The sequence below is a fragment of the Sciurus carolinensis genome, chromosome 5, assembly GCF_902686445.1.
Source record: "Sciurus carolinensis chromosome 5, mSciCar1.2, whole genome shotgun sequence".
NCBI classification, from domain to species: Eukaryota; Metazoa; Chordata; class Mammalia; order Rodentia; family Sciuridae; genus Sciurus; species Sciurus carolinensis.
In genome coordinates this window covers 53,932,414-54,004,502 of record NC_062217.1, presented here as the reverse complement: position 1 = coordinate 54,004,502, position 72,089 = coordinate 53,932,414, and the positions used below count along the sequence as shown (strand labels likewise).

The window sequence follows — 72,089 nt, the reverse complement described above, 5'->3', positions numbered from 1 at the left end:
ATTCTGTTACATATGGATTTCCAGTTTTCCCAGCACCATTTGTTGAAGAGGCTATCTTTTCTCCATTGCATATTTTTGGCCCCTTTGTCTAATATGAGAAAATTGTATTTATTTGGGTTTGTGTCCATGTCCTCTATTCTGTACCATTGATCTACCTGTCTATTTTGTTACCAATACCATGCCGTTTTTGTTACTATTGCTTTGTAGTAGAGTTGAAGATCTGGTATTGTGATACCCCCTGCTTCACTCTTTCTGCTAAGGATTGCTTTAGCTATTCTGGGTTTCTTATTCTTCCAGATGAATTTCATAATTACTTGCTCTATTTCTGTAAGGTACGTCATTGGGATTTTAATTGGAATTGCACTGAATCTGTATAGCACTTTTGGTAGTATGGCCGTTTTGACAATATTAATTCTTCCTATCCAAGAACGTGGGAGATCTTTCCATCTTCTAAGGTTTTCTTGAATTTCTTTCTTTAGTGTTCTGTAGTTCTCATTGTAGAGGTCTTTCACCTCTTTTGTGAGATTGATTCCCAAGTATTTTATTTTTTTCGAGGCTATTGTGAGTGGGGCAGTTTTCCTAACTTCTCTTTCTGAAGATTCATCACTTATGTATAAAACTGCATTAGATTTATGTGCATTGATCTTATATCCTGCTACTTTACTGAATTCACTTATGAGTTCTAAAAGTTTTCTGGTGAAATTTCCGGGTTCCTCTAAGTATATAATCATGTCGTCAGCGAACAGGGATAGTTTGAGTTCTTCTTTTCCTATTCGTATCCCTTTAATTTTTTTGGTTTGTCTAATTGCTCTGGCTAGAGTTTTAAGGACAATGTTGAATAGAAGTGGTGAAAGAGGGCATCCCTGCCTCGTTCCAGTTTTTAGGGGGAACGCTTTCAGTTTTTCACCATTTAGAATGATATTGGCCATGGGCTTAGCGTAGATGGCCTTTACAATGTTAAGGAATGTTCCCACTATCCCTATTTTTTCTAGTGTTTTGAGCATGAAGGGATGCTGTATTTTATCAAATGCTTTTTCTGCATCTATCAAAATAATCATGTGATTCTTAACTTTAAGTCTGTTGATATGGTGAATGACATTTATTGATTTCCAGATGTTGAACCAACCTTACATCCCTGGGATAAAACCCACTTGATCGTGGTGCACTATCTTTTTAATATATTTTTGGATGAGATTTGCTAAAATTTTGTTGAGAATTTTTGCATCGTTGTTCATTAAGGATATTGGTCTGAAATTTTCCTTCCTCGATGTGTCTCTGTCTGGTTTAGGTATCAGGGTGATATTGGCTTCATAGAATGAGTTTGGGAGGGTTCCCTCCTCTTCTATTTCATGGAATACTTTGAGGAGTATTGGAATGAGCTCTTCTCTAAAGGTTTTGTAGAACTCAGCTGAGAACCCATCTGGTCCCAGACTTTTCTTTGTTGGTAGGCTATTGATGACCTCTTCTATTTCATTGCTTGAAATTGATTTATTTAAGTTGTGTATGTCTTCCTGGTTCAGTTTAGGTAATTCATATGTCTCTAGAAACTTGTTGATGTCTTCGAGGTTTTCTGTTTTGTTGGAATCTAGATTTTCAAAATAGTTTCTAATTATGTTTTGTATTTCACTCGTGTCTGTTGTGATATTTCCTTGTTCATTCTGAATTTTAGTAAGCAGTTTCTAATATGCAGACATAGGTAATTAGTTTTTAGTTAAAATTCATTATTATGTAAGTAATGTCCATATTTTTAGTAGGGAAATGTATAGTGATGATATCACATATGAACATTTTTTGAAATCTTAGAGAAACATACTTAACTAAAATTTCTAAGGAATGGGCATATACCACCAACTATCTGATGATAACCATTCTAGTTCTAGGCACAAAATATACAAGGAATTAACCATTATCTAGAAAGTATGAAAGATTGATTATTGCCCCCAATTTTTCATTCTGCCTGGTATTGCTATTGCATATTGTGTGACTTTGTGGTTCCTTCTGTTACTGGGAATGAAGTAGCACCAAACAGATCCTTACCCTAATTAAGTTTCTCCAGGGACTCCCACCATAATTAAGCTTCTTGACAAAGAATTCAGCAGGATTTTTTGTAGAGAACTCTCAATGTGGTTTTTAGCTTCCTCTTTCTTGTAAAAGCCAGGTCTACAATCAAGCTTGTTGTTGTGCTAAAGATATTACCTCTGTTTTCTTGGTAAAAACTTGTGAAACCTCTGTCTGACTTAAATATGGGACAAAGAGTAACTATTATGTACCTACCCATTGTCATGTACCACCGAACCGAGTATAAATCTAAAAGAATTTCCAGACACAGGATCCAGAAATTTTTAGGCATATCCCCTCTGGACTGGTGTAGCTTAAATAAATCTGCTTCTTGAAAATTCCTCAGGTGTCCAACCTCATCTGTCCTACATCAGGAGACAGTCATTTGATTACTTGAGTTTGGTCTCAGGCAGGTGGTTTACTGTGTCCAATGAGACGTTGGCACAGAGGCTTGAAATATTCTTGCATAATTACCTTCTCACACATCTACAATTTTCCAAAAGAAGATCAAATTCTAACTACTTCCTCATTCAAGAAGGATAAAAGACACAAGAACCAGCCCTAAACCAACCTGAAGATGGGAGCTAAACCTAACTTAGCTCACTCAGAGCAACTGACTCCAAGTTGGCTATGAGACCCACATATGAGAGTAATGAAAAATTTTTGGAGTTGCTTATTACACAGCAATAGTTGATTGATACAATGTATCTTCCTGAGTCAATTTTATTTTAGTGAGGAAAAATAGAGATATCATTGTGGGTTATGCCTGGAGCCACTTATAATAAAAAATCTTCAAGTTCAAAGTTCTTGCCCCAATAATATTTTCCACAGAGAAGGCAGTCAATAAATGTTTAATGAATTTGGCCTCAAATACTATTCTCTTTACTATAAAATATCAAGCAAGTGAAAATGAGCAAGAAATCATTTGGAGCAAAATCTATGGTGTTTCAAAATACATGTTTTGTATAGACAGGTCCTCAGTAACTACTGGAGGTACAGACTGGGGCATGGGGCTTATTTAACTAACGAGTTCCTCTGCATTTTGTATTTAAATAAAATCCTAAATTTGCTTCAGCTTGCCTTCAGAATAATAGTACTTCGAAGAAAAATTGAATACTTTTTCAATGGAATGCCATTTTTTTCATTGCTGCACTGAATCATTAAAATGATTTGAGTATTTTGCTACTATTACTATTATAAAGACAAATGTCCTTTTTTAAAGTATCAATTGCTCAGAATGGCAGTATTTAAAACCCTTCTACAGTAACTCTCTAATTTTAAAGGTTGTCCATCTTGCTCTGACTCCCTGCTTGATTCTAGCAGGACTTTCCACACATGAAGGCAAACTGAATGAGACTATATCTCCAAATAAAGAAATTAGATATTAAAACCCAAGATAGTTGGAAGTTTCCTTGGAAATATAATAAAATGACATAATAGCAGCAACCAACATTTATTGGCATCCTAATCTTTACAAATGGCACCTACTTTCTAATATTCACAAATGCCTTATGAGACCCATGCATCTCTAGCCTTGTCTCACTTAGTGACTTCACACTTTTACCAAAGTGCTGCACTGGGAAGGAGCAGAGATGGAGTTTGAATGCAGGATTCAGATCTACTATGGTGTGGATGTGTTTTGAGCCTCTCAAATTCATGTATTGAAGGTTTTGTCTCACTGTGGCATTATTAAGGTATTAAAAGAGTAAGGACCTAGTGGAAAGTGGTTAGGTCATGGTAGCCATCGCCCTTGGAAAGGATTAATGCTGGTTTCATAGAGTGAGTTATTTCTTGTGAGAATAAGTTATTTGAAAAGGGTAAGACTGGTCCTTCCTCACTCCCTGGCATAGAGTGTGATCTTTCCTTTTTGCATGCTGCCTGCCATGCTGTAACACATAGGTGAGAATGCCCTTACCAGAAGCAGAGACAAAGAGGCTGCTTGATCTTGGATATTCAGCCTCCAAAACTGTGAGTTAAATAAACTTTTTTTTCTAATTTCTAAAGTACCCAGCCTCAGGTATTTTGTTATAGTGACAAAAAACAGAATAATGAGAGATCTTACCATATTTTGCCTGTCACCAGAAACAGAAATAGGAAGACTCAGTGACTTCAATCCAGATATTAGATGCAGACTAAATTAAAATTCCTGATAGCTAAGTGAGTTACTCCTCTGTACCTCCCTGAATTTCAGTTTCTTCAGCTAGAAAATGGTGATTACGATGACCAACACTGCCAGACTTGTTTTCAAGGAATAAATGAAATAATGATCAGGGGCTGGTATTGTTCTTACATGAATCTGATACTCGCCTGGAACCTCATGTCCCATAGGATAAAGCACTTGAGACCAGAATGGGTTGGGGTGTTGGTTGTCATTCTACATCATCAGGGAATATAATGAAGCTACTTTAGGAAAAGGTGTTCTGCTTATGATATAGTAGGACAGATAGTCTATTTCTACAAAACCTATTTTTTCAAATATGTAGACATGACTATGAGAAAGAGCAGTGTAATATTAAAGATATAGGCAGCAATGGTCAAATATTTCCTTTCAAGAACTAAATCTGATTCTTTTATGATAGGAAACTGTAACTACTTCTAGTTCAGCAGTTATGACAATATAGTCAGAAAACCAAAGGTGAGGTCGTCGACCTGAAGAAACGTATTGAGTGTTAAAAGAAGTCAAGCAGGCCGGGTATGGTGGTGCAAGCAGGAGGAGTATAAGTTCAAGGCCAGCCTGGGCAACTTAGTGAGACCTTGGCTCAAAATAAAATAATTTTAAGAAGGGCTGGAATATAGCTCAGTGGCAGAGTGAGAAACCTTGGGTTTAATCCCCAGTACTGGGGCAGGGGTACGGTGAGGGATTCAGTCAAGACAAAGGAAAACCTGGATAAATTTATCAAATGTTGTCTTAGAGAGTCCAATTTTTCTGCTTAGTTGGCTTTTGATGCCACTCATGTAGATCATTTTGACAATAGGCATAAAAGAATGATTTGAATAGGTGAAAATTTTGCTTCCCTGCTAGGAATTTTTCTAATCTGATTTCAAATATGTAGGGAAGGTTTACTCATGTAATATTTGAAATAAGAATTTTAAATGTGACTAGGTGGTAAATGAAAAAAAATCACAGTTCTCTAAATGTCACTTCATTCAGCAATATACGTTGTCTGTGTTTCTCCTCAGCAAGTGGTGAAATGAAAAATGTCATGTACACACAAGGTTGACAAATTGATTTTTCTTTGTGAGTACATATCTTTGCATTAAGAATCAGAAAAAAAGAAACATTTATACTTTGCAGGTTTAAATGTGGAATTTATACCATTTGGTCCATTGAAAATTTGCTAAGAAGAGCATAGAGGTAAACCATCAATATTTCTGTGATGTTTTGATTTTTACTGGTAATGCTTTCTTAAGTACCACCTGTTTCCCTGAAACTGAATTCAGAAGGTAAATCACAGTCTTCAAGTATTATTATTTATTTTCAGCATTTCTAGTCAGAAAACATAAAATGTTAAAAATATTCTTCAAAAATAACTTGTTCTTTCAAAAATGACTAGATACGTAATTTCCTGAGTCATGCAGGATTCCTGGATTCACATATGATTATGCTCTAAACTTTGCTCTTCTGAGAGCCCACAACCTTCAGAATAAATATAAATATATATAATTTCCCCTTAAGATCACCTGGAGGAAGATTTCCTGAAAGAACAACAACAACAAAAAATTGTTTTTAAACAATGGATAAATGTGGAGTTGTGGAAACTCTGATTAAACTTCTTTGTAAGTTTTAAGTCAAGGCAAAGGGGACAAGCCAGACGTAATGGAATTCATCTTGCCGGCAGCATTATACAGCATTTGCTCTCCCGAACACTAACTTCAGCTGTGATTTATTAGGGGACCAAGTTCATGTCATTACGTCTGATCTTCAGAGACCTGGCTTCAAATCCTGATTTTACTCACAATTGAAAATGAGGATGGTGGTCAGGTCCCAGCCCCGTTTGACATGATTGTCAGCCAGCACTTGGGAGAATGGCCATCTGGAAAAGCAGGGAGTATTAACTTGCAGGTCAGGGACTCAAGTGCATGTGGGTGGAGTTCTTATCTTCAGTGAGGCTGAGAGGGACTGTGATTCCTGACCCTCACAGTGGGACATGCATGAAGCTGCCTGAAAAAGCAGGGTAAAATAATCCTACTATCCTCCTAAGGAAGCTTTTGTCCTTTACTTTTATTTATTTTTGTCACAGCTTAAGAAAATGACTAATTAATAAAATTTTGAAAAAGAAATAGCTCTAGGACTTAGAAAGTCTGTGTAAAATCTTAAAAGGCTGCCAGTTTAGCTTCCTGGCATTTACTCACCCTGTGCAGCTTATAAACAGTTTGCATGTGGCTGCTTCAGTTGGGACTTCTGAGAAGAGGATTAGGAAATTAGGTTTGATAAAGTCTGTCACTCTGGGGTAATGTGTATACCTAAGTGTAATTTTTTTAAATGGCTTAGAGAGGAATGTTGTTTGCTAACTTCTGTGAAGAATAGGGAGAGCAGAAATTTGTGAAAATTCATCTTGTAGTCTAAGACAATTCAATCAGTGTAACTAAATTCAATGTCCAATGGAAGAGAAGAAACATATAAAAGGAGATGGCCAGATTATGATGTTCATTTGTCATCAAGTTTTAGGAGCTCTTTCTGTGAGGCTACCTCTTGCATTTGCTTGAGTATCTTGTTAATTCAGGAGGAGAGGTGACTGTCCCATCATGGCAAATGTACCCACTGGTGATCACCTATCTGGAGGGAAGGAGACTGCACAGCTATTTTTATTTGAACATAGTCTGAGTGGATCTTTGTTGGCTGAGAGGGATGCTGCTTCCGACAGATGCTTCCTTCCTTCCTAGAAAGCTCATCTCATCCATAAAAATAGCAGGTAGTACCTGGAATAAATTATGCTTCAGCCACCCTGTCTTGATAGACATTGAATTGGAGTCCTTGACACTGGCTTCTATTTAACATCACCCTTTTAATGCTCCTACAAAGGGCTGCACACCGTTCTAAAGATGATGGAATGTGAACTCATTTGCCTTGCATGACAACCCTGTGACCTGGGTGTTATTATTGTCCCCATTTCCCATATGTGGAAACTGGCATGGACAGTTTGAGCTGAAGGTCAATGTCTAGTAAATGGGAGACCCAGGATTCCAATCCAAGCTCAACTTCAGCTCTGGAGCTTGTTCTAAGCTGTTAGTGATGTCCTCCTGATTAGCAAAACTTCCCCACGAAACCAACTGCAATGTAGCAAGTACACAGGATCTATCTAAAGGGATCATATAACTCCACCTGACTATAGCATTTAGACCTCTTCAAATCTGGTGTTGCTGGGGTAGCGTGTCTTGTGTATGGCCATACTCGTTCTACTTTTAAATTCTTTAGTCAATCTGTAGGCTCTCAGAGCTGGTTAACCCTGCTGGAGCATATCCAGGTCTAAATACTTTCATCAAATTTAACTTCAAAAACAACTAACTCTCGAAGGGATGTTTTCCCCCTATTATATTGATGAACCTATATTAAGTTACCCTTTCTTTGATTGTCTCCCTCATAAACACATAAGCTTTGTACAGCAGAGTTTTTGCTGTAAGTGTTTGCCTGGCTGCAATGTCTGCCTCACAGGGTACCTGGTAGGTAGTAGGTATTCAAAGGTACTCAGAGAGGTTTGTTGACTGCATGGGGCCAGCTGACCTTTGCTTCCTAGTTTCTGTGGACTTCTAGGCTGTGTCAATGAACAAAGACCCTGTCTCCTTTCTGTTCTTCAGGGAATAGAGTTTTGTGACTTACTTTATGAAGTTACTTGTGTGCGACAAAGAGAATTTAATGATTATTAGAGATTCTGAAATAGAAATGGGGAAAAAAGTGTAATTTTTATTGGGAGAAACTCCCCATATAACTATCAAACACCAATTACACAAAAGAAACTAGACGAACTTTAATTGCCTCTGATCCATTTTATCAACTCTAAGGTGCCTTAAAAAATCAAAATAGTACCAAATAAGAGGTTATTATTAGGAAAGCAGAAGCACCCACTTATGAATAGAAAAACTTCCCTTCATGTTTGTCCTGTTTGTGATTTGTGATATCTCAGTTATGGGACATGGCATAGTAATAGACCTCCCCTGACCTAATACACAACATTTCTCAGATAATGTGAATGGCATAGCCTCTTAGCTCTCACATGACACTCCTTCTCACTCTGAGCACCTCTGCTGCCTGGAGCCATGCAAGTCTGGTCTGCTCACTGTCACCTGAGGTAATTTTCTATTTTTATGTGCTTTTCTGTCTCTATCCCATGTACACACACACACACACACACACACACACACACACAGATTTAATCTTCTTTGAGCTCTCTTTTGCTTTCCTCTCCACAGTTCTGTAGTAGAGATCAGAAGATAGCAGAGCTGTTTGGTGGATGTGGAAGGAGGAGATAATTGAGGATTAAAATTGACTCCTCTTTCCCTTCTAGATACACTGCACTTTCTTATCTGCTTATAGGAGAGGGTTAAGGTTTACTCAGCTAGGAAGGAGTTATTTTCAGGAATCCAGAGGATTTTCCAAAAGGAATAGGTTGGACTGTTTGCTGAAGCAGAGAAGATTACAAGCGACCTGGTGAGGGTATTTGTAGCACTGACCTCCAAGCGGGGATGTGCATGTTAGAGTCGGCTTCCCTTTGAGGTTTCTCAGGCTGGACTTTCTATACCTGGTGGGTACCTCACCACTGAAAAAAGAAGCTCAAAATTTGAGAATAACCGTATCCTTGACAAGATGTATCCTTTTCTAAGGAGGATTGCAGCAGCTGTCTAGCCATGAATTACAACGTTCCACAGCTGTCTGGGCAGGAAATGAAGAAAATTATCCTGGCTATCTCAGAATGGGTGTTTGGGGAGTGCGGGAGGGTATAAGAGTTGTAAGAGACTCTTCTGGAATGAGGACGCTGAGCCTGCCTGATTAATCTTATCTCTGATTACAGGGTCCTGGGCTACCAGATTTTAGATAGTTTTAGGAAATTTGCACTACCTGAAAATCAAACAGCATGGTTACATAGATTTCAGATAGTGAATTACAGCAAAAAATATGTTATTTTTGCCAGCAACCAGATTTTGTTTTTTCATTCTCCCGTTCCATAAAATTGCACTAACAAATTTAGTGTCCTAATTACCTCAAAGTCAGATACAGTGGAGCTATGAGCACAAAGGTATCATTTAATAACCAACATTCTAAAAGAAGACTACTCATATTTTTACAAAAGATTTTGGTCATTGAGTAACTGCTCATCAAATGGCCATCTTGTGTGCCCTCTGCACTGATTCATAAATTTGCATTTCCCAAGGGCAGCTCAGAGCAGATTATAGTAGTCCCTTCTTATCTGCAGGGGGCATGTTCCAAGACCTCCAGTAGATGCCTGAAACTGTAGACAGTATTGGATGCTATGTATACTATGTTTTTTCCTATGCATACGTACTTAATAAAGTTTAATTTTTAAACTACAAATGGTAAGAGATTACCACAATAGCTAATAATAAATTAGAAGAAGTATAACAATATAAAGTAATAAAAATTATGTGAATATGGTCACTCTTCAAAATAGCTTTCTTTAGTTCTTCTTTTTCACTTAAAGGAAGCACTATGACTTCTCTTTGGTATGTCTGACCTGCCAGAATCAAGTAACTTATGCTTGGGGTCATTAATGATTAAGTAAAATAAAGGTTTTTGAAATATAAGCACCATGATACTGGGACAGCCACTCTGATGGCTGAGGTGGGCAACCAATGACTAATGGGAGGGTAGCTTATGCAATGTGGATCCACTGGGCAAAGGGATGATTCATGTCTCAGGCAGGACAGAGTGGGATGGCATGAGATTTTATGCTATTTAAAATGAATCAAATTTAAAACTCATGAATTGCTGGAATTTTCCATTTAACATTTTCAGAACCTAGTTGATCTCAACTAACTGAAACTAGATAAGGAAAATCTGTGGATAAAGGTGGGATCACTGTACTCCTCTCCCATAGAAACCTTCAATGGCTCCCTTTTGGAGCAGTGTTTCTCAAACCTTAATGTGCATATGAATTACCTGAGCACCTTGTAAAAATCACATTCCAATGCAGACATTCTACTTTGGGGCCTGAGCTTCTGCGTGTCTAAAATGTTTCCAGGTGTTTCTAAGGCTGCTCTTTGACCATTCTTTGAGTGACAGGGTTCTCCAGGACAGACCTGATGATGATGTGTCTGCTCATTTTATTATTTCAGCCCACTTTCCCAGGCTTATTACTGTTATATTCTTGACTCTCCACTGTCACTACTCACTTGCCTTCCCAGGTCATTAATTTTTCTGGACATGCATGTCTTCTCCTGCATCTGTTTTGGGAATGCCAGTGCCCACACTCTCCTCAAGCCCTCTGAGACTCCTTTCTACTCCTCACAACCATTAGAATCATTCTCTCTCTCCTGTTCTCATCTTGCCCTTTGGTTAGAAACCAGTTTTTTAGCATATGTGTCTAGTCTGCCAGACTGTCTCTACCTGTCTCCACCGATGAACTGTGACCCTCTTGTGGGCAGCCACCTGCTACTATACATTTCTGCCTCTTCAGCAGCAGCTTACACCATTCCTGCATGGAGCAGGTGTCAGTAAAAGTTTGCTGGAATTGAATAAAATTCACAAATTGTATAAAATCACTTTTCTGGATGGCTTTCTCTCAAATAGTTGAAACTCACTGCAGAGAAACCTCTTCTATACTCTTTCCTGAAAGGATATGTCTTACTCCTTGGTAGTTAGGAATCACTCCTGGGTGTTTTTTTAAAAGGTTTTGATTTAGAGGATCTATGAATGTGACTATGTGGGCTAAGCTTCTTAAAGGGGCAACCCAGCTGAGAATCACAAAAGAAAGCGGAGGCTGCTGCTATTGCCGACCACACAAGCTGGTTTTCATTGTTGCTAATGAGAGCCACTTGTGTTGACTGTCTACCAGGAAGTACCTTAATCCTTTCTCATTAGACTTCTAAAATTAGCCTTGCTTTGCCCTGCTGGAAGAGTCATGAGATGTGCCATCTTTACAGATTTAGGCAGGATGACAGGAGAATTGATGGTTCATTCCTAGAATCTGGAAACATATTCCCAGCTGGGCAATATTAATGAACAAGTTTTCTGATTCAGAGTGACCTGGGATCTAATTTTGGTACTGTAATATATTAGCTTTGTTTTCTAAAACAAATTAGCTAGTTTGAGCCTCAGTTTTCTCACCTTGAAATGGGGTAAGTCAAATCCACCTTTGAGAATTATTGAAGTTAAATTGAAGAGTTTATCAGTTGGTTGGCACATAGGTGCCCAGCTAGTTAGAGTGGATGTTATGACATTCACAGCCCTGGCACCTTACCCATCTTTCTGGAAGGGAAAATTGCTTTATACCAACTAGAGGAAAATGTCTTCTGCTCTCCTGTTAGTCTCAGTACCTTATTTCTGACACCACATGTGTGGGTTTTCCATGCCAAGCAATTTTCCAATTCTATGTAGACACTGACTGGGTGTCCTAGAATTTAATTCAATTCTGACACTATCTGGAGATAGCATCAGATCCCACAGGTTAAGGGCTCAATCCCACAAGAATGCTCCCAGGTCAGATGCCACGTTCAAACCCAGGTTGTCACTTATCATTCTGACCAAATAGCTATAAACCAGAGATTCCCATGACTCCCTCCTTGCATGTCAAAATTTGCTAAAATGGCTCACAAAACTCAGGGACACATTTATTTACTTTTATCAGTTTGTTATAAAGGGTACAGCTCAGGAATTGCTCAGTGGAAGAGATGCACAGGGCAAGGCATGGAGGAAGGGGCAGGGAGCTTCCGTGACTTCTCCTAGCATGCCAACCTCCCAGCACCTCCCTGCATTCACCGTCTCAGAAGCTCTTTGAATTGTTTTTTGTTTTTTGTTTTGGTAGGGGGAGTCTTTCGAAGGCTTTAGTGAGCAGCCATTGATGATTCAAGTAGGTCTTCAGCCCTTGCCCCCATGAAGCAGGAAGAGGGGGCCAAAAATTCCAACCTTCTACTCACACAGTTGGTTTATCTAGCAATCTGGGGGCTTTCTGAAAAAATCACCTAATTAATACAAATACAGGTATGACTGAAAGAAGCTAGGTCTAAATGATAAGAGATACTCTTTTCACCTTGGCTCTGGGGGTAGGTCAATAACCCAGGCCAAAAGGCCAAAGATGCTCCCCAGGCTGTAACACTTAGGAAATTATAAGGGTTTTAAGAGCTGTGTGTCAAGAATGGGTATGAAGACTATCTATTTTATTATAAACCACAATATCACAGGGCTTAAAGTCCATCATCAATGTTTATTGATCACACCCCAATTATTGTAAGTTGAGGCTTACAGAAGGGCTCTTGACTAAAACATTCACACTCTGTTTCTTATTTACAGAATTATGGCTACTGAGTTGTGCTCACTCATGGCCCCCACTAGTGACCAAAGCAGTAACTTCATTGGTAACTTGATTGCATTCCAAATTCATCTGACTGTGGACTACTTAATCTCCTCTAGATCACGAACTCCTTTCAAAACCTTATCAAATCATATATTTATACAATTTTGCTTTTTTCTTCTGGAGGTTGGTGAGATGCAGGAGAAAAACCTTGGGTTCCTGAACATGTAAAAAAATCTCTGGGTTCTCATGAGACAAGAAGCCAAGAATGACACAAAAAAGTTGAGTTGGCAATATTTGAAGACCAGGAATATTAGGGAAAGGATGGAGAGAATCACCACCCCTTGCCCAATTCATTTTCCCTGCTCAGAAACACCTAAAGCCAAGATGAGCACTTGAATGGTATCTCGTATTGTGAGTTATTGTCATTCACACATATCTAAGTATTTTACTTGGTTGCTGATATAACATGATAATTTCAATAAGGCTTGTGATAAAAGTGAATAATATCCCAAGTCAGGAAACTTATTCTGTTTTAGAATAAGTGGAGGGGAAGTTGCCCAAGCAGCAAAGTATACTGTTCACCATCTATCTTGGTCCAGGTGGTAGTTCTGTATGCAGGCTCACTTGCATTAATAAACATTAACACAGTAGATGTGGAAACATGTCCAGGCCTCGCTCATCAGTTCCCATTTTCATACTTCCTGAGTAGGCTGGGAAACGTGGAAGGACAGCATGAATTCAATTTAACAGTCCAGTAAGTGCCAAAGAAATGATCACATCTCTGAAAATAAGTGTTTTAAACAAGATTTTTCAGATGGGAAAGAAAAGACAAATCCTTTGTTTAGTAAACAGCAAACACTTTATGCATTAATCATCTAACAGACATTAAGTGTAATCAAAGGTTCCGTTTTAGTTCAAATACGACTTATGCTCTCCAATTAATTACTTACAGGACTATGCAGTTTGCATTTTTAAATAAATGTTCTGCTTCCCAGATGTCTTCTTATAGGCATGCTGTGACCCTTCTCAGGGAGGCTGGTTCTGTCATCACAGTGTTTTTGAGACCTGCTGGTGTATGAAGAAACCGATCTGGTTTAAGTACCACCTGCCATATTGGACCCAATAAGGAATTTGTGGAGTTGGAAAGCAGTTCCTACACTTAAGTAGGTTATATTCTTGGCAAAGAGGCTCTGAGCTAGGATGATGTAATTCAAATTTGATTTTTTTTTTTTCAGAGAACCATTATAATGGAGTTATCTTCCTGACCAAGGGTTGAGTCTTAGTGGATTCACAGAAATTAGACTGAAACTAGTAAGGAACCTCAAAGCCAATCTGGGTCAGTCTTCTTTCTTGAGTCAGAAAATGTCAATTTCACTTTTCAGATGAGACAAGTAAGATTTACTGAGAGTCAGGTGATCTGCTGATTTTTGAATAGAACATTTGCCTTCCCCCAAAAAACTTTCTGCAGTGATAAAATTGTTGTGTCTGCATCATCCAGTACAGTAGCCACTAGCCACATGTAGCTATTGAGCCCTAGAAATATGGCTAGTATGATGAAGATGCTGAAATTTAGATTTTACATAATTTTAATTTAAATCTATGTAGTCAGAGGTGGATAGCACAGGCACACTAAACCTAATTTCAGGCATTTTAAAAGTTAAGGACTGGGTTAAAAAGGATAAAGGATAACCAAGCAAATAAAATCTGATGAGATAACTACCTTGCTGACTGAACTGGTTATTTCATTAAAAAGTTTAAGGATCATCAATTAGTTGGACAATACCAAGGAATTTCAGTAGTTTACAGCATGATAGTCTCAGAGCCATTTTAAAGATTTTATGGTACAAGAAGAAAAGGCGCACAAAAAATCCTAGGGGCATGGACAAAGTACCAAATAAAACATTTAGACTTAGGACAAGAAACAAATGCCATATTTCATGATAGAGTTAGGACATCTTTAAAAAGAGATTTCCTAAGGATAATGGAGGAAGAAACCATGAAAAATTGTGGGATATACTTTGAAAAACAAAAAACAAAAGTAGTTTGGAACTGTGGCTGGTCATTGGTCTAGAAGTAAAAATTGTTCTACTTGTAATTCCTTCTACTAATTTGACTCTTAATTTTCATTTCAACATGAAGTATCTACTTTCTTCTTTCTGTGGTACAAAATATGAGATTTACTCTCTTAACAAAATTTGAAGTGTACATGGATGGCAGTGTTGTTAATTGTAAGCACAATGCTGTTAAGCAGATCTTGAACTTTTGATCTTGGACAACTGAAATCTTACACTTATTGAAAAGCAGCTTCCCATTTCCCACTCACCCCAGGCCCTGGCAACTGCCATTCGACTTTTTGCTTCTGTGCATTTGACTATCTTACACATCTCATATAAATGGGATCATGCAGTTTGTCTTCTGTTTTTATCTTCTGTTTCTGGTCTATTTCACTAGCACAAGGTTCATCCATGTTGTAGCATATGACGAGATTTCCTTTTTGAGGCTGAATAATATCTCCTTGTGTGTGTGTATATATATACATATACACACATATATATATACATATATATACACACACATATATATACATATATATACACACGCACAATTGTAACATGTTTTTATATATATATGTATAAATATATGTACACACACAGAAAGGTGATATATAATGGAAAAGTGATATATGTATATGTATGTATATATACATATATATATATATATATATATATATATATATATATATATTTATATCCTTTCCTCCATTAGTGGGGATTTAGATTGTTTCTACCTCTTGACTATTGTAAATAAGGCTACTATAATGAACAGGGACCACATGTATCTCTTCTAGATCCCAATTTCAATTCTTTTAGATAAATACTCAAAAGTAGGACTTCAGATTATGTGGAGGGAAATGAGAGGGAGGGAGGTATGAAAAATGGTGGAATGAGACAAACATCATTGCCCTATGTACATGTATGATTACACGAAGGGTATGAACCTACATTGTGTACAACCATAGAAACGAAATGATGTACCCCTTTGTGTACAATGGATCAAAATGCAGTCTATAAAAATAAATAAAATAAATAAAAAAGTAGGATTTCTGGATCTTATGGCAACTCTGTTTTTAATTTTGAGGGGAACCTCTATACTGTTTTCCATAGAGGCCATGCTATTTGGTATTCCTTCCAAGAGTGCTCCAGTGTTCCAATTTCTTCAAATCCTCTCCAACATTTATCTTTCTTTTAAAAAAATTATTTTGACTCTTTATAGGTGTGAAGTAATATTTCATTGTGGTACAATGCATTTTCTATATGATTAGTAATGCTGAACATCTTTTCATAGAACTCTGAATGCATGTCCTCATTGGAGAAATGTCTATTCAAGTCTTGCCTGTGTTTTAATTGGGTCTTTTTTTTTTTTTTTTTCCATTGTGTTGTACAGGTTCCTTATATACTAACCCTTGTCAGATTTATGGTTTGTAAATATCTTCTCACATCCCATAGCTTGTTTTTTCACTGCTGATTGTTTCCTTTGCTTAATTTCAACATTTGATGCAGTCTGTTTTCTCTGTTTTTGCTTTCATCACCTGGATCATTCAAAAAAATCATTGCCAAGATTAGTGTCTCAAAGCTTTCCCACTTTCTTTCAGGCGTTTTGAAGTTTTGGGACTTACATTTACATCTTTAATCCGTTTTGAGTGATTTTGTGTATAGTGTAAGGTAAGGTCCAGTTTTATTCTTTTGTGGCTACCCTGTTTTCTCAGCACCTTTTATCCAAGAGATATTCCTTTATTCATTGAATATTCTGAGTACCTTTGTTGAAGATCAGTTGACCAAATCTGCATAGGCTTATTTCTGGACTCTCTATTCTGCTCCATTGTTCTATATATCTGTCTTTCTGCTAGTATCATTCTATTTTAATTACTGTATCTTGTAACATGTTTTGAAATTAGAAAGTGTGAGGCCTTAAGCTATTTTTTTCTATCTCAAGATTGTTTTGTTTCTTCAGGCTCCTTTGTAGTTTTACATAAATTTTAGGATTGTTGTTTCTTTTTCTGTAAATAATTCCATAGGGATTTTGATAGAGATTGCATTGAAACTAGATTACTTTGGGTAGTATGGATGTTTTAACATATTAAGTCTTTCAATCCAAGAACATAGATGTCTTTCCATTTATTTATGTCTTCTTTATGCCTTCTTCACTTTCTTTTAGCTATGTTTTATAGTTTTCAGTGATTATTTTTAATGCTCTTAAAATAAGCTATAAGCTTGTTTTCTTAATTTTCTTTTTCTTATTGATCATTATTAGTGTATTGAAATAACAGTTGATTTGTGTAAGTTGATTTTGTATCTTTCAACTTTACTGAATTCATTTATTAGTTCCAATTTGTTTTGTGGAATCTTCAGTGTCTTTTTCATATGAGATCATGTCATCCATGAACAGAGATCATTTTACATCTTCTTTTCTGAGTTGGATGCCTTTTGTTTCTTTCTCACCTATTGCCCTGGCTAGGGCTTTTACTACTATAGTGAAAAGAAGTGGCAAAAACAGGCATTCTTGCCTTGTTTCTGATCTTAGAGAAGTGTTCAGATTTCACGACTGAGTATGTTGGCTGTGGGCTTGTTGTGAATGGCCCTTCTTATGTTAGGGTGATTTCCCTCTGTTCCTAGTATGTTGAGAATTTTTGCCATAAGAGGATGTTGAATTTTGTCAAATGCTTTTTCTACATCTATTGAGATAATGATGTGATTTTTTATATCATTAATTGTATATATATAATTTGTTGATTTGTGTATGTGGAACGGTCCTTGCCTCCCAGGATTAGATCCCAGTCGGTCATGATATATGATGCTTTAATCTGCTGTTGAAATCCTAGTATTTTGTTGGAGAGTTTTGTATCACTATTGTTATGGTTTGTGTTCCCCAAAAGCTCACATGTGAGACAATGCAAGAAGGTTCAGAGAGTGATTGGGTGTGAGAGCCTTAACCCAATCAGCGAATTAATCCTCTGATCAGGATTAACTGAGTGGTAACTCAAGGCTGGTAGGGTGTGGCTGGAGGAGGTGGGACATTGGGAGCATGACTTTGAGGTATGTATTTTGTATCTGGCAGTGTAGATCTCTCTCTCTGCTTTTTGATCATTATGTGAGCTGCTTCTCTACGACAGACTCTTCCTCCATAATGTTCTGCCTCACATTGAGCCCTGAGGAATGGAGCCTGCCTTCTATGGACTGAGACCTCTGAAAGGGTGAGCCCTCAAATGAACTTTTCCTCTGTTCTATGTGTGAGTATTAGTCAAGATTCCAGAAGCCTTCAATCTCTGACTAGGGTAGCACCATTGATCCCTCTTGTTTTGAGGCTTCAGCCTCTTAGACTGTGCAGCTACTGGTTCCTCCAGCTCTCCAGTTGCAGATAGCCATTGAGGACTATCCACTTTCTAGTCATGTAGATAACCAATTTAATAAATCCCCTTTTTATAATCATACTTCCTGTCAATTCTGTTCCTCTAGAGAATCCTGTGAGTGGGGGTTGTATGTGTGTTGTATGTATATGTGTGTGGGCTATGTGTGTATGTGTGTGTGTGTGGAGGGTGTATGTGTGTATTATGTGTACATGTGGGGATGTATGTAGGTATGGGGGGGTGTATGTAGTGTGTGTGTGTATGTATGTGTGGTGAGTGCATGTGTGTGTGTGTATATGTGTATGTAAAGGAATTGTTAGTGGCAGCTCATGCCAGCATACTGGAAACTCAGGCAAGAGCTTAGGAAAAATTATTTTCTCTCCATTCAAACTCAGTTGTTGTTCTTAAAGTTGTTTTCTGACTGAGGCCCACCCACATTATCAAGGTAATCTCCTTTACTTAAAGCCAACTGATTGTAAGTATGAATCACCTCTAAAATATTTCTTTACAATACCATCTCACCTAACATTTGACTAAACAAGTTGACAGCATAACTTAGCCAAGTTGACACATAAAATTAATCATTCCATTACTCTACATAATATAAATTGGACTATCTAAGGTCACACTGAATGAAAGACTTTTAGGGAAAGAAAGAACAGGGAAGACCATTTAGCTAAGATTTCGTTTTACAGGTTGGGAAGCTGAGGTAGAGTAAGGCAGGATGACTTAGCAGAGCTAGTGTTCATTAATTAGTGGCTAGGACTTTGGACTCAGAAAGATATATATATATATATGATGGCAGGTTCACCTATTAGCTGTGTATCCTTGGACAAGATGCTTAATCTCTATGTTTGAGTGTCATCATCTATAAGATGGGAATTTAACTACTATTCTTAGGGTAACATTTTGTTAAGAAGAGTGTCTGGCAGAAGGAAACTGTTCAATAAATGGAAATTAATTGTTATCACTATTGACAACACTATAGGCACTCAGAATGTGGCTTTTAAGTTACATGAGAAGCGACTAGGAAATCATTAAGATTGCCAACATCCTAATTCTTTATTCTTTGTCACAATGTGGCTGGCACTAACAATCTAAATTTATGTTTAATGTGATAAACTATTCACCAACTGCCTGTACTTCTAGTCTACTGATTCCTCACTTATTTATACTGAAATAAAACCAGGAGATGTTCTATAAGTTGCTGCTTCTCATCAGGGTTAGGGGATTCAGGAGGGTATTCAGGACTGTTGTGGGTAGACATGCATCCATGTTGAATGAACTTTGGAGCTGTTGATCTGGGGCTGTTTGTTTTATAGTTTCCATTTTCTCATCATACCCATTCTCACCCACGAGGTTTAGGGATCACCCTGCTGTCTTCTCTGTGCTTGGAATGTCTGTTTTGCTGCCTTGAGTTGCCTGCTCACCAGCTTAGCATTTGCCTGTTCTCGCCAGTGTCGTGCAGAGAATACCTGTGTTGGCAGAACCCAAACGAACCCTTACTTGCAGAGAATTCTCCATCCTTTGATCTTTTACTATGTTCTTGCTACATGATGTCAAGAGCCTAAAAGCTTTGATTTAAACGGTGGTCAAATGCAAAGACATTCAGGACTGAGTTTGATCCTTAATCCACAAAATCAAAGGGTTTTTTTTTTTCCCCCTCAGTCACAGGTCCTGATTGTTGTCATATAAAATTGGATAGGTACTGTCACAAGAGCATTGCGTTTTTCTTTTCTACATCATTTTAAAAGCTCCATTGCAAGTGTGCCAATAAAATAATGAGATACCCTAGCCCCCCACAAACATGACAGAAAAACTGCCAAATGCATTTGTCTTTGGAAGTCATTTTTCTTCAAACAGTTTTGAAACTCACCTTTTAGGACTATCTTTAAAATGCTTTCTAGTGATAGTTTTACCAAAAGAAAAACAATTTAGTGTTGCTATATTATAGGCTCTGGGCATCCTTCTGGTCTCTGCTAATAGTTTTCCCCTCCATGTTGTCTCTTACCTTCTTTTCTTCTTGAAGGGTGAGAAATGAGGAGATAAAGGAGGGGTTAAAGTTAAGAAGTCAGAGAGAAGCTAGAGGGACGCAGACGAGGAGCATTCCAGGAGCATTGCATAGGGTAATGCCTCTCAAACTTGAATGATCAGAGAAATCTTTAAAGATATGTAAAAATGCAGATTCTGATTTTGGTAGGTCTGGAATTGAACCCAAGAGTCTACATTTATAATGTCTTTTCAGGTGATGGGCTGCTACTGGTCCATGTACCAACCACACTAACGAGAACTTAGGGAGAAGAGGAACCCAAAGTATAAGGAGAACTCTGGATGAGGCATTTTACAAATTTGCTCAGTTGCTCCTCAAAATGTCCCTGCACTATTACTCCTTCTGTGTTACAGATAAGTTTACATATTCAAAGGGGCTAGGAAACTCAATAGAGCTGGCATAAGAACACAGTTCTAGGTGACATCCAGGACTACAAGTGGCTTCCTCCACACCATCTCTTGTTCTGCTCTCCTTCCTACTCACCTACTCAGGCTCCTCGCAAGTGCATGGCTTCTGCTCCAAGGAGGCTTCCCTTGTCGACGTTCCTTTCCACTCTCACCTGTGCCATGACTTTGGTTTGATCGAAGCCCTCTTACTAGTCCCTAGTCTGTTTCTCTTCCAAGCACCCTCTATGGTAGGGTGATTTTAAAAGTCTAGCTCTAATCAAATGCTCCTTATCCTAAACCTTCTTTTTTTTTTTTTTCAATAATTATTTTATCTACTTTTTAAGCAGTACCAAGGATTGAACCCCATGCCTGACACATGCTAGCAGTGCTCTGCCGCTGAGCTCCAGCCCCAGCCCTTATTCTAACCCTTTTGAATATATGATATGTTCCTTGCCTTGACACTCAAGGCTTTTCATAATATCATCTCTCCTTTGCAGGGTTGTCCTGCATATCCCCTGTGCTGCAACCAACAAGGTGGGCCTTCTGGTATTTGCACAGACCCTGGAATTCCCTGCCTGCCCACCTTTGTTTATATGATCCTTCTCCTCCAGTGCTGGACCTTCCATCTCAGCACAGTAAGATGCCTCCCACACCTTGTCCACATCCTTCAGCCAAGTACCTGTTTCCTTCTTGAAAACTCCCAGAACCCTTTCCTGATGGTATATTTCTTATTCTGCCTTACGTGATAGCAACACATTTATCTGCACCAACCTCATTCTAGAGAAGAATGTGAGACAGTCTTTGTAGGTGTCATCGTCATGAAGTTCTTATGTAACTCTCCATCATCCTGTGTGTCAGGGCCCCAAAGACCAGAGCAAGGACAAAACAATATTTCATGAATTAAGTGGCACGATACTGTAAGGTTGAAAATTGTGGATGGAATTAGATTGCAAATGGATTGTAAGTTAAGAATATTATTTTTTAGGTTGTGTGTGTGTTTTGAGACTCTAGTAAGCAAACTGAATAACACTTATTCACTAAAACAGTAAATCATGTGCCTGGTACTCATTTTCATCATCATCATAAAGTGCATCATAAAGTACAACAAATTCACCTTTGCCTCCTACAATTCTAGCAGAGATCTTATGAATCTGTAGCTGCAGAACAACTAGAACAGTGCCTGGCATACAAGAAAAGCTCACAAAATGTTGATTTCCATCATTTTCCTACATGATTTAATTTTACAGGATGACTGACAGGATTTCTTTGATCTAGAAAGTTTGCACAGCAATAAGAAGGAAGCGTTTGGCTTTCAACATTTTATTTAACTGCCAGGTGTAGAAACATCTTGTGAATTAGAAAGTGGGAAGGCACATCTCCTTGGAAACCTTTTGGGTATTCTTAGACAAATCAGAAGAGCAGTGATAGCAACAATAATCCACTAGGCACCATACTTCTTTGTCTTTGCAGAATGGTTTTAGAATGATTGCCAGTCTTGATAGTTTTTCCATAAAGCAATTTTCCTTCTATGATTCAATTTAAGGGAAGACTAGCATTTCCTAATCTATGATGGAGGCTAAAGAAGGAAGACAAAGCACAGTACAAATGTCAATTACTAAGAAATCATTCAAATCACTACTCTTCTTCTTTGTATAGAGTGTCACTAGCATTGATGTTGAGATAGAAAAGATTGTTCTCTATATTTATTGATTGTAGTGACTCTTAAGTAAAAATGCGCCTAAATATCACTTGGGAAGTTTGTTAAAAATGTAAACCTCCAAGAAATTCTGATCCAGTCATTGTATGGTAGGACTTAAGAATTAGAATGCAAGTGACTCTTGCATCAATTTACAGTTTTCACATGCAGGGGAGGAAATTGAAGGTCAGAGATGCAAAGCAATTTTCCAACGTCACTTAAGGATAGAAATAGAGCAGAACCAGAACTCCAGTCTAGGTCTTTTAAGGCCAACTCTTGAGTAGTTCCTCTAACTCACAACTGTTTTCAATCACCCAGGGCCATGCATCTTGAAAATTAACACACATATGAATCAACTGGAAAACTTGTCAAAATGTGGATTTTGAGACCATAGGTTTGAGGAGGGGCTGCAGATTCTGCATTTCTAACAGACTCCTGAGTGATGCTCCCATTGCTGGTTTGTGGTCCATACTTTGAAGTTGGGATCCAGGACATACTGAGCATGGATTAAAGCAATAAGGGGACAAGGGCTGGTCACAGAACTAAAATAAATTGGCCTTCTGTGAATTCGTACCCCTACTGTGTATAACATAGGACTTGAGCACACAGAAGGCGACTAGATAAATTAGAATAAATTTAGTTGCTGAACAGTTCATAGGCATCGGTGAGTCTAAAGGCAGGCATTGGCCCCAATAACTCTTGCTTTGCCTTTTTTTTCCTCTTTGGTGTAGTTTTTGGGGGATTGGTTTCCTCGGGGAGTTGAAATTACTGAGATAGTTTGTGTTCCTATTACATTCTGGGCTCTTGACTGGGAACTGTGGATATTGCACTGATAAGATATGGTAGCTGCATATAAGACAGGAAACAGATGTATAAGTAAGTCGCATAGTACCAGAGAATGTGTACAATGATAGAAATGTCATCAAAATATGGGAGGTCATGCTGGGAACGGTGGTGCACACTTGCAATCCCAGTGACTTGGGAGGCTGAGGCAAGAGGATCAAAGCCAGCCTCAGCAACAGCGAGACACTAAGCAACTCAGTGAGACACTATCTCTAAATAAAATACAAAATAGGTCTGGGGATGTGACTCAGTGATTGAGTGCCCCTGAATTCAATCCCCGGTACTAAAAAAGAAAAAAAAAATATGGGAGATCAGAGGGAGAACTAATTTTGTCCAGGAGAGTTAGAGAAGTTTTCAGAGAGGAGGTAATATTTAGTATGAGCTTTAAAGGACAAGTAAGAGGTCCTGAAGAGGTTTGTAAACATTTACTTTAGCAACTATTATGTACTGTTACATAATACAGGTAAGAAAAGAAGATGCCCTCTGGATTCTGATAGTCTTGAGTTCAAATCCTAGCGCTATGGCCTTCTTATTAGTTAGATTATTTAATCTCTCTGAGCCAAAACTATCTGTTTTGAATAACAATAGAGAATGGTCTATGAGAAAATAAATGCATGCCTTTCGGTCTTGTAGGCATTCCTGTATTCTAATGCCAACAGACTCAGGCTCCAAATGGTATCATAACTATACTCCCAACACACAATGCTTTGGAATGAAACTGTTCCTTTTATAACAGTCTGCATTCTTTGCTTGAATACTCTAAGACTTCCTTTATTTCCTGTTCTATTTTTTTTCCTATGGCATTTGTTTTTTTTTTGTTGTTGTTGTTTTGTTTTGTTTTTTTCTTTTTTTTATTGTAAACAAATGGGATACATGTTGTTTCTCTGTACATGGCATAAAGGCATACCATTTGTATAATCATAAATTTACATAGGGTAATATTGTTTGATTCATTCTGTTATTTTTTCCCTTCCCCCCCACCCCTCCCACCCCTCTTTTCCCTCTATACAGTCCTTCCTATGGCATTTGTATTAGCTTGAATAGTGTCCCTTACAAACTTCAAGTCCTTGCAGGATCTTAAAATATGATTTGAGTGCATTCGTCAATTTTGTGTTACTACAATGAAATACCAGATGCAAACAACTTTATAACTAGAACAGGTATATTTATCTCACCGTTTTGGAGGTTCAAGGCTGTGGCACTAGCACTGGCTCAGTTCTTGACTGCATGGCTTCATGCCAGACTGCAATGAGGAGAGCATGTGCAGGAGCAAAAACATGATGAAATCTCAAACCAGGAGCACAGAGAGCTGAGTAGGGCCAAACTCAGGCTCTTAAAGCAAGCCGCTTGTCAGAATTACAAGGGAGTCCCATGAAAATTACTCCCCAAGGACACTCCCTCAAAGACCAAAGGGCTTCCCAGTAGGCGCTACCTTCCAAAAGTTCTACCACCTCCTAGTAGTACCACACTCCAGACCAGATTTCAGTCATGATGGATTCTTGGGGTGCACCCAAACCACATCAAATCCACAACTTCCTCAACAGCACTTGGGAAGCTCAGGAAATAATACCATGAATTAATTAATAGGATAGCCTCAAATTAAAAAGCTTCTGCATAGCAAAGGAAACAAGGGCATGGAGTCAGAACACATAGAATGGGGGAAAATCTGGTGGAGGATTAATATCCAGAATATATAAAGAACTCAAAAATCTTATCACCAAAAAAAACCCTTAAATAATTCAATCAATAAATGGGCAAGTGAACTAAAATATACGCTTCTCAAAAAAAGAAACACAAATGGCAAACAGATAAGTGAAAAAATATTCAACATCTTTAGCAACAAGGGAAATGAAAATCAAAACTACACTGAAATTTCATCTCACACCAATCAGAATAGCAGCCATCCAAAATAACAACAGTAATAAATGCTGGAGAGAATATGGGGAGAAAAGAAAACTTTAAAGTTTTTGGTAGAATTGTAAATTAATACAGCCACTATGGAAATCAGCATGCAGGTTCCTCAAAAGACAAGGCATGGAATCACCATATGACCCTATACCACTCCTTGTTATTTTTCTTAAAGAACTAAAGTCAGAAAATTGTGATGTATGCATACCCATTATAGCAGCATGATTCACAATAACCAAGTTATGAAATCAGACTAGATGTATGTTGATGGAAGAAAATGTGGTATATATACATAATGGAGTTTTATTCAGTCATAAAGATGAATGAAATTATGTTATTTGCAGGAATATGGATGGAACTTGAAATCATTATGTTAAGTGAAATAAGCTAAACTCAGAAAATCAGGATCATGTTTTTTCTCCTGTGTGGAAATGAGAAAAAAAGGAAAGAAAAATGTGTGGGGTGTTTTCTGGGGGGATTCCTGTGAACATAGAAGGAAGACCAGTAGAATAGAGGAAGGGGACCAAGAGAAAAGAGTAGGAGAGGGAAGAGGGAGGGATTGGGGAATGAAATGGATCAATTATATTGTTACATTGTGTGCATGTCCAGACATTTAAATACTATATCTCACTATTAGTTTATATATTATGCACCAATTAAAAATAAGAAATAAGAAAAATAAGAAATAGAGTCATTGCAGAGGTGATTACATTAAGATGTGGTCGTACCGAATTACTATGGGCCTTTCATCTAGTATGTCTGGTGTCTTTCTAAGAGGAGAAGGCACACAGAGTGGGCACGGGTTGGAGCTATGCTGCCAAGCCAAGGAGCAACCACCAGAAACAAGAAGAGGCAATGAAAGAATCTTCTTTAAGTTGTGAAGGGCCTTTGGAGGAAGCCTGGCTCTGCTGACACTTTGATTTTGGACTTCTAACTGCTAGTATTCTGAGAGAATAAATTATAAGTTACCCAGTTTGTGGTCCTGTGCTATAGCGCCCTAGGAAACCAATACAAACCTATGGGCCTTCCATTTAAAGCCATGATGTTCTGAAGGCACATGTTGGCTTTTCAATGTGTCGATTTGTATTGAATCTGTATCGAATTTCCTGGAATTCCCTTCCTGGTGTTTCTGAATGAGGTGTGTCTCAGAGACGTTTTTGTGCAAGCTTTGGGAGGTACAATTGTAATGGCGGCTGTACTGCTTTTATGCTCAGAAGGTCAGGGCAGGGTCACCAGGTGCTTTGGGGATCATACACATTGTAACTCATCTGTCTACTCCCCCAGTTGGTGTAGGGCAACAGTTGGCCCTGCCGTGCTCCACTTGGCCCTGGATCTTCCTTTAGCTTCTCTGAACTCCTGATAGGTGTCTCTTTGAAGAAGGATCCGTCTTCTCCTGCAGGAAGCAGTATGAGGATGACTGGGATTCTGACTCATCCTGGCTCTTCCCACTTTCTAACCACTTACCTTCCCGCCTGCCCGGCAAATATCAAACTTTAGCAGCAGATGCAAAGACGATGGCCTTGCAGAGACCAGCTCCCACAATTTTGTAAAATTAAATCCCTGTAATGAATTGCTTCTCTGGCTGGACCTTCACAGGTTAGGCACTCAGGGCCTCATAGCTTCATCCCAAGTTTTCTTCTGGCAGGATCAGCAATCACTGCCTACAGATGAGACAGCTATAATTAAAAAAGCCTCACACCCAAGGAGGTTCTTCAACAGAACAGGTGAAATGCCAAGCGGTGTTTTATGTGAACTTACTTTTTGTGGTTTTCAGCCTCCAGTGATTCCAGTGGCTCAGCATAAAGATCTCTCATTTCCTCTCCCTCATGTTTGTGACACTTCTTTCCCTTGCTCTGCTACCACAGACAAAGAAAATTACAGCCAGCTCCTACTGTTCCCTTCTTCGACTCCTGCCAGGAGCAGTAGGCTCCAGGGTTCATATTCTGTTTTATAAAGGCTTTTCAGCCATCGTTCGGGAAGACCTTGGCTCGACTGTCAGCATGGAGCGTGGCTGTCTGCAGCTGGAGCCTCAAAGGAGAGCCCCTGACTTCACAGCAGCAACCCCTTCCCTTCAACCTTGTCCTAGTTCTCTTTCCCCAGAGCCAGACAATGTAATCTGAGACATCCTGGTGCTGATGGAAAAATGAATCACAGTGACAATGGGCGTTGGATTTTTTTTTTTAAAGCCCTCACTTCCTCTGGATGTAAAAGCTGGACAGGACATTTTGCAGCTGGCTCTACCAGGCGGTTGTCCTGTGCCAGCACTGAGTGTGCTCTCATAATATGGTCCACAGTGAAAGCTTCATGCAATTGTAATGAAGATCCTAGAGCCAGGATGAATGACTTCATTCACTGCCAACATAGAACTACTTGCTATGGATGTTCAATTACAGTTGATGCCTCCTGGATTGTGTGGAAGGCGAGGTGAATGACAATGTCAGCTTGGGCAAAGGCAGGTTAGAATAAGCAAAGAGGAGCCCGGCTGTTCTCACTGCTAGTCAGCATGCCGACAGAATGATGTCTGCAACCTAGCACTCTGCTCCTAATAAGTTATCCATACAGTTTCACTCACCTTCCATAACTAACATACTCCATAGGATTCAGTCCCTATTCACTCCCTTAGCTCATAGGCCCCTTCACAACCCAGCCCAGCTTCAGGTCTCCAAACTATTAGCCATTCCTTTAGAATGCCCCTTGCCTGTCTATTTCTATGCTTTTGTTTACTCCATTCTTTTTTGCAAGGATACTCTTGCCATTTCTCTGCTTCAAGAACTCCTGGTCATGTTTTAAGAACTAGATGAAATGTAACTACTTTGATAACCTCAGACAAAATCAAATTCTTTGTACTGTATTCCCACAGCATCTTTTAAGAACTTCCATTATAATCCACCATACAAATCATGTCATGACTTACTTACCTGTCCAACATTTAAGGTTTTTTGTGGACTTGACTGATTCATCTGAATTTAGGACGGTTCCCGGAACTATTATGGAATTAATGGTTTTTATTTTTGAAGAGAATTGAATGGTATTGGGAAGAGAGTGAATGGTCTGGTCAAATGGCATTAAATCAGAAGTTTGAGCACCAGAGTTTGAATTCTATTTTGTCAATCTCCTTTTGACTTAAAGATTTTTTAATGGCTGATTAGAGTTGAGTGACACTGACAGGTGGGGGAAATTTCAATTTCTTTTTGCCTCAATTTTTTTCATTTGTTAGTTGGTGAATATGATAATCACTGTTGCTAACTCACAGGTGTATCCTAAGAGGCACATGAAACAAAGAGCATGAAAATAAACTCCCTTTCCAATAGAGACAAGGAGCAAGGCTAGTTATTTTCATGAACTTGTTCATAATAACTTCAGAGGTGAAGGGATGGACAAGTACCTGGTGGCCTAGCCTAGATTGAGGGCTGCCTTCTCTGACATCAGAGACTGGTGGAGAGAAGTATCAATGAAGGACTATGGGTTCTGAATGTTAGGAGAATGAGCTTTGTCATTTGGTCTGTTTGTTTCGGGCTTTCTTGCTTCTTCACCAGGCTTGTAACATGCTCCAGATATCTGGTAAAAATCGTGGTAATCAAGAGGCAGATATGAGATCTTAAGTCAGTTCCTGGGCTGAATTCCTTGGAAACAGTTATTCAATGAATGAATGAATGGGAGGCTCTGGAAAGAGTTACTGAGGGAGAGCATGAATTCTTCAAAAGTTATTACAATTAAAGAAATTGTTAACAGTCCAGGATAGACTCGTCGATATGAGATGGGATGACCATTTTCTTTGGCAAAATGGATTAACTGTAACTCAAGTAAAAACCAAAACTAGGTAAAAAATGATCCTTGGTGTCTTTACCTTTCTCTTAAATACTTTCCCTGACTCCCTTATAAATGCTTTTCCTTACTTTTAAGGGCACAGGGGTCTCATTTTGCCCCTTAGTTGGCAAAAGAAATCACCGCTTCCTTTTTGTCTTTCCCTAAACAGTAGAAGAATTAGTAGATTATTGTCCTAATTATGAAAAATGATCACTCCTTTGTGAATTGACATCTCTTTCTTCCCTGTGTTTCCAGGCTTTTATCAGGAGCAACATAGTACAATTTTAAAGCTGGCTACAGCGATACAAATTACAGAGGGACATTTTTCTCTGATAGTCTCAAATACCTATGCTAATTAATAGCCTTGGACATCTGCACATCTGATTATGATGTTTATTGTCAGAGTTTTAGTGATTTTTCCTTGTGTCTATAGAGAAAAGGTGAACTTCAAATGCTCTCAAAATGAAGATTCTCAAAATCAGAAAACAGTTCATGCCTCTTGGGCAAGTCAAAATAAGATGATCATTGGATTTTGAAGGGGAGGTGGTGGAAGTAAGATAAAAGGAGCAGGTTTTGTTTTGCTTTTGAATTAATAACACAGATGGTCACATTACTGAAGACAATCACATCTTAATAAATTACAGTTACACTAGCAGCAATAAAGAAACCAGGAGTGAATGCAAATACAAAAACATCACATTTCTGCATGAAATTTAGTAATAAGATTTGCCATTAATGTGATGGGTGTTCAACTGGTCAGGTAAAAATAAAACTTGCTAATGAGATATGATAGCTTTAAATAAGGCACATGGAAAGAATTCACATATTCAGTTGAAAAAAAGAGTTTTCTAGCTATAAACACAAGATATTTGTATCTCATTAGCAGAAAATAAAACTCACTAATAGGTGATAGCCTTGATATATTAGTCACATCAAGAATGCCTTAATAGTTGTAATTCTGTACAAATGCCTTCTATGCATGTTAGCAACATATACTAAAAATATCACCCTGTGAAAATGAGTGATTTACTGCTATTCCTGAGACCAGGATGTTTTCTTTTAAAGCAGTAATAAACACCTGGCATTTGCTTATTTCTGCCTTCTCTTTGGTCCAACGTTTTCTCCGTTGCATAGATTTTGAGTTGGGAAGGGACAACCCAGGTCACCTTGTTCAGTCACTCATCTGGTGCTTGGATCTTTTCCAAAGAGGAACAAACAGAAGGGCTTGAACTGCTCTGGTCAGTGACCTCCTGAGGTCACTCATTCTGCCTTTGGATGTCCCTAACTGCTCAGAAGTCCCCCCCGTACGTCTCCCTCACACTGGCTTTGGCTCTGCTCTTGGGGACTACACAGAACACTGCCAACTGCTCCTGAAAATGACAGCCCTTTAGGTAGTCACTGGGTCACTCGGGGCCTTTTTTGTTGTTGTTCTCAGACTAAATATTTCACATCCTATCATTCCTCACATGACAAGGTCCAGAATCTCTTCATGGTTATTTTCTGAACATATTTCCTGTTGTTCTCTTGCCTCTTATGAGTAACATCAAAACTGAACACAACACTCCAGGTGTGTTCTAACCAAGTAAGACAGGGCAATGATTTTCTTAAATCTGTCTTAAAATGGGCATATATCAGTACTGCTAGACCTCAAATTAACCCTTTTGAAGTCATAGAAGACTTTGCATTTAAAAAATCATACAGCTGCTAAGCCCTGTCTTCACCCCACTCTGTTCTTGTTACACTTCATATGAATCTACATGTTGGACCTTTTATTTGTTCCTCATAAATACTTCTTTGGCAGGGAGTACTAGGGATTGAACTCAGGGGCACTTGACCCCAGAGTCACATTCCCAGACCTATTTTGTGTTTTATTTAGAGACAAGGTCTCACTGAGTTGCTTAATGCCTCACTTTTGCTGAGGCTGGCTTTGAACTCTCCATCCTCCTGCCTCAGCCTCCCAAGCCACTGGGATTACAGGCATGCACCACCATACTGGGTTCTTATATGTACATTTTTAGGTTTTATTCATTGTTCCCACCTGTCACAATTTTTCAAACACCTTTCAGAATATGAGGGAAACTTGAGATCTTCTAGTCTAATCTGAGAAAAAGGTATAAAGTCATTGTCACTAGTGAGTGACAGAGTCCAGGTTCCTGGGGTCTCATTGCATCCCTTTCCCTGCATCTCCTGGTCCTTCTTCCCTGGTAATAATCTCTGTGCTCTCAGCAATATCATCTTTCCCCTTTGGGTTCTTGAATAGTAGATATTGTTTAAGAACCCACTAATGTTAGCCTGGATAACCAGTGTAAAGCACTATTGTGAGAGGTACTTTCTCCTTTCCTTTACAGAAGAAATCCTGAATGCATCCATCCCCTGTCTGTCTGAGGTCTGGCCTGTCCTTCACCTTTTGGAAGACGAAGTTCATCATTATGCTGATAGATCAGCACTACGTCCAACTGCAGTAACCTTTATAACAATAACAATAAAAAAGATGGACCTCCTTACAGTGTTGAGATTAAGAAAATATTAGTCCTAATTTTAGCAGCATTTCTTTGGGCAAGAAAATTAATCTTCCAGGGTCTTAGCTGCTACAATGAAGAGAGGGATTGTGCTTTGTGTTCTCTTGAGTAGGAATTCAGCTATTTATAGAAATGCCACAGCTTTCTTAGTTGGAAAACAAGTTTAAAGTTTCATCATTAGAGACCCAGAACTCTGTGGTAAGGACAGTTTTCCATTCCAATCCAAAATCTCCATGAGAGGGATAATGCATTAAGAGTAGCTGCTAATACTTCAGGGCACATCTTTTCGGAAGCTTGCCAATGGGATAGCTAGCTGAAGGAGGCTCTGAATCAGACGAGATTCATGGTAGGAAATGTGGGTAGAAGACAGCAGAGAAATCCCTTGTTGGGGATCCATCTGGAGTGAGAAGGCTCCATACATTGTAGGGAGATACCTGGCTGTTGGATGTAGACTTAGAATCTGTGAGCTCCATTGCAGAAGCTCGAAAACAGGTTATTACAGGAACTGGAAGGGAATTAGAAAACTATCTGATTCAATCCTTTCATTTTAGGGATAAGGAGACTGAGTAGCATCAAAACTGAACACAACATTCCAGGCGTGATCTAACCAAGTGCCTTGCCCAAGGTCACACAACTGTTCAATAGTGGTATTAGTTCCCCTGATTCCTGTGTGGTGCCTTTTGTCTACATCATGAAGATAAACTACACAATTTTGCCTAAAATGGCACTGCACTCGGGTTCTAGTACCATGTGAAAGTGAGTGACATTGATGAGGTGGTTGGAACAGTCTATTTGGGAGTAGAAAATGCCCGTCCCTGAGGCTATGCAGTCATCCTCTCAGTAATCTTTGGGCAAATGGATAAGTGTGGTCTGTCTCTGTAGAGCCCACAAGATAGAGCCTTCTCACATGTAATTCTGTAGAGGCAAGGTCGACTGATTAATTGAACTCAAAGTCTTGGTTGAAGATGTTCACAGAGTGATTTTGTGGCTGAATCTGTAGTCATAGATGAACACAAATGTCAAGTGGATCCTAAGTGAGCAAGAATGTAAAAGATAGATCTGTGGAATCTTCTAGAAGGCTGCGGGTTACATTGTCTCTGCTATCTTCTCAGGAACATGCTAAGTAGTTTTAATATTAATATTTTAGAATTTGTTACTGAGAGGCTGTTTGGGATTCTTCTCGAAGGATCCAGCTTGCTCACTATAGCTGAGTAACTGCTGAGCACCTCTCTTCCACCCAGACTTAGCTCTGTATGAGTTGGTACCAAGAGAGCCTTGTTTCTTGAGTAGTCATTTAGGGAAGTGCTCCTCAAACACAAAGGTACTCATAAATGACCAGGTATCTTGTCATAATGCAGATTTGAATTCAGTGGGTCTGGAGTAAGGTCCAAGACTACACCTTTCAAACAAGCTTCCAGAGGAAGCTGTTGGCACATGGATTACTCTTTGAGTAACAAGGCCAAGTTCTAGTGGAACCTTCAGTCTGGTATGGGAAGAGGCTGGTGAAGTTCACTTATGCAGGTTGTTCTCTAATCCAAACAAAAGAGTGGTTAGCCAGGACCTTTCTGGGCCCAGAGGAAATATTAAAGCACTAGCATTGAACATGAATCTTTGCACCTAAGCCTTCTTTAATCAAATCTGCAATATTTGTGGGTGGGACTGTTTGCTTGCACAAACACCCTGCACTTGCCCACAGTAATTAGGTAATTGAATTGCAAACAGTAATTAGCTGCCTAACTGCTTGCTTGTTCATGCAGGTATCCAATTTGTTTTTGAAATGTGGGCTTCTACTGGTGAAAATGGAAGCTGCCATTAAAAACTGCAGACAATTAAGAAGGCCTATTGACAACCTGGCTGAGCGAGTGGCTGGTACTTACTCTCTCTCTCTCTCTCTATATATATATATTCCCTATTTCAGCTACCGTGATTATATTTTCTTTGTGGCTCAGAGAATCTCAGTTCAATCATGCCACTTGCAAAAAATGAGAGTTAGTATTGGACTCCTGTTTTCGTGTCTTTGGAATAAAATTAAAAATTAAGTGCTGTGCTATGGAGTGACAGCTGGTCTGCTGCTTCTGCTGTGAACTGACAAGCTTGCTCATTTCCTGAGAGTGTGTCTTTGTGCTACCCATTGTGAAAACAGGTGAGAGTTTCTGATGCTGCCTCTCCCATGCTAGTGGAATGTGGGCTGCAAACATGGCTGAACAGTGCAGTTCTCTTTTATTCCATGATAATTTTCACAACAAGGAGCAAAACAGCTAGAAATCAGAAACATCAGTTTCTCTGACAAGTAAATTTATGTCCAAAGTTCCCAAGAACCTTTAGTAAGGCTGTTACACAGTTTCCTCCTATTCTTTAGGACTGTTAATTCTCTTAAATTATGTCTTAAAGTCTCCTCTTCCTACTTCCTTCAAATGTGTAAGCTCCTGATTCTCCTGTCTCCCTGGCTGTGGGTCCAGAGCACCAGCAGCAAGCTCTGGGGAGGTCAGTACATCCATCTCATTCACATCACGCCCTGAGGCTCTTCTGAAGCCTCTTTTAAGGGATGACCTTGAACCTCCTGACCTACAAAACTGTTCAGCTGAGTTGTCCCATCCTTTCTAACAGTTGGAAATCTTTAGAACACACAAGCATCTTGAGTGAGAATCAATGGTGAGTTCTTATTAGCATAAAACAATCTTTATAAATTATATGATAGTGTTTATTTGTTAATCCTGCCTGCTGAGTCCTGAATCTTTTAAGTTCTTTCACATAACAATAGTTCTGACTTGATTTTAACCTAAGGGTTAATTTTTTAGAAGAAAAAAGCATCTTGCTAAATCTCCCTCCTCTCTGGCTCTCTCTTCCCCCCTCTCTCTCTCCTTCCTCTCTTTTAAATAATTGGTGCAAAACCATTGTATGAGCTCCAACTTGAAAGGATGACTATACAAGAGAACTTAAAAACATTTAAACTTGATCGTTGAAATTCATTTAGTTTTAGTTTCATTATGAAGTGTATTTATAAGGCTGGTGGTCAAGGCTGTTACTGGAGCTTTCAGAGGTGGAAATAGGAGGTGTCATTAGAAGAGGATAAAAAAGAGACAAAAATCAAGGGCATTTTTTTATATTCAGCATGAAAGAATAAATTGGGATGCAGAAAACTGGTATTTAAAAATAATAAGGGAGCAACACACATGTTACAATGAGAAATTGCAATATCTCTCTGTGAGAGAGAAGTCAGGTGTATACTTTCAAGATTCCCCCCTCCATTTTTAAATAGCAATCTTTGATAAGCATGCTGACAGTCTCTTCAATATTATCTCTTCTATATAAGGGCTGCAAAAACCTAGAGAAGGATTTCTCAGGGAGTTATTGCTTTTTTTTTTTTTTTTTTTCCTGTGTTTCTTTGAAGAGAAGCTCCCCAATGTATAAATGTGACCACAGCATTGATCCTGGTCCTTCCTCTCCATGGCTTCTGCAGTTGTCTTAGTTTGGCCATAATCATCTTTCTACTGGGACAGCAAAGATAATCTCCCACCCATCTTTTTTCTCCTCTGATGCACATCGTCTACACTGTCACCAGAATTATTTCTTTAAAACAAAAATCCTCACAATACTCCAAACATTTCATCATCCCCCAAATATAAACTCTGGGCTGTAGCCCATAAGGCCATTCACAATATGGCTCCTGTCTCTGAAGGCAGATGTCTCAGCAGCCCCTCGGTCATGCCTCCAGTACCTGTGTCACACTAAACCTTTCAGTATTCCCTAGGTGTCATTCTCCATATACTATGTCACTTGGTCCAGGGGATGGGGAATCAGATTGGGGTAAATCAGGAACCAGAGGCAGCGGATGGTCAAAAGCTTCAGATAGGAATGGAAGAACTTGTGAACAGATAATTGGGAGTGATTGTACTTTAATCCCTTCAAAGGTTTATTGAGTAGAAAGAACACTTGTCTAAATAAGCTCAGTGCACGGTAGTTATCCATATCACATTGCTTTATAACCAACATTCAAGGAATTATATTAGCCTCTGGGCTACGGAGCATATGGAAGTCCAGATGGGTGTAGGATTTTTTTCCCTTTTCATTTTGTTCCACTTGTGCTGACGGTATCAGATTTTCCATCTCCAGAGTCATTGCTTGTACTTGTAAACGGTTGAGTTTGGTGGAAGAGTGATGGGCAAAGGCAGAGATGTGTTTCCTGAAGAGAGGCCAAAGTTCACCTTCCTTCCTACTGTTTAGCAATAGACGAGTGGTGAAATCATCTCTCCAACAGGAAAAATTCAAGATTTGGTGCTCTTCAGGAGAGACTCAGTTTATAACATCTTTAGCTTCATGTAACTGAACACATTATTTAGTTAATTTTTCCCTTTAGATAAGCTATAATACAAGGATAAGAGTGCTGTTTTGAAAACAGCATACAAACTTTCCTTGGACTGCTTATTCACCTTCCTCTGCCTTGGTGTTCCATGGGGTGGGGCAGGGACCCTTGGTTTTCTAATAAAGAGGAATGACCTTCATTTTCTGGAAGCAGTCAGAGGTGCCTCTTAAGTTGTGTGATGTCTCTAGTGCCTGCTACATGCTTTGTTTTTGTATTCTTGGCAAATGAGGGGAGGGGAGGAATCTTTATACCGGAAATAGGGCTGTGCAGATACAAACTTTATATTTGCAAAGTCCACAACGGGGACATACATTTTCTCCTTTCAGCCACACAATGTAAGTGAGCACGTGTTCACTCACCAATAAAGAGGATACTGGGTTTGGGTCACCTCACGAGAAATTTAATGAAATGGATCATATCAGATACTTAATTAGAAGAAACAAAAATTACTCTGCACAATGTAAAATATAAAAAGCACCATTACTTCGGGACATGTATTCTTACTGCCAGCTGCTATCTGGGAAAGGTCCTTTCCTGATTGGGATTCAGAAAAATCAAACCAAAGGCAAATTCAATCAATGGAAAGTCAATCATTTTCAGAATTATCTCCTTTAGCTTGATAAAAACGCATTATAACTAGACTGTATTGAGCAATGGGGAAAAAATGAAATACCCATGATTGATGATAAGATCAAACTGCTTTTCTCCTAGCTAGAATGGGCAGAAAATCTGAAACAGATTACTCAGAAGAGCCAGAGGCAGTGATTTGGAAATTATACCACATGGCTCACTCTGACCAGGCCTGAACTCCACTTGGGGAGAAGGCACATTTGCTCACTCAACAGGTTCTAACTGAACAATTGCTGGGTATCCACTACCAAGCTGGGAACTGGCAAAATCTGGTGAGTATGCAAATCCCTGATTTTACAGGGGCCACTATCTGGTGCAAACAAGAATGAGCAAGATGGCAGCCAACACACAGATGGATATGCTATTCAAACTCAAAAATCTGTGAGCGTATCCCATGTTCTGGTGTGAGGTTTCTAAAGCTTTGATTCTTATGTGATTTGCATAGTCATCTCCCCTCTGTTCCCAGAGTGGAAGGGAGGGGCTGACAACCTTCCTGTGCTAAAGGGTTGTAATCCATGTGTTGCTCATTCTTCCTCCATTCAGGCAGATCACAAAGTTGGAACTTTTACAATTGAGCAAGACAAAGCTTCCCTTCATCCTTCAAGCCAGAAGAACATGAAGAACTTTTATGAACAGGAAAGTCATGACTAACAGAGCTATCAGTTCACTCCCACCTTGCTTGCTATTAAGGGCTGAATTTTGTCCTTTTCCCAAATTCCTGTATGGAAACTCTAACCTCCAGCATCTCATGATGAGACTGTTTTGAAGACAGGGACATTAAAGAAGTAATTATGTCAAATGTGGCTGTTGGCTTGGGTCCTGTCCCAATCAACTAGTGTGCTGTTGTGAAGATTGGCACACAGAGAGCTACTGGGGATGTACACGTGGAGGAAGGACCATGTGAGGACGCAGACAGAAATGGTCATCTGCAAGTTAAGGGGAGATGTCCATAACAGATGGTTCTTTATGACCTTTTGAGGAAACTCACTGCAGGCTCCATGATCTTGTACCTTTGACCTCCAAATCCATGACAAAATAAGTTTCTGTCATTTAAGTCACTCAGTCTGTAGTCTTTTGTTATGGCAACCCAAGCAAACTAATATACATATCTTTGCATCTTTTGAATATTCTGTGATCCAATAACCCAATGGATTAACATTGAAACATAGAGGAACCTTACATCTCCCTACTTCCCATCGAGACAAGAAAGGTATTTGGTTTATTCTACCATTTCCCACAACCTTCAGATTGGATACCTTATGAACATTATATTTACTCTTTGGTAATTTCCTGAGTCCATGGAGGTACTATTAACTTTGTTTCACATGGATTGAGTTCTTTTAAAGTAGAACCTAGAAAAATCTCCCAATATTAAATATTTTAATATTAAAATGCTTGAAGAGAGGGCTCAGAAATAAATGACCACTTCAGATCTGTTCTGGCTCAGTGATCCACAAGCATACCTTGAAAGGACTTTGATCTTCCCCAAGGCTTATATAAATTCAAAGTAGTTAGCATTTCTAAAATATCATCTGTGATTTAAATTTTTTTGCTATTGAATGAGGTTGAAAATCACATAGATAATATTTAATAATCAGGAGATTGACATGTAAATCACCATTGTTTGAAAAAGCTCACTGATGCAAAGATGTAATTTTCTCTTTCCTCCCCAAACCAGTAAGAAAGCAAATAACAACCTTCTTGTAGTCCTGTGGTTAATAGATTGAAGATTTGTGTTGGGAGATATTAGAAATGCTTTTTTTCTGGAGCTTTCTGGTTGATAAAGTGTTAGATAAAGCAGGCTTTTTACTGAAATTCATTTCCTCTGCTTAATGACTAATTGCAGTGAAATAGACATGACTTCAAAATCATGTCTTTTCTATTTGCATTTTTTCCTTCTGATTCTTCGATTTAAAATTCCAGTTGTGCTAGAAATCATGATATGTCTAACACTTTTTGAAAATTATATAGATCAAAAGAGAAAGCATGTTCATAAAAAGCTTTGATAGTCTCCTTCTAATAAACCCCCTTTTAGACATTTTTAATTTATACAGAAAAGTAATGTTCAGTTGGGAAATGCTCAGATATTGTGCTTTAAAGCCTCAATTTATGTGATCAGCTTGATCCACATGGTGCACATTATCCCTAACTTGTTGGCAGAGGGAAAAATTTAGCTTGATAATATTTTCAATCCTTCATGAAAAAAAATATGCTTATTAAGAAGCTGGGAGGTGATTCTGGGTTGCTCCTAGCCGAGGTACGTAGCCCAGTGGATGCAGAATTACTCTGGGTCCACTAAGCAGACCTTTGCCTGTCCAATTTTCTGTTGCCTTGTTTCCTGAGAGATTACTAATCCCTTTCTTATTTTACAGCCAAATCCAATAGCAACAGAAGACAACATCTGTGTTCAATAGGTATATTTTTGCCAGCTCGCATTAAATAATTCATTATGGATGTTTGTAGGGCTGAAATTAGCCTTTATTAAATATAGAAGCAGGCATCATCGCATTCCCTGATGAGAGCAATCAACCCCTTTAATGATTCCTCTCTTTAAGTGGTATTGTCAGGACTTTTAATTTTTTTAAAAAACATTTTGTATCTACCAACTGTTATGGGTTGAATTGTGACCCTTTAAGAGATGTTGGAGTCCTAATCTCTGGTACCTTCGAATGTGATCTTCTTTGGAAATAGAGTCTTTGTGATGAGGTGCTTGGGGGAGACCCTACTCTAATCTGACTCATGTCCTTATAAAAAGGGGAAATTTGGACACAGGCACAGACATGCACAAAGGGAAGTCAAGGAGAATGCTACCCACAAATCCGAACCACCAGAAGCTGGAGGTGTGGAGGGGGAAAGGAAGAAAGGGGAAGAGAAGGTGGGGAAGGGGAGGGGAGGAGCTTGCATGTCAATCTCCAAAGAATGAGAGGAGAGAGAGAGTGATGAGTAGATGCTCTCACAGCCCTCGGGAGCTCTGAAGACTCCCAGACCCCACAACTTTAAGCCAATGACTTTCTGTTTTTAAGACCCTCAGTTTGTGCTACTGTGTTATAGCAAACCCAGGAAATGAACAGCAAATCTTTTTGAAGTCTTTCTATGGATTACGTGTGCACCTGTGTTAAATAACCACCTCACTTAAAATTGTACCCCAGGTATTTCCTGTCTCCTTCTATTTTCCTTTCCTTCTTACCCACTTATTGTTGTTTAACACACACTATATTTTACTTACTTATTTTATTTATTTATAGTTTTGGTCATCTTTTCCCCTCCCTGGAACATGAGCTCCTTAAGGTCAGGGACTGGGGACTGCTTAACGAGCTCCTCCAGCAGCATATACGATACTCAGATATTTGCAAAATGACCGAATAAATTTCTTCCTTTTCTTTGTCACCAAATTTCATTCCACATAAAGCTCAACACCCATGGTACTCTGAAAACAGCAGGTCCACAAAGACCCACGCAGAGAAAGGAAGAAGGAGGAGGAAGAGCAGCAAATAAGATGCTGAAAAATGTTCTGATCTCTTGTATTTGAAGTTGCAAGTAGTACAGAGTAAGATTACCATTCTTTTGCTCTCTCTCTCTCTCTCTGTTTCTGGTTGCCATGAGGTAAGTAGCTTTCCACCACGAGTCTTCCCCACCATGATGTTCTGTTTTACCACAGGCCCAGAAACAGAACCAAATGACCATAAGCTGAAACCTTAGCCAAGGAGAAGAAGAAAGTAAAAGATGCTGTTAAGATGGTCCAAAAGGGTCTGTGTGGTTCTGGACAAGGAGATGATCATCTCAATGAAGGCTGTGAGTTAGCTCTGTGTATTCAAAGCACATGTGAAACTTGTGCTCATGGGGATGAAGAACCAGCTTGTGGTTCTGCCAGTATTCTTCCGAAGAGCACTGAATAATGAAGGCCATGCAGAACCTCATGAAGAGCCCAGCAATCCAGTGTGGGAACTGTTCTAAGAAACAATGAAGACTGGGATCATTAGGGAGAACTTTTGAAAGCATGAGTGACCAGGAAGAAATGAAAAAGTTCAATGCAAATTGGTCAAATTTTACTTGAAATTAAAGCAGGGGCCTTGGACAAAGCACCAACTTAAGTAACCAATGCCATTCCTGATCTCCAACCTCTAGGAGTAAAGGCTGCCTCAGAAGATGAAGAGGAGGAAGAAGCCCGGAAGTCATGTAGTTCTGGCTACCACACTCTACAGCTAGGGTTGTCCAGCTGGGCCCTAAGGCTCCCTACAAGGTCCACCACATGTATCTCTTGTTCTACACCTTTGTTGTGTGGTATTTGGAGAAAGTTCTGTTCCAATATCTCTTCACTCTCTGCAAGATTTGCAGATCTCAAAGAGATTGTTCTTATGAAAAGGTATGGTACATCATCATTTTCAGGAATACAAACAGCAGAAGTATCTTCTTGGGGAAAGGGTGATGGAATCTACTTTCTTGTGAAGCAATTCTGAGAATAGAGTTAATTGTCTGAATGTTCAGGACCCTGTGTGTTTGTGTGTGTGTGTGTGTGTGTGTGTGTGTGTGTGTAAAATGCTACATAAATGGATTTTAATAAAAGACTGCCTCACAAAGAGCTTATTATACTTTAGGAAAGATCTTTGCATCTTTTATTTTTATTCATCCCTATCCTTTGGTGTCAGCCCATTCCAAGTCCATGAGATTTCTCTAATTTTTGAGTAATCTTTATTTCCTAAAGGACAGCACAGCAATTTTGCATATCCATATTTTAGCTGAAATCTCTGATTTTTGATTAACTGCTGACAGAGAAAAGTCATGGATGTATAAATGCTTGGGTTCAGATTTTCATTCAGTACACTTCAATAGGCATCATGCATGAGTGGATGAGTCATCAAGACTCACAGGAAGGTTCTGAGAGGGTGTGCATGACTTTGAAATTACTGTCTCAAGGGAAAACAAGTAATGCTCCATAGAACTGACCATTCTGGGCAAGAGAATTCTATTATTTGCAAGAGGTAATGGTGCCCAGGGGGAACCCCTCTTTCTTAACCTCTTCTAACCTAGAACAGTATGGCATTCCAAGAGTTTTGTTTGTTTCGTATTATTTGTTATATCAGTTAATCTCGGTATTAGCTCAATACAATTACTACCTTGATCATCATGTTTTTATGTTGCTTAAATTTAAATTTATTATTCACTTGTGTGTTATATTTCCAATACCAGAGCAGAGAAGAACGATGGTTTGGAATTGGAAAAGTTATACCTTGTGCTATGCGTATGGCCTTGGGCAGATTATTTAGCCTTTTGTAGTCTGTGGAAAAAAATAGCCCATAGCTAATCCTACAGAATTACTGTTTAGAGAAAAAAAACAAAGTAATGCCCTCAAACATGATAGGCATTCTGCAAATGGCGCAGATTACTATTTCCCTGTAGGCTGGCGATTCTGATACAGCATTTACTTAACCTATAGATCTGGGCTGCTCTGTTGTCAGCAGAATTATTAACAGTGGAGTCTTTCCCCACAGGCGTGGGTAGTGAGGGCAGCCTTTGATGCAATTTGACTCTTCCACATTATAGATCTGATGTGATATTCTGCAGGATATTTAGGTTGCAGGTGCCCAAAGAAGGGAGGATATATGTGAGTGCCCAGAAAGAACCTTGAGGACTCTCTGATAAAGTCCTCCACTAAATCCCACATGAAAAAGTCCCCAGTGACCCAAATCTTGCTTTGATGGTTGCTGTGATTGTTCCCAACCTACCAGGAGGTTTGTGAGTTCACTGCTAGTTCACTCAGGCAGAAATGCTGAGTATGTCCTTGAGTAACAATCCCACCTGTTTTTCAGGAATCACACTAACTCCCAAATCCACTGAGGTGATGTGGATGCTCATTAGAGTATTTCACCAGCACACAGAAAAAAAAAATGAAATCAACTTGAAAGATAATTTATGAGCAATCTCTTTCATTTTGAAAATATGCCAGCAAGCCTAGCAGAAGCCACTCAGGTTTTTATGGATTTTTTGTTATTGTTGTTTGTCATTTTGGTACGATAACCACCTGTAGTCATTAACACTCCCTATTTCTACTAGAGGATCTCAAACATCTGCTGCTGCAGCCAAAATGTCCCTCAACAGAATGAAAGTTTATGTCCCTGAAATGGGAATTTCATATCCCATTGTTGGAATTATGCACATGCCTTAAGTCTGCATTCTGCTGATTCTTGATAGTAGTTCTGCATTCCTGAAGCGATTGGTACCACCCTATTCATTCTTACAACTGGTGCTGTTGTTTTTTAGATAGTCTCATAAGTGTTTTATCTTTCATGCTGGATTTCAGGCTCACTGAGGGCAAATAGGAAGTTTCTTAGAATTTTATGAATCATCATGCGTCTAGCAAAGTGGGGCTCAGGAAATGCTTACTGAATGCATTTTGCATGCAGTTCGGTAAATGTAATAATACTACACAGTCAACAGATTCAGGGGAATGGAAGGATGGGGGAGAGGAAACTAAAATAAATCACTTTGATTGTTTCTTTCACTGAAATGATTTTATGTAATCATAAAGTTGAATATCCCAAATTATCCTGACAACTTGAAATAACCATATTTACCATAAAGGGTGAAAACTCTGTTTGTATATGTTGGGTAATTTTGTCTTCTGCCCTACACATGGTTTCTGAAACTAAAAGTTGCTAGACTGAATTTTCCCTGAAAGTGGTTTATCCTGGAAATCCTTTTCTCCTAAGCACGACTCTGGGTATTAAATAGCCAGCGCAGCTCATCAGTCTCGTCCGCGGTAAATTATCCTGAGAGATCACCATATTGAGGCTCAAAGGTTTTAAAGATATTAACATTCTAGTATGATGCTATTTTTTTTTTTTACTGGAAAGAAGCTGATGTAATTTGACCTTAAAATATGAAAATGTGATCTTCCATTTAGACCAGAGGCTCTGTATCTCACGGACCACATTTCCTGTAAATACTCTGTGTGTGTTCTACAGAATGTAGTTTTCACGGTTCCTAAGTGAAACTTGAACCATGCATGCTCAGAAATGTTGTTTTGCTTTCAAGAATTTTGTGATGTCTTTACAATAATTTACAAGTATAAGCAATTGTTTGAATATAATATAACATTCAGGTGGCAGGCATTTTGTTCTGTTTGAGGGGGGCAGTGAGAGTTATTTTGACTATAGAATAAACATTTTCATCTTGTTTAGCTACATATTATTATTTTAAATGGTGAATATTATGCTTGTGCATTTATTAGACAAAGAAATGTATAATATTACACTTGAAGTCTATATAAAGTCCACACATAGCTCTGTGGGTTCTTTGGTAGGTTGGAGTCACTGTCTTGGTCTGGACATTGACTTTGCCTAAGCTCATCACAGGCAATTTCTAAATGGAGGCCAGATTAAAGTGAGGGAATCAAAACGTACTGTTTTTCATAATTTAAGACATAAGTGCATGTGATTTGCACAGTTGTAGACAATGCTGATCAAAGCCCCATCTTAGACCTTTCAGAATAGCTTCCCTGGCATCTTATTGAGCTCAGAAAAAAAATCCAAATTAATCCAGAGAAGGAAAAAAATCTTTCTAATATTAGGTCATTAGAAATGGAAGATGGAGATATACAGCATTCCTTTCCTGCAAGCTCAGTATTCTGGATAATATTTGCCTATGTTCAGAAAAGCAGTAAATAAATGAGAAAAAGAAATTATAGTGAACATGGCCTTTTTGAATTATTTACCTTATGCTCAAGGTCAGGGAATGAATATGTATATGTATGTGTGTGCCCATGCATATGTGTGAGGTATGTATATGATGTTATATGTGTGATTCATGATGGTGTGCATGCATGCGTGTGTGTGGAAAGGCCTAGGTGTGTGGCATCTAGTTGTGGGGCATTGTGTGGCATGTTTGAATGCACACAATGTGTGTGTGATATATGTGGGATGTAAGTGCACGTGGTATCTGTACGAGTGTGAATACATGGTATGTATGTGTCTGTGTGGGGCATATGGGCAGATATAGTCCATGTGTGATACATGTGTGTGCATATGTGTATGTTACACATAGTTACATGCATGTATTGGGGGTGTGTTGTATGCAAGTTTATACGTACTGTTTTCTGTGTGCGATTTTTGTGCAGTATGTATATGTTTGGAGGTTTACTTGTAAATATGTTTTCAATAAAAGAACAGTGCCTCCAACATTTATCCCCTCTAATCTACACTCTTTGCTCCAGAGTTATCTTTCTAAAAACTCTTTTTGAGCATAGTTTATCCCTTCTTTAAAAAAAAAAAAAAAAAAAGGAAAGGTCCTCAAAGCCTGCAGAAGACAATTGATGGTCCTTCTCCACCTGCACTTCACTTCCATCCAATGGGAATTAGTTGTCTGGTCCTTGCCACTGCTCCTTACTTTCATATGCAGTCTCCAGGGAGGTAGGTGGTGTGGGAGGAGAATGCAGAAACACAGGCCTGGAAGTCAGGTCACTTGGGTCATCTCTGCCATTTACTAGCTGCTTGACTTTGGACTAGGTCCTTGACCTCGCTGAAGCTGACTTTCCCCATTCATACAGTGGGGATAATAACTGTGCCTCTCTTCATTAGGGAATAAGGATGTCATTGTGAAGGTGCAGCAAGTTCGTATACGTAAAGCACTTACAGTAGTGCCAGGCAACATGTGCCTGCTGTGTAGGACTTACCTACTCTTTACATCACCTCGGGGAACCATGTCCTGGTCCCTCTGTATACATCAAAATCCTTCCTGGTCCAGCTTAGCTGTCATCATTGAAGTCAACTACCATATTTGAACTTAGAAATCTTCCTAGGTCAGTGGTTGAGCACTTGGATGAGGAATCAGGTAGGTAGGTAGGTAGGTAGGTAGGTAGGGTCCAATGCAAGCTCTGCCCTTTCAAGGCCTTTTCAAGTGTAGCTTTGTTACCGGTGAACTGGAGACTGTGAACTGATGTATGGGCATTGTACTGTGGAGTGTTCTCTTTCCTCCACTGGATTCCTTGCATTTTGTTTCCTCTGGACAGTTGCCTGCATTTATCTGCGTTGCGTCACCTTTAAGTTGGTGTCATCTAGACTGCATCATTTCCTCTCCCTCCATTGCCTAGCACAGTGCCATGTTCAGAACATGCCCTCAAAACAAATTCATGGAGTAAATAAACAATGAAAGAGAAGTCAGAAAGTGAATTGTGGGCTTCCGGAGTCTAAAAGCCATTACTGTAAAAATATACAATTATATTGATAAACATTCAAAGAGCTGCCTTTAAAAGTTTTCATAGCTCAAAGATACCCTGAAATCTTTGGAAGGCAAAAAAGACTCTTAAGAACCTACTTTAATTTGTTTTCATCCCCTATTTCTTTTGTTGTCATGTGGTGAGAAAGGCTGATTCTCAGGGTCATTGCAAATTGATTTTGTGCTGTGCACTTAAAAGAACTGAAGTAGGTTCTTAGAGTTTTGTTCACTATTATTGCTCCTAAGGATTCTCATTCTGATCATTGATTTAATTTTTTCTTTTGGTAATAGCTTTTTGAACCACCAAAAAAAAAAAAAAAGCACTATTTTAGCAAAAAATGTTAGACATGTGTATAATTGGTGTAGGATTTCATTTTGGTGTTGTAAAATATATGTGTAGAAATACCATAATTCATATGATTCTGGTAGCTATGTTTTCAAATGCCATTAAGGTCTTTAGATAATTCATTGTATAAAATTTTATGATTGGTTGGTGCAGTCAAAATGTAGAAGGTAAGAAGGAATATGTGTGAAGTATATTTTCTCATTTCGTTATTTGTTTACCTTGAAGAAGGTTTTTAAAAACTGATATTTCTTTCTTAATTTTTCTCATTGTACTGAAGAGGGCTTTCAGATTGCCTAACAGTTTATAGCAGAATCCAACAATTGCTTTTGTAAATATCAGAACTGGGTCCAGAGGGACCCAATCTTTAGTAGCCTGAGTTGGTCACTGGGAGATTGATTTTATGAATTGGTATTCAAAGTGTTTCTTGTCTTGATAGAACGAAGCTTTCCCCCTACCTGAATAGGGCTCTGCAGTCCACCATTTTCTCAGATTCTTCAGCTGTTTCCTCAGATAATATTCTGCTGGGATCCTGTGTCTAACCATCCTAGAAAAGAGTAATAAATAGACTGCTTGCCCTTTGCTGTGGTTTTAGTCAGCACCTTGGAGAGTAGAGGTTAAACCACAAAAAAGGAAGTGATGGAAAATAAAAAGGGAAATTTTGCAAGGTGATAAAAAAATGCATTCCAATTATAATTGGGAGATGTATACAAATGCTCCATTGATGAAATGACTTTCCTTACTGTGTGAAAATTAAAGAATCTCTGGACCCAAACCCCTTTAATACCCCCAAACAAGACTTCTACCACAGCAGGAAGTCAATTATCTCCATGGCAACCCAAACAAATAGTGAATATTGCCTTAGCAGACAAGATGGATGAAAGGTGCATCTAAAATTAATTTATGTCTTGGGATCAGACACTTGAGATGAGAGAACTGGTCCATAAAGTACCCAGGAGAAGCCATTAAAGGAGAAACAAAATAAGTCCCTTGTTGAGTTCCCCAGAGAGCAGTGGTTGAAACATATAAATCCTGTTTGCCTCTTCCTTTAAGGGTGAAAGTTGTCAATATGTCCCCATTTACATGGCCACTTTGATGATGGCCCCCTGTAAATCTCAAGCCTGCCAAAGAATGTTTATTAAGAAGTGCCTTCAAGAGTGATCTCTTAATCCATCCTCTTGTACAGTTGGAAACTTTCTTTTTATTATTATATACATCAATTCTGAGATGCAGATATGCCCCCAAAGACTAAAGTTCAGAAGATTTCCAGTCTATAAAAATCTTGCATTAAAAAAAAAAAAAAAAAAAACAGGAAGAAAGGAAAACGATAACTCACTCACACACAGAATAACTCACAGAACCCTCAGAAGCAACCATGGAGCTGTAAATTTTTCATTAAGTATAGAAATTAAAAACACTAATTAAACCACTGTTTGGAAAATAACTCCAACTATTAAAAGGAACTTTTTGATGGGGGAAAAAAAAAAGGCTCTGCTTTTTTGTGCCTGGAGATGTGGCTTTTGAAGTTGGGATATTCTGACAGAGAGCCTGCTCTGTGGCAGAGCCTGTTTCCTACCCTAAATAAGAAGACAGTGGGTCCTGAAGGCTGAGCAGGGTGCAGACCCCAACTGCTCCTTGTTAGGGCAGAGCTGTTCGTTTTAGACTGGAATCACTATTAATGATGCTTTACCTGACTCAGACTTCCTGTCTGCATAGGTTCCACTTCATTCCCCTCAACCCCCTTTTCCAAGATCACAGTTTCTTCTTCCACAAGCAATGTTTAGTCAGTTGCACAGTCCAGTTATTTCTTTCTTCCTGGGATCTCTCACTCATTTCCCGTTCTTATTAACCTTGCTATTGCACAACAGGATGGTTATAAATGCCCCCTAATTTACCTGGCTGTCTTCTTGCCCTCCTCACTCCCGTCTTTCCTGTACATTAGTTGGATTCATTTTCCCCGAAGATCATTTTAATTTTTCACCCTTTCACTCAAAAACATAATGATTTCCCGTTGCTTGTAGAAGAAAGCCCAAATTCCTCTAGGTGGTATTTATGGTTTTCCACCAGCTGACCTTATCTGTGCTCTAATATATCTCTCCACCACTTGTTCCCATGAATCCATCATTCTAATCATTATCACTTACCACAAATGCCTTCCACTTTCCTATGTGTCCTTTATTCCTCAAATTCTTATTGCTTATCTGGAAGAAATTCCTCATGGCTTTTAACTGTTCTCCCCAACACAAAGAGTTTACATCTTTTTAAAATCCAACTCAAATTTACCTCAATGAATGGATGCTAACACCCTGCTTGCAAAATCTCCTTTGCTTCTGAATTCCAGTAGTACTTAATATCTGTAGTAGGCAGAGTGACTTACAAAGATGTCTATGCCCTAAATCCTGGAAACTGTGATTGCTATGTTATAGGATAATGGGGAATTTGCAGGAATAATTAAGGCTATGCTATAAGTTTTAAAATAGGGAGGTTATCCTGGATTATCTCCCCATTTATATACTCAATCACATGAGCGCTTAAACCAGAGAACTTTTTTGGCTGCAGTCAGAGACATGTGGCTGAAGAGGAGACAGGAGGGATTCAGCCAAAAGGAAAGTTAGAGAGATTTTAAGTGTGAGAAGGATGGATGTTGGTGGTTTGCAAGGCAGGGACCCACATGTAGGCCTCTAGGAGCTAAAGTTGGACCCTAGCCAACTACCAACAAGAGAGTCCTTAGTCCTTCAATTGCAAGGAATTTAATTTTATCAACAAAGTGGATGAACTTGGAAGTGGATTTCTTCCCAGTCACTCTGCTAACAGCTTGACCTTGATTTTGCTTTTGTGAATCCTGAAACAGAAAACCAGCCAAGTCCAACTAAACTTCTGACCTATAGTACTGTGAGATAAAACATTTGTATTGCTTTAAATCACTAAAGTTCTGACTATAGAAAGCTGATACAATATCCTTACCATACATTTTGCCAAGTTTGATATTCAAGAGACTTGCATTTAGAATTTGACTCTTTGAACCTGAATTCTACTTCAATATTCACAAACTGCATGACCTTGGGAAATTAATCTTTTTATGTTACAGTTTTCTTATCTCTAATAATAAACCTGCTATTATCTCCAGATAACTCATGATTCTAGTGAACATTAAGGCAGATGTTACTTACATATAAAAGCATTATATGTAACAGCTGACATATATTAACTTTTAATAATGTTTTGCCTTATGGTTGTTTGTATTTATAATGTATCTATACAATTAGATTTTATGATCCTGAGATATGACGCGGTGGGTTAAACATGGCTATGAATTCTTCACAGCTCTTCCCATGTAGAAATGAAGCTTATTTCCCCATTACTTGCATCTGGATTTGCCTTTGAGTTTCATTGATCAATAGAACATGATATGTTGCGTGCTGTGGAAGTTTCAAAGGGACTTGTAGATTTGCTTGTGCTTCTTTGGAATGCTTCTCCCATCATGTGAAGAAGCCCAAGATGAAAGACAAAGTAGGGAGAAGTTTGGTCGTCTCTGTCATTTTAGATATCACACCATAGGCCCCAGACATGTAATGGTCTCAGACCATTAAAACATCCATCACCAGTCAAGTTACCGTGTTCAGGTGAGATCAGCAGAAGAACTGCTCTGTCAGTTCACAAAATCTTGAAATACAATAAATTTTTACTTTTAACCTGTTTTGTTCCATTTGTTTCACCTTATTTTGCAGCAATGCATAGTTGATACTTGAGACTATTTTACATTTTTTTGCCTTATCCATTGCTTAGAACATAGTTCAGATCTCTGTGCATTATAAACATGCAAATATTTTTGGTATAATTATTATTCTTTGGTTTTTAATACCTTGATCTGGTTATAAAGAAGCCCAAACACATATTTGCAGACTAATTTCATAATTTGGGTAACCATATACTTCTTCCAAAATTGTGTACTTGGGATGGGTAAGACATAATAGGAAAGGTGTTGCTGACTAAAATAACTGGAAAAATGCTTGAGTAATATATCTTTAACTCCTTAAAGCTGATTTTGTGCAAGTCACCTAACTTCTTGGTTAGTTCATCTGTAATGCAGAAGGCTTGTAACAAAGGAGCTCTCCAGTCTCTTCCAAAACTCCCCATGAAGTCCTTCCCAAAGGCCTGACATAAATAACTGTGGCCAAGGGGCAGGAACTGCTGAGTTCATCCCAAGTTTAAAACTGTTGTCAGGAAGGAAAAGTCTGCTGGTTTGGGGGTAGAAGGCATGACCCAATGGTCACTTACTTAAGAGATTCTGTTTCATGATATGTTTTGTCATTTGTGGGAAGGAAATTAATTGGTGATCTTTGTCTAGCTCCCTGTGTCCATATCATAAAGTACATCACAATTGGCAGATGGCTGGCAGCCTTGGCAGGGACGAGAGGATGTGGAATCATTTTAGGAAAGTGTGGGCCTCTTTTACCTTGCCTAATGGCAGTTTCTTTCGCAGTTATGTTGCAACAACCACATGTCTCAGCAATGTAAGAAGACGATGAAGATTGTTCTGTTTGGCCAATAATGGGAAGTAAAAAGATAATTTTCTTAACCTAATCTAAATAATGTCTAATGCCTCTTAGGAAACAGTTTATGAATACAAATTATTTTTTTAAACATTTATTGCTCTTTCCTAGTAATGTATGCTGCTAATCACAAAAGATTGAAACTGATCTTTCCCTCTCGACAAAGTATACCAGTATCTACTAATGAAGAGTCAATAGTTGTTGGATTACACTGGTGCCAATAATGCAGTGTTCCATCTGCTCTCAGGTCTGAAGATATAGGAAGCTGCTGTCTCTGCCCTTCTCTCTACTCCATTCCCATTTCCTATGGGTGGTTTCTCTGGTCTCCATTCCATCCCTACACATCAGAACCTGTGTTCTTCCTCCCTTCATTCCTCCCTGCTGATCGAAGTCCAGTGACCTGTGTCTGAGAGCAACTGACCTCCCATCTCTGAGTCTAGTTCAAGCTTTTGGAATTTACACCTTATACCTGAACTGGGAAATAAAGATAAACCATTCTTTCAAAGTATCTGTAGCCATAGAAAAAAGTAACATATCTCAAAATTCTTTATCTTCCCTCATGAACAGGGAAGATACCTCCATAGATCAGGGTATAGAAATACTTTTATTATCATTCAGGGAGTCAGAAGCTTCCTGTATCTTTAAACATAAATGATGTTACAGTCATGCACCTTGCACATCGCATATAACTTTTGTCCAGTGTACTTTACATAGCAATCTTATAAATCATTACCAAATATTTTAGAACTTTTTTAAAAAGCAGAATGATAAAAAATGGTCACCAGGTCACCCGAAAAATGTATAGTTTAAAGAGTAGAAAAATTTTGACAGCCATCTCCTCTAAATTAGTAAAAGTTGAGAGACATAGAAAAGCTTGCCATATTCACCTAACTTTAAAGGTACAAATACTAGAAAATACTTTTCAATATTTTTGCAAGTACTTCATTTACTTAATTATTTTTTATTAGAGTTTTATAGTTATACGTAGTAGTTGGGTTCATCCAACATACTCATGTGTGTTTGGAATTTGATTTTAGTTCATGAATTCTCCCTCTTTCCCTCTAGTCCTCTCTCTTCTCCTTGATTCTCCTTCCTCTACTCTACTGGACTTCCTTCAGCTTATCTATTTATATTTGATTGGCTTTTTTTATTTATACATAAAGGTGAAATTCCCTGTGGTATATTTATATATGCACCTAGCATGGCTTTTTTAAGAATTCATTCCACATTGCTTCCCCTTACTCATTCCTCCACTTTGCCTCTTGATCATTTACTTCTACTTTACTGATCTTCCCTTTATCTATGTGGTATTCTATCCTTTTCTCCTCCTTTCCTTTATTTTACTCTAGCTTCTGTATATGAGAGAAAACATTCAACCTTTGACTTTCAAGTTTGGTTTATTCCAGTTAGCATGATCTTATCCATTTCCATCCATTTACCGATAAGTACCATAATTTCATTCTTCTTTGTTACTGTGTAGAACTCCATTGCATATATATACCACAATTTCTTATTCCACTGATCTATTGATGGGCATCTGGGTTGATTCCATAATTTAGCTGTTTTCAAGTACTTTTGCTTCCAGCTACAGTGGAGTACAGAGGTCAGAATTGCCTCCTTCATTAAGTGACTGGAAGACTAGACAAAACATGTGAGCAGTGATGTGTAGCCATGGGAAAATGGTAGAACATGTGATTCTTGAGAGTAGGAGCACAAATGAGGGGAGCACCTGATAGCACAGTTTCAGCCTAGAGATGGTTTTCAGGCTTCAGGGAAAAGCCCCTGGCAGTTCCACTGACCAAAAGAAATTTAGGAAAAGTAGGATCAGGATCAGGACTAGAGTGAGGGGACTGAGCCACTTTCCTTCAGCACAAAATTGGAAGGGATATCAACAAACTGAGATATGAAGATAAATAATATTTCATGTAATTTTTCAAGAAATCAGAATAATGTAATCTGATTCTGCACTTATACGAATATGTCTTTGTTTACCTTACCCTAATCATGGCCCTGTCTGAAATTTTTAATTTTGATGAAGTCCAATTTATTTTTTTTTAATGGTTTCTATTTTTTTCTATCCTGTTCAAGAAATTCTTGCCTATATCAAGTTTTCTATATTATCTTCTAAGAATTTTATTGTTTTTGCTTTTCAACTTGGGAATGGTTGAAAACAAATGAACGTTTTGTATGGCATGAAGGAAAGTCAAGATTCATTTTTATTTCCATACGAGATATCTAGTGGTTTCAGAACCATTCAATGAAATCAATGTGTTTCTTCTTTAAATTATGTTAGAACTTCTGTCGAAAATCACTTATAATGTATCCCATTTGTTTACAATAAAAAAAAGAAAAAAAATCACTTATATATGTTTAAAGGTATTTTGAACTCTATTTTATCTATCATGATTTATTTGTCTGTTACTCTATCATTATCGCATTGTCTTGATTACTATTACTTTGGGGTAAATCTTGAAATCAGATCGTGTAATTATTCTAATTTGTTTTTCAATTTAAAAATTATTTTGGCTACTCTAGGTTCTTTAATTTACTTCCTTTTTTTAGGTCCCTTAATTTGACTACCAAATGTAGAAGAAGATTATTAATTTCTACAGCAGTGAATGTGGCAAGCATCGCTTGAATCTGTAGGTTAGATTTGGACAGAAGGAACATATTAATGTCAAACATGTAGTTTATGAAAATTGTATATTTCCAATTATTTAAACCTTTAATTTCTTTCAACAATGCTTTGTAATTTTAGTATAGAGACTTTACACTTGTTAAAATTAAATTTATTCCTAATTTATCATTTTGATGCTCTTATAAATTGTATTTATTACTTTAAAATTTCATTTTCTAATTTGTTGCTATTATATATAAATAAAATTGAGTTTTTCATGTTGAGCTTTTTTTCCCAAGTGCTAAATTCTCTTTTTAATTCTAATTTTTTATACATTTCTTAAGATGTTAATATACAGAAATCGTATTGTCTGAAAACACATAATTCTACTTCATGTATCTTTTCAAATATTTATTCCCTCTTCTGCTTGCTCTATCTATCTAGCCATTCATCCATTCATCCAATTAATCTCTACCTATCTTTGCAATTCTATCTCCCAATTACAATATTTAGAACCTCCTGGTCCTCTGTTAATTATTTTTTAATTATTCTCTGCTTTTCAGATTAGGCGACATCTCTTTAAATAACTTGAATTTCATTAACTTTCTTCTGCCACATCTCATATGCTGGTAGCTCCATTTTATCATCTTATTACACTGTCCTTTACCTTTGGGAACATATTTTTTCTTAGCTCTTTGAACATATTTATAGCAGCTTCTAACAGTCTTTGTTTGCTAAATATGACATATGGACCATCTTTAGGATGGGTTCTTTTAATAGCTTTTTTACTGAATATGATTCACATTTTCTTGCTTCTATGTAGATTTGATTGTATACCAGTCATTTTGCATAATGCATTGTAGAGATTCTGAAGAATGTTGGTTTTATTTTAAGCTGTTCATAGTTCAATTACTGCCTGATCAACTTGGCACTGTGTCTGCTTAGGCTTAGTTGCATTTTTTGTTAGGGTAGATGTTCAGAAAAACCAAGGTGTTTTCCAGACCTCTCTGACTTGATGAGACTGAACTTTTGAATTCTGTCTTCCTGCAGATTTTGTTACATTTTGTTGACTTTATTGAGTGAGTCTGGAAAAGTACATGGTCCTTACTTCTAAGAAGCAGTCTTTCATTATTTCTGGAGAATATCTAAGGTGTTAACAGCACTTTAACAAGTAGTGCTTAACAATTAACATCTGTTTTCCATGTTGAATACTGTAGCAACTGTGCTTTAGTGAATCTTATTATGCACATAGCATAGCCCTTGGTCAAAGACTTATGAGGAACCCTATCACAAACTTTCAGGGTCTCCTCTCCATGTGACTTCCTCCTTTGAGGTCCTACCCTATAGATTTCAGCTACTTCATCTTTTCCCACTCAGTTGAAATGGACAATCATGTTTGCTTAAACTGGAGCTCACTGCTCGGAGGTCAGGAACTTGCCCCCAGGCAGACAGTTTAGTGATCATGAGGCTCGAAACACAGTTCCTCTTATCAGGGGTCACCGTCTTGCACTGCTTGTGGTCCAATGTCTTAACACCATTGCCTCATACATTTGACTCACTATTATATTTTCTTATGACAGGAGTACTAAGCGCCAGTTACTCCACCAGTGTCGGAAATAATCATCTTTACATAATATTTTTTTCAAGAAGTGCAATATATTTTTATTTATTTATTTATTTATTTTTTATTTTTTATTTTTTACAGACTGCATTTTGATTCATTGTACACAAATGGGGTACATTATTTTGTTTCTCTGGTAGTACATGATGTAGATTCATACCATTCGTATAATCATACATGTACATAGGGTAATGATGTCTGTCTCATTCCACCATTTTTCATACATCTTTACATAATATTAATAAATGGATTCTTTTACATTTATCAGGCATAGTATTTTTTGAACTAAGTCTAGTAGTGTTATTTATATTTTTAGAATTAAGACATAATGTTTGTACATCTTTATAGGGTACAGTATGGTAATTTGATACATTCATAAAATGTGTATTACTCAAATCAGGCTAATAAGCACTTTTATATCCTCAAACATTAATCATTTCTATGATTAATCATTTCTGTGATTTTTTTGTGCTCTTCTTTTCTAGTTATTTTGAAATATATTATAGATTGTTATGACCAATAGTTACCTTACACTGCTATAGAAAGTAGAACTAAATCCTCCTCTCAAACTATATTTTGTTGCCTCTATTTGACTTCCTTCCTTCAGTTCTGTTTTGGGGTCCTATTCAAAAAATCTTTGCCTACACCGATATGTCTTGAATGTTTCTCTTATGTTTTCTTGTAGTAATTTCAAAGGTTCAGGTTTCACATTTAGGTCTTTGACCCATTTTGAGTTGAGTTTTGTACATGGTGAGAGAAAGGAATCCAGTTTCATTCTTCTGTATAGTTAGTTTTAACAGCACCATTTATTAAAGAGACTGCCCTTGTTCCAATATATGTTTTTTACACCTTTGTCAAAAATCATTTAACTGGTGCTCACTTCAGCAGCACATATACTAAAGTTAGAATGACACAGAGAAGATTAACATGGTCCCTGTGCAAGGATGACGTGCAAATTCATGAAGTTTTAGAAACTAAACCCTACTTTTTTTCGGGTTAAAGAAAAAGGAAAAAAAAATCTCAAAACTCAATTGACTGTATGTATGTAGATTAATTTATGGCTTTTCTATTCTGTTTCATTGATTTATGTGTTAATTTTTATACCAATACCATGCTGTTTGGTTAGTATAACTTTGTAGTATATTTTGAAGTCAGATATTGTGATGCCTTGAGCTTTATTTTGTTTTCCACACAGGATTGCCATGACTGTTCTATATGTGGCTCCATATACATTTTAGGATTTTCCCCCCTATTTCTTAAGAAAGTTATTGATATTTTGATGAGGATTGCATTGCATCTATGGATCACTTTGGGTAGTAGGTCATATTAACAATATTAATTCTTCTGATCCATGATCTCAAGATATTATCCAATTTTTTATTATTTTTAAAAATTTCATAAATGTTTTGCAATTTTCATTGTAGAAATCTTTCATCTACTTGGTTAAATTTATTCCTAAGCATTTTATTTTATTTTTGCAGCTATTGTGAATTTTTGGGATTACTTTCTTGATTTCTTTTTCAGCAAGTTCATTATGGGTATGTAAAAATGCTACTTTTATGTTGATTTTGTATCCTGCGACTTGACTGAATTCATTTTTTTAGTTCTAACAGCTTTTTGATGGAGTATTTAGTCTTTCTATGTATAAATTCATGTCATCTGAAAACATGGATAATTTGACTTCTTTCTTTCCAATTTGGATGCTTTTTATTTCTTTCTCTTGCCTAATTGCTCTTGCTAAGACTTCCAATACTATATTAAATAAGAGTAGTGAAAGTGTGTATCCTTGTCTTGTTCCAGATCTTGGAGGTGGGCACAGTACTTTTTAAATCATACATCATTTATATGTATAACTGAAAAACAAAAATATAAGTGAAATGAATTGGAAAAGGCATTTCTAAAACTTCAGATTCTCCTGAATTACTTCAAAGTGTCTGTGCTTGTATTTTTCCAGCTTTGTGCCATTGCAGTTGTTGATGATATGGCATTCCTCAAAAGAGTGATACACTATTGATTCTGTGATTCTCTTTCAGGTTGCTGTCACTTCTGAATTTTGATGTAGATACTTTCAAGGAGTACAAATGTGCGGACAGTGTCACTGTGTTATGACTGCTGCCTGGTCCACTTAATTATAGGATGTCATGGACTGTAAGAAAACATTCAGATTTAAGACATTAAAATGTGGGCAAATGTACATCTTAGTATTTGACTTTTAAACTGCATGCATCTTAGTTTTGAGAAAAATGGAAACAAACTACTAAAAATATTTATTTTATATCATGGAAACAGTATTTAAGATAATTCTATAATTGATTGCCAGTCATTACTGTTGAAACAAACAGTGTATATGATTTAACCCACTGGTAGTTTTTATCAACGTGGTTAATTAGGAGTAAAAGTTAATTATCAAGTGTCAATACAAGGGCTGGGATTGTGACTCAGCAAAGTGGTCGCCTTGAATGTGTGAGACCTGGGTTCGATCCTCAGCACCACATAAAAATAAAATAAAGGTATTGTGTCCCCCTAAAACTAAAATACATTTTAAAAAAAGTGTCAATACAAGAAAAAAATCTGTAAAAAGAAAGACTGTTATCTACCTCCTAACATGAAATCAGGAGAAATGAGTTCTAAACTTGTATATTAACAGCTACATTTTTTGGGTACTTTTAATGTGTTGACATTGTTCTGTGAGCTTTCAGTAGAAAGTTCCTTAACCACACGAGTTGAAAAAATTTCTGGCTTTTTCAATTCCATCTGTAAAGCATACTGACAACCTTATGGCACATTGACAACTTCAGGAAGTAACGAATACGTTGACAGTTCTCCAGAAAGCTGATCACTTTTGCAAGCTGAGGTACATGTTATCAGGTTTAGGGGTGTTTGAACCCAATCTGATTACACCAGTTGCATGTGTTCATAAATGACCTAGTTTTATTAAATATAACACAGTCTGAGGAAATGAGAATTTCATAGAATAAATAAACACTGAGTTGAACAGATTGGAAGGATTAATCAATATTTGGAAAAAATACTGTTGAATTAGGTACAAGTGTGCTAAGGTATGAACGTTTGTGTACCCTAAAATTCATGAGCTGAATCCCAGTCACCAATGTGCTAGTGTTGAGGTTGAGACTAAGGAGTGATTAGGTCATCATGTGGAAGTGATCATGAATGGAATTAGAACACTTATTAAAAATCTCCCAGAAAAACTGTGTAGACACAGTTAGAAGATGCCACCTGTGACTGAGAAAGTGATCCTCACTAGACACAGAATCTGTTGGCTCCCGGGTCTTGAATTTCTCAGTTCCCAGAATTATGAGACTTATCAGTTGTTTATAAGCTAACTGATATTTTGTTGTTAGAAGCCTGTAAAGACTGACAATATGAGAAAACCAATGCAAATTTGGAAATTATAAAAATCTAAAAGAAATCTGCATTTAGACTCATACCTGTCTTTAAATTTTTTTTCCCACCAATTTAAAGGAATGAACCTATATGGGTGTGGTTTATATGAAGATATGACTGGAAACTCAATCAGAGGGCTCATACTCAAAGAAAAGGCTTTAGCCCTACATAGAATATGTGTTTTGAGTTGAAAATAAATAATTTCGTGTTTGTATGTGTTAATGGGTCTCTGCTTACAGCGACATTTGAATATCCTTGCCTTTATTACATTGGGTAAGGGAGCTTCCACTTCTCTCTTACTATATTGCTCTCTTTTTTAAAATTTATTTTTATTGTATATATCTCTCTTATTTTATTGTATATATCTGAGAAGGAGTAAGGAACATACTGTGGTCACACAGCTACCAAGTGGTGGGGATGGGACACACCCAGGCAATACAATTCCAGAACCTTCTGCCCTTAACCATAATTGCCTTCCACTAACTTACTGTGTGTTCTTAGAAAACATTCAACTTTCCTCAAATTTTTCTTAATTCGTAAATAAGGAAGTTATATGGGATATCTTAAATACTTTTTTAATTCTAAAAATATTAACTTCTGTAATATAGTTCTCTGCCACGTAAGTATGGCTCTGATACCTGTGTTCTTCATGAATATTTTTACTGGAAAGATCCCTACCAAGATCAGGGGAGGGAAAATACTTGCAACTTTGTCTAAATTATCACTACCTCTTACTGATTATACCATAGCTAAACTGCAACAATTCTACAAGATATTGAGTTTCTTTTGATGATTTTGTACTTATTCCAAGTTTTAAAAATAAATTTTAAGAACACACACAAAAAAATGTTGGGGTAAACTAGCTGAAGTTTCATCAGTGTTTGAGTTGAAATATATCCCTGAGGCTCTGGGAACAAATAACCCCTGTCAAGATGGCCAGTATTGATCTTTGGTCTCTCCTAAAGACCCTTCTCATATTGAACTTTGCTTTAAAATTTCAATTATCAGATGTCCTTTAACTAATGCCTTTCAAATTTTTGATACCTAGATTCAAATATCTTTTTTGAAAAATAGTCACACCCTGTTGTTTGGGTAACCTCATTAATCTTTCCTGGCCTTGAATAATGAATGGCCTTTGGTGGACATCTAACAATACAGTCTGACAGTACAGAGATTTATCCTGTAACTATTCATCAATCTTCCTAGTGGGTAAATACGTATTAGGCATTAATATTAAGTTTGATAATTTCTAAAAAATCTGCCATTTTGTTTGGTTAACTTCACAAAAGAGTGGCATTGTTATTTGCTATTGGGCAATGTATCAAATTTGCGTTTTTCCATCAAATTGCATGTTTAGATTATTTTGTATCCTTATAAATTCTTGCACTAAAAATGTGTATTAAAATAATAATGTTAATTAGTACAGAGTGTCACTAAGAATACATATAACACTACATAGAAAACAGATATCATCAGGAAAGCTCAATCTTGCAATGTATAAAAAATTTTTTTCTCATAATTAATCATTTGACTTAGATCATAGAATTTTTTATTAATTTATGATCAGTTTTGGGCCATATTTGTTGCCTCTATTTCCCAAAGATAAAGTACATAGCACGAATAGGCTGTTTCTGAATTATCCCATGTTCTTATATTCTATTACCTCAGCTTTGAATTTGTCTTTAGATTTTCACGTACAATGATCTAAATGAAAATTTTGAGGTATTAGTTTTTTACAACATACTAACATCTGTTCTCAATCATGGTAATAGAGTTACAGTCAATGGGATTTAAACAAATCATAGAAACATTCACGCTGAGAAAGAATCTTCTGGGACAATTACAAGATGAATTATTTGTTTTGTTGGTGAGTCTTCCATTCCAGAGCTGGTGAAGCATCATGGCTGACACCACCACAGATTAGGACTGAGACAAAGATGCACCTCAGGTCCAATCTAAGATCAGCTAGCCACAGAACTTTGTTTATTTTTAAAAATGGATTGTTGAGACATGGCGTTTCTTACAGGGAAAAAAATGCAATAAATGAAAAGACAGGGTTAGAGGGATGGCTTTTCTTAGCTAAACCCCCCAAAATTTATTAAACATTGATTGACCTTAAACATTTTACCAGGAGACCCAACGTGTAACAGGCTACATTTCAGGGTGGAGACTGGGGAAACAAAACAAGAATATTTATCTTTAAATAAATTTTATATATATATATATATATATATATATATATATATATATATGTAACTTCATTTTGATCCCTAGAAAATTTTGGGTTTTGCAAACAAAAGAATACATACAGGATGTTACTAGCAAAGGGAATAGAAGTAATTATACCTTCTTGCCTTTTCCATGTTTATTAGCCTTGTCTAATTCAATTTTAAAGCACTTTTGTGTCAAATGGCACATTGGTAATGATTTTCAGTGTAAAACCTGAACATGAGTGAGGCAATGTGTTCTGGGATGCTGTAGTCTCAGAGATGTTATTTTCTTCCCATCCTGGGACAAACACCACAGGGACATTTGCTGATCTCTTTCCCCACAGCCCTCCTTTCTAGCAGAGAGCACAATCTATGCCTCAGGGTCTTGTGAATGTTTGCCCAGGTCCTGGTGAGGTTCCTGTGCCCCAGCTGCTCCAACAGAGTGGCGGGTTCCATTTCCTCATTATGTGGGAGACAAAACATTTAGTTCATACTTCTTGAAGCATACAGAGCCTCTGGAAATATTTTTTGGGTAAACATTGTTTTCAGTCAGATGATTTTTCTCCCTGTAGCTCTTTATAATTCGAGGGGATCACATACCAGAAGGTTTCCGGGTGTGCCTACAATGCCACCCAAATTAGGTGACCTTACCAGGGACAGCTACAGCTGCGGGGGCGGGGTGGGGGGGGAGTGGAGCTCCTTTGTTATGTATTTAACTCTCTCTAACCTGGCACTACTGAAAACCTCTCTCCCATGTTGAAGATTCACAAGTCTTGGGAAAATAAATCTCTTTCTTCTGCCTGTGGTCATTCCTACCTAAACAAGTAGCTGTCATCCTATATGGAAATAATACACAGGTTTGAGATGGCACCAATCCTGAGTTTCTCTCTATTCCTCTCACTTCCTCCAGTCAGAAAACCCGTTTCTGGTCCTTCACCAGAAACCTCTAAAGTGAACTCTACAAAGAGAGAGTGTGTGTGTGTGTGTGTGTGTGTGTGTGCATGTTCGGGATGAAAGGAGAATAATACCTTTTAAGAATTTCTTACAATAAACTGTTAATTAGAAAATTTCAGAGTTCACTTAGGTCTTAGAGGGAAGTCCATGGACAAAAAAGAGGCCCAAAATAGTTAGATTCTTCTAGAACTTAAATTGTTCTTAAGGTTTTGTCAAATGGCTTTATCCTTTAATTATATGAACAATTTTTGAACACAGGGTAAATCCTGTGAGGTGCCACTTAGTTCATTGTAGTAGTAATTTCAAAAATGGCACCCTGGTGACTTGACAGATTTCATACCATTTTCAAAAAAAAACCAAGCTTGTACTGAGACAGGAAAAATCTGGAATGTTATCTGCATATACTTTAATCAGCTTCATCCTCACAAAGAGACTACAATTACCAATGCACACTACAAAACCAAGTTTCCATAGGTGTTGTCAGTGCCGCCTCACTGAGCTCTCAGGAGCAGTGACCTCTCTCACCTTGAAACGATTATGCCTTAGCTCTGTGTTTTACAAGGGTTTCACCTCCACTGTGCTATTTCACTGCCAGGCTCTTACCTCAGTGGAGAGAGTCGGAGCCAGTGCCCCACTCTCATTTCAGGAGAGCCAAGGAAGGAACTCTCAGGTCAGAGATGTCAGGATCCAGAGACCTTAACACCAGGCTCAAGGCTGGAAGTGTGGCATGAACAGAACAAATCAAGATGACACCATCCAGCATTGCAATTCCATGGCCTACCACAGTCACCGCTATTCAAAAAGCCCTTTAGAAAAGGTGGAATATGAAAACATCAGATTTAAGGAGAAAGAATTCAGATGGTGACTGTTGTGTATTCAGAGTTCTTGGCATGAGTTTAAATAACTTAAAGGTTGTGGGTTCCAATCCTTCCTTCAAAGCTTTATTATTTCTTACGACTTTGTTTTCCCATTTATGGTAACAACCGCCTTGTGGGATTATGGTGAGAAATAACAAATAATATAAATGAGTTTAAAGGTTTGTTGGTTTTTTTTTTTCCTTTGAACAAAAACTTTGTTATTTAAATGTGAAATAAGATTCCTTGTTTTGTATGTCGGAAATGATTTGTCACCACCTAAAGTGTGGAACAAGTTGAAGACTGAAACCATCAACCCCTTCAAGGGCTTAATGAATTGTGTTTATTGTTCAGCCTGGTCTGCAAGAAGCGTACCCAGAACTCATGCTTAGATGGATACCTGGCAGAAATTCTCATGCTTCAGAGTGTGATGCTCAACTAGGGATTTTTAAAAGCAGTAACTAAAAGGGATATTGATTAGAGCAGATATTTTATTTACTTACATTGGATATTCCCAGCAGACCTTCAGATTAGTAGATTTCCAAACAGAATGATCTTTAGAGCTACATCATTTCTGTATTCTTGGCAATGGCATACATGCAGATTCCGTAAGTTCTGCACCATATTAAAAATGAAGCTTCATGTTACTATTCATATACTATATTCCCAGCTCCCATTGCCTAACTATACACAATAAATGTTTCAGTGATATGGCTTTCCTCTAAAGTTATAAGCATGCTTCATGATCTTAATGCACATCAATTTATGGGTCTTTTTTTTTTTTCTTTATGGTATTGGGGATTGAACCCAGGGTTGCTTAACCACTGAGCCACCATCCCCAGCCTTTGTTTTATACTTTACTTAGAGACAGGGTCCCTATGAGTTGCTTAGAGCCTCACTAAATTGTTGAGGCTGGCTTTGAATTCATAATCCTCCTGCCTCAGTCTCTTGAGCTACTGGGATTACAGGCATGTGCCTCTGCACCAGGTCATTTATGGGAATTTTGTTTACAGTATTGCCTCCATCCAAATCCCTACATCCAAAAGCTTGGTGATGAAGTTGTTTTTGGCCTGAGCTCTGTCTCCAGGGCCACAGAATTCCTTTTAGATGTCTAGGTATTCATGGATCTAAGTATTGGTGGTCTATATGGACTGGAGCAATATGGTCTTCCCTGGGGAAGTCATTATGTAGGATGATTTTGGGGGTATTGGGTTTATTGTTGAGCAGGAAAATTCTTTGCTGTGGGTTGCTTTGCATCATGTAGAACATTTGGCAGCGTCCCTGGCCCCATCATTTAGTAGATGCGGTGGTACCTCCCCCCTGCCCCACACAACTTTTTCCCAGACATTGCCAGATATGCCCTTGGGGGCAAAACTTCTACCACCCCCACACTGGAAATCAATGGATTAAAGGAATGTTCTACAGCATCCTGCTGTTAGTACTTGGAATTTCAATCTCATCTGAGTTAACACATTAGTAACAGTGTGTTGCATTTATAATTTGCAAAGTGCTTTTCACATAGAGTACTATATTTAACTCTCACAACAGCCCTAAGATACATTTGTTGATATCCTTCTTTGAAAGATTTAGACACTGACTCAGAGCTAGTGATTCGCTCTTAAAGTGACAGATGATGAAACTCTTGAGGTGGAATTTCTGGGACATTCACCTTGGCCTTCAGCCCCCATGTTCCTGTAGTTCAGTTTCCTTGATATTACTGTGCATTATACTGTTTTATTAATTCCTCTTATGTTAGGGCTGGGAGGGACCTTAGAGGTTTTCTCATCCATCTTAGAGAGGAGAAAACTGGGTACTGAATTGCAGAGGAATTAAGTGACTTGTCCGGATAACAAATGTGGCCAAGCCAGGACTTGGTAAAGAAAAATTACTCATGATAGTTGTTAAAGAACAGGAAGGCAGACTTTATTCAGGACTGGACCTCTGCAAATGAGTTTTACAGTAAGGAAGAGAGATTGGGTTCAACTCTAAACAAAATAAGGAAGAGTGTAAATCTGCAGCCCAGGAGTAGGGTGGAGGGGCCTAGGGGTGAAAAATTGCTTAGAGGAATAAGGGAGATAAGGGGGGATTCTGCATTAACTGATCTAACTGGCTTCTTGCTGAAGGCAGGCCAGGGTGACCAGTCATCACCTGGGGGATAGCAGAGTATGAGGAACCTGGTCAATAATTGAAGATGATCAGATATTGAAACTGGAGGATTTTGGCTAAACTGACTTAACAGGGTTCTTGCTAAAATTGAACAGTGTAGAGATGAACACTGAAACTCCAAAGTCAGGATTTAGTTGAGCAGAGTTTGAAGGAGCCTGATTTAATTTTTTTTAAGGAGACAATCTTGGTCTAACCTAATCCAAGTCTTCAAACTTCCTAACCAGTCCTCTTATTTGGTGCTACTCAACCAATATGACATGAATAAAGAAATGGGTACAACTAAACACGTTTTGTGTATGTGTGTGTGTTCGTGTATGTGTGTTATAGTGAGTGGATTTAGGAAATGTGAATTGAGAGCAAAAACTGTCTTCAGAAGAATAGAAGAATTAAAGATTAATATCCTTGGTGTCAGATAAACAGGCAAAAAAATAATAATAAAAAATAAAACAGCTTAAATTTGAGGGTCAATGAGTTCCTCAAAATGTTTTACCTGCTAAATGGTAACTTAGCTGAGCTAAGTAAGCATGGTGGGGAAGGCTTGGAATAAAGGAGGAATGACAAGTCTGCAAGGTGTCACGACCTTAGCCAACTTCATATGGACCTACCCAGTCCTTCTTGGCTTTGAGAATGCTCAACCAAGCTTTTCTCCTACAGATCCTTTGGTTCTGGCTTGGGCATCTCATCCCCAGAGAAGCTGTCCATTGCCATCCTTGGGCTGCTGGCTCAGTGCTCCTTCTTTATCAGCCAGGATGCCCTGGTGGTACAAAAACTGCATTATAATTTGTTTCCCCCAGAGACTGATAGCTCCTTAATGACAAAGACCTTTTAATTTTATTTTTTATTTTTATTTTTTATTTTCATGAACATTCAAGGAGCAGAGGGAGTGAATGAGTTTAGAAGAGCAACTCATCCTGGGGTCCTCAACTGATGGAAAGTTCCTGCAGGCACTTCAGGGGCCCCCATTGTTCTGATTCTGTGCTCACTGAGCAACCTCCCCTTTCTAGCTTTGACTCCCCAGATGACCTTCTGCAGTAGGAAGCACCACCTGCAAAATCACCAGCTCCTTGTGGCTCATGTTAGGATCATGTCACATTCCGTTACTCAAGAGGGATCAGATAGGTGGCTATCCAAAAGGACCATTCAGAAGAAGACTGGAAGGGGAAGAAAAAACAAAAGCTTGGTTAGTTTCATAAATTTGCCAGAGGCCAGCCCAGCAGCTGAAGCCCAGAGTGCTTTTGTGAGAGAAGGTTGGGTGATCTGGAAGGGCCCCAGGAGGCTTCAGTAAGAAGGTTACACTGGTGTGTGTGTGTGTGTGTGTACTGACAAGGGTACAACCTCTGCCTGAGTTCTACAGCATTCAGAAGTGATCCTGACTGGGTTCAGCATCAGGCAGAATAAATATTTTAGCATTGGAATGAATTTCAGAAGAAGAAGGGGGTGGAAAGGTGATGAAGGAGAAACCCTTTAAGGAAACGTTAATTATTGTGCTTTCTAGCATCCCTCATTCTACCCCAACTCCCTAACCTCTTTCCTCATTGTAGAAGAGAAATCCTCAAATCCTCTAAACTCCAGGCATGCAGAGAAGGTGCTGGATTGTTTGCCAGGCCAGGCTGTCTGAAAATCTGAACGCTCTATGCTAATAGTACTCTTGTCATGCACACTGATGCTTTGTTTCTGTGCCCCCAAAGTCTTTGCTATGCAAATCAAACCACAGGGGCACTTTAGCATGTAAATCACATAATCTCCCTCACGTGGGATGAATTGACGGATTTTAAACTCCTAGACTGTTGGGAGGTAATGAACGTACTTATTTAACCAGCATTATTGCGCTGGGCACATCTCCTACTCTGGGCTTTGCTCAGTGGTGTAGCTGCACCGGGGGAGAGGTGATGCTATTATTAATGTTGCTGTCAGAAGAAGAGAGACTAGAACCTGGGAAATTCGGGCCCCCTTGTGGGGGGAAAATAAGACCCATTTCGGAAACTGTGCTAAGTTCTGGGTCTTCCTTCAGGCTTGGTGGGTTTTTCTTCTTCAATTCGTGAGTGAACACTGTATCTTCCAGGGAAAGGCTATTTTTAGCCTGTTTTACAGGTGAAAGGAGCCAGAGAGAGTCACAGAGACATTTCAGGCCCTGATGCTGGGAGAGAATCCAGGCTGGGGTGAGGAGCCAGTGCAGACTCTGGCCCTGGCCTGGAAAGGCTTTTACTAGCTGTCTGCTGCTGTAACCTGATCCTCAGTGTGGGCGAAAGTCACTTAAGTACCCCATGCCAGCTTCTTTTTCAGTAAAACAGGGATAATGCTAGGGATAGAGGAAGCAGTGACTCGATCCTGTTTGTAATGACAGCTGAGCTGCCTAGGCAAGATGTGCTTGTTCCAGAAATGAAGTGTGATTCCATTAAAATGTGTGATCTCTTGAAACAGCCTACCTTGTTTTGGAGTATGTGGTACCGGATTTATTTGTTGGGAACAAATTGATGAGAACCAATATTTTAGCCTTACAGCATCCGTTTAAGCAAGGCACAGCTAAAAGGTAACTTCAGCTCGTAATGGGGTTTGCTCTCCTTCTATGTGTTTGAAGGGTTTGACAATTGTAATGTGCTCATTTCAACCATTACCTGTGCGCCGCAGTCCCACCTGGGCAGCTTTCCAAAAGTTCTTTTGAGCTGTGTTTGGAACGCATACGTTTTCCCATAGAAACAATGGCCATAGGGTTTCTTGGATGGTGGACAAAAATTGATCGAGCCCAAATGTGGCTGAAATACTGTGCATTTGCAATTAAAGCTAGCAAGAGAAAATGGAAGCAAGTATTAGAAATCTCCCTTTTTTAAAAAACAAAAAAATCATGTAATATGTTTAAAAGTATCAAAACCCTGCAAAACTTAAAATCACCTGGCCCTAAGCTTCAGCCACCTGCTTTAGTCTGACACTTTTGGAAGAAGGGAAGCAGGAGTTGCCTTGGGGCATGCCCCTTACATACCGCCAAAAATTTTGGAGGAAGGGGAAATAACAGGAATGCTGACCTAGATATAAAGGGGAGAAAAGGTAGATACATAATTCTAAACTGGGCCATCTATACCTCTTGGTCTGTTCATTATGATACTGGGTTAAGGTGTGGTGAGCACCCTGTCCTCTGCCCAGTCCAAGAATCCCATTCCTCCCATGCTGTCACTGTTGATGCTGAGGCGACACAGCTGAGTCAGCCACAGTAACTGTCCTTTGACTGACTTGCATGTGTTGGTCCTAACTGCATTCCCCAACAAATCTGCATGCAAATCTGTTCATCTAGAGTCCAGTGAGCTTGACCTGACAGACAAGCAGATAAGTAAATGTAGGAATGAAGAAATGATTGGTTGAGACTCTAGTTTTGGTGGCGGAGGAGTTAAAAGCTGATCTAGAGGAAGAGTGGGGTCCTGTGTGAACATAGATACTAGCAGAGAGAACACTGTACTGGAGATAATAATAGCTATGCTGGCAGGGTAGTTGTTAAAAATCATTTTGATATGAAATATATGCGATGACTTGGCCAAAGCCACGTAAGAAATCCAATCCTTATGCAAAGAATTGTAAAGAATTCAAGTGGGTTGGTCCTTTAGGGCCACACTGCTGATCTTCCTGCAGAGTTTCAGCTAGGTTGAATGATACAATTCCATTGTGGGAACAATTTAGAAGCCGTGGTTTTTCAGAAAGACCCTCTTATTGAATTCCAAGGTTGGTATATCCGAATAAAATGTTCAAGGGTTATTGATCAGAAAAAAACAAAAAGCAAAGAACCAAAAGAACAAAACAAAACAAAACAAAAAAACTCTTCTCCAAATAGCTTCTTGCTACTGGTTGCAGTCAGCCATGGTGCTGGGTTGGGGTTTGCTTCCCTCATTAGTCTCAGACCTGGGTTATGCTATTGACTCATTCCACAGCTCCACTTCTTAGTTTTATCACTTTAGCTCTTTCCTATGCACCAACTACACATTAAAGAAATAGAATGAAAAAGTGTTTTCAAGATCTCCAAAACCTACCCATCATCCTCAGTCACTGAGACTAAGGTATGTCCGACAATCAGTGGACTTGAAAAAACTTGAGTTTGTAGTGTTGTGGGATGACATGAACAGCAGGGCAAGCATCCTGAGGTCAAAGTGTAACTGCCTCCCATGCTTGGCTGGCTGGAGGGACCCACCCAAAAAAATGGCTGTCAGGGTCCATCAACTCTGGTTTTCCAAGTCTGTCTTCCTGAAGACCAAATGTGGTGCAATGCTATTACAGATCTCACAAAACAATTTGAAGGCCAAAATAAGAGAATTTGACCTGACATGCTCAGCAGACCCCTGAACAAAACATTATTTCATGCTCTGATGTTTGGCTATTGTTTTCTGGAAGGATGGAAAATGTAAAAATCTTGTTGGTGATATCCATCCAAGGATCAGTAGCTTATAGGTGGTGCCAGAATACACACGATTGTCCTGAGCCAGAGTAGATGATTTTAACTGAATCTTCAAAGTCCAGCTTTGGATTGGCATGACTGGGGATAACAGATGCAAGGGCTGAGACTTAGGATGTAACCCAGATGGAAACCTGGGTTCTAGTTGAGGGAGATTACAGGGATTGCTGCAGAGAAAGGTTTCCTTTCTGTGTCAATAAGAGATCACTAAAAATCTCTCTGTTTTGGTACTGTGGATACATGCAATGGTAAAATAAGAGTCACAACACCCTCAGAAAAGTTCTTAACCAATCATTTATTAAACAAATGTCACTGAGTGCCAACCATGTGGTGCTGAGCAAATGTTTGTAAAGCTGTAAAAGTGGAAATTTTCTTCCAGATTGTTTGCAAACTATTTTATAGAGAAAAAATAATTCCATTTACTAATTTTAATATCTTAGGGATATTGTAGCATTTTTATTGATCTCAAAGGAAAACTCAAACATCTTATGAATGCTTAAAAAGGCTTTGCGTACCCCTGCCCTGCTAATCTTTTCATAGACTGTCCTTCTCTTATGTATCCTGCTCTTTTGCATCTGCTCTTCTTTTTGTCCACATCATTCAACATCTTCCCAGGCCCCTCTCAATTTTGCCTTTGACCTACTAACTCCTACCCATCCTTTGGATCTAATTTTACATTTCATTTTCTCTTGGGATGCCCTCTACAGACCCCTGAGATAGGGTTAGGTGCACCAATCATGTTCTGCCATTTTCTCATTGTGTTGGTCTGCCTGGACTGCCATAACAAAATGCCATGAAGTGAGTGATGGAAAGACCAAGAAATTTAATTTTTCACAGTTCTGAAGGCTGTAAGTACAGTGGACCCCCATATCTGTGGGTTTTGCATATGTGAATTCAACCAGATGCTGACAACACAGTATAACAACTATTTACAAAGCATCGACATTGTTTTAGGTATTATAAGTAATCTAAAGATGACTTCAACATAGAAAAGGATGTGTACTTAAGTTGTAAGCAAACACTATGCCATTTTATATAAGGAACTTGAGCATCTGTGGATTTGGTTATAGGTGGAGGTCCTGGAACAATCCCCCAGGGGGTTTCTGCCTTCTGATGAGGTTTCCTTTTCTGGCTGGTAGCTGGCCACCTTCTCTCTGTGTCCTTGCATGGGGGAGAGGTAGTGAACTGACTGATGTCTCTTCTTATAAGAACACTAATGCTATTGGATCAGGACAGGATGCCATCCTTATGATCTTATTTGACTTTAATTACCCCTATAAAGGTATTAGGCATGGGGGTCTCAACGAAAGCATTTTGGGGGATGCTAGAGCACCACTCACATGGCAACTCGTGTGAATGCTTCAGGGGATGTCTGTTACACAGACTACAATGTGCATGGTACCCTCTGAAATAATACATTGATTGTGTTGTATCATAATTGATCACGTGCTTGTCTCCAACCCTCACTAGAACTTCAGCTTCACAAAGGCAGGACACATGCTCATCTTGTGTTGAACTATCTTCTCCTCACAGACCACAGTGCTTTGAAAATATGGACACTCAAAGAACATTTATTAACCTTGACAACCAGAACCCAGCACAATCAAACCAGTTTGTGATCCTCTGAGGGCAGTTCATCTGGTTGAACCACAGGTTTCTGGTGGTGAAGCCACATTAACTGCCTTCCTGTCCCATGGCTTTTCTCAAATGGATGTCTTATCAGTTGTACTCCTCGAGGACGTTACTCTAACTCTCTTCCTCTGACACTCTATTTCCTCCCTGATGCTATCTTCCTGTACAGCCTGCCTTTTCCTTTAGTACCTCACAGGTTCAGACTATCTTGACTTTTAATCTTGACCCCTCCAAATATTTCTGTGCAAGTTTTTATAGCTAGAAACAGGCTCAATGATTTTAGTTGAGTTTTCTAAGGGTATATGATAATACAAAGAGCCTAGGACCTGAGCACAGTATGATACAAGTGTCCTAAGACTTTTGGAGATTTCTAGGCATGTTTCCCCATGTCAAGTCAGGGGGAAGTGGAGAATGGGGTGGGGGAAGTATTATTTACTGAAGATAATAATCAGTTAACCAGGGCACAGTTGAATTATTACTATGTACAAGGTAACCTACTGTGTGTAGTGGGACTACAGAAAAGAATAAACCGTAACTCCTGGAGTGTACAACCATTTAGAAAATACGGATTCATGAAAATTTAGCTTTCAGTACAGGTAGAATGTGGGAAGCTTGGCTATTTCTCCAGAGAGTGAAGATACTGGGAATTAAGAAGGGGAAGATCTCTGGTCAGGGGTAGTCCAGAAAATTCATGAGGGGGCGGGTTAGAACTTGACCTAAAAAGATGGCTTTGGATAGGTTAACTTCTACATGTCTTTTAAATTTGTTCTTTCTATCCAAAGTCACAGAGTTAGGTTGCCTGGTCATCATATCTTAAATTTTCTTTTAAAAAATTCTACAACAAATACAATTCTCATTTTTAAAAATTCAGACAAAATGTATATAGCAAAAAGTGAAATGGCATTAGGCACGTAAATGATGAGGATTTGGAAAATAAAAATGGAATTACATAATGCAAATCATTTTGTGACTTGGTTTTACTCATTAAAAATATGTTCTCAAGATCTTTTTAGAGCTAGGATATTCATCTGTCTTTTGCCCTCTCTTCTTGATTGGACTTTGGGGATTGACTATTTTACTGACTTTTGGTCTCTTCCAGTAAGTCTTTTTCCCAGTTGCTGCCAGTAATATTTTTCTAAAATGTGCATACACATATGCTGTTTCTTTGCTTAGAGTCCTTCATTGGCACCTGTATCAGTTAAAAAATATTTTATTTGAAAGTAACAGGAAATAAAATCCAAACTGGCTTAAATAACAAATGCAACTTTACTGACTCTCTTTAGTTTGCCCAGGCTTCCATAACATAATATCACAGACCAACTGGCTTAGCAGCAGAAACTTATCTCTGTTGGAAAGCTGGAAGCCCACCATCAAGGTGGCTGCTTCTGTAGCCTCTCTCCTTGGCTTTTAGATGCTGCCTTCTGACCATCTGCTCGCAGGGTCATCAGTACGATTGCACTAGGACCCAATCTCAGGGCCAAATTTTAACTTAATCAAGTCTTTAAAACTTCTATAACTCCAAATAGAGTCACATTCTGAAGTTTTGAAGTTTCAGACTTCAATGTATGCTTCTGGAGGCAAAACATATCCGCTCATAACCCTCACGTAATTACGATTTCAATGTAGGTGGACTTTAGGCAAGGCTTGATCAAGATCTCCAATATCATCATCAGGAGCCTGGCTTGTTCCTGTCTCCCCAGGCAGACTGCCAAGGCATCAGCTTTATTTTAAGGCTGTGTTTCCTCATGGTTTCAATGCTTCCTGCATGGTTGTCCCATTATTTCCAATAACATTTTTGGGTTTCATTCAGTTTGAACAATCTAGAAGCATGTCAATCTCCACGTGGAAGCTGGAGGCTGATGGGATGAGGGAAGTTAGGCGGACACGGCACCATTTTTACACTCAAGAACTTCATTGTTTTGACAATAAAGTGAACATTATTTGGCATGACTTATAAGCCCC

The 72,089-nt window shown here is 38.4% G+C and overlaps 1 long non-coding RNA gene, 1 other non-coding gene and 1 pseudogene across 2 annotated transcripts; all 3 read left to right on the top strand.

Moving 5' to 3' along the window:
• Window positions 1-17,717: 17,717 nt before the first annotated feature.
• LOC124984624 (uncharacterized) lies at window positions 17,718-31,119 on the top strand. The gene is made up of 2 exons (XR_007108719.1): window positions 17,718-17,775; window positions 30,967-31,119. It is a non-coding gene; the product is annotated as an uncharacterized LOC124984624 (long non-coding RNA).
• A 1,817-nt stretch (window positions 31,120-32,936) lies between these two features.
• LOC124985585 (charged multivesicular body protein 3-like) lies at window positions 32,937-56,583 on the top strand (annotated as a pseudogene).
• LOC124985976 (U6 spliceosomal RNA) lies at window positions 55,347-55,453 on the top strand. The gene has a single exon (XR_007108909.1). It is a non-coding gene; the product is annotated as a U6 spliceosomal RNA (small nuclear RNA).
• Window positions 56,584-72,089: the final 15,506 nt, after the last annotated feature.